The sequence below is a fragment of the Phyllostomus hastatus genome, unplaced genomic scaffold, assembly GCF_019186645.2.
Source record: "Phyllostomus hastatus isolate PE091 unplaced genomic scaffold, TTU_PhHast_1.1 phas_scaffold_1674, whole genome shotgun sequence".
Taxonomy (NCBI): domain Eukaryota; kingdom Metazoa; phylum Chordata; class Mammalia; order Chiroptera; family Phyllostomidae; genus Phyllostomus; species Phyllostomus hastatus.
In genome coordinates this window covers 3041972-3114060 of record NW_025334011.1, presented here as the reverse complement: position 1 = coordinate 3114060, position 72089 = coordinate 3041972, and the positions used below count along the sequence as shown (strand labels likewise).

At 38.1% G+C, this 72089-nt stretch overlaps 1 protein-coding gene, 1 long non-coding RNA gene, 1 other non-coding gene and 1 pseudogene across 3 annotated transcripts; 2 read left to right on the top strand and 2 right to left on the bottom strand.

The window, feature by feature from the left end:
* Window positions 1-3509: 3509 nt before the first annotated feature.
* Window positions 3510-5569, bottom strand: LOC123831243 (growth-regulated protein homolog). Its single transcript, XM_045858054.1, has 4 exons — window positions 5337-5569; window positions 5114-5237; window positions 4905-4988; window positions 3510-4165 (listed from the first exon to the last, which is right to left on the bottom strand). The coding sequence occupies exons 1-4, from the start codon at window positions 5548-5550 to the stop codon at window positions 4150-4152; spliced, it is 438 nt and encodes a 145-aa protein (XP_045714010.1). The 5' UTR covers window positions 5551-5569; the 3' UTR covers window positions 3510-4149.
* Window positions 5570-27978: 22409 nt separating this feature from the next.
* LOC123831387 lies at window positions 27979-28098 on the bottom strand. The gene has a single exon (XR_006787908.1). It is a non-coding gene; the product is annotated as a small nucleolar RNA SNORA61 (small nucleolar RNA).
* Window positions 28099-30792: 2694 nt separating this feature from the next.
* LOC123831259 lies at window positions 30793-60500 on the top strand. Its single transcript, XR_006787879.1, has 4 exons — window positions 30793-30948; window positions 33077-33225; window positions 54278-54447; window positions 59385-60500. It is a non-coding gene; the product is annotated as an uncharacterized LOC123831259 (long non-coding RNA).
* An 8915-nt stretch (window positions 60501-69415) lies between these two features.
* LOC123831313 lies at window positions 69416-69911 on the top strand (annotated as a pseudogene).
* Window positions 69912-72089: the final 2178 nt, after the last annotated feature.

Below are 72089 nucleotides of genomic sequence, written 5' to 3'. Positions count from 1 at the left end.
GTTCTGGTGTGACAAAAGATTCAGGTGGTTCTATGAGAAGCTTGGAGCTGAGGTGGCCTTTCTGAGTTATTCTGAATCATGGCAAAGGCAGCATCTCTGTATCCTTCCACTGAGCAGCCATTAATGTGGGCTACCCTTGGAGAGAGGGCATAGCTTTGGCTGAGCCAGTTCCTTTAGGCCATGGGCTATGCCCGGAGAGGGCCTCAGCTGTGGGCTTTCTGTGCCCATCATTCCAGCAGCTGAAGAAGGCCACCCATGATGCTAAAGGGCATCTAGGTGGTGCATCATGGTTTCAGGGGTGGGGGAGGGAGGGGAGATGAGGAGAGGGAAGAAAAGAGACTTGGAAGAAAGGAAAAGGGAGGAGAGTGGAGCAATCTGGTCTTTTTGTCTCTTTTTTTCTTCTTTCCTGCTTTCCCGGTAGTGGGAGGGGTCCCACTACCCCACTGATAACCCTCCATGTAATCTCTGTTCCTGTGATTCTGTTCCTGTTCTAGTTGCTTGCTTAGTTTGGTTTTGGTTTTGTGGTTTTTAGTTTCAGTTGTTGATAGTTGTGAATCTGTTGTCATTTTACTGTTCATAGTTTTTGGTCTTCTTCTTTTTCTTTGATAAGTTCCTTTAACATTTCATATGGTAAGTGTTTGGTAATGATGAATTCCTTGAACTTGACCTTGACTGGGAAGCACTTTATCTACCCTTCCATTCTAAATGATAGCTTTGCTGGATAGAGGAATCTTGGATATAGGTCCTTACCTTTCATGACTTTGAATACTTCTTTCCAGACCATTCTTGCCTTTAAGATTTCTTTTGAGACATCAGCTGACAGTCCCATAGGAACTCCTTTGTAGGTAACTGTCTCCCTTTCTCTTCCTGCATTTAACGTTCTCTTCTTATCTTTAATCTTTAATGTAATTATGATGTGCCTTGGTGTGTGCTTCTTTGGGTCCAACTTTTTTGGGACTCTGAGCTTCCTGGACTTCCTGAAAGTCTATTTCCTTTGCCAGATTGGGAGAGTTCTACTTCATTATTTTTTAAAAAATTTTATTTATTTATTGCTAGAGAGGGAAGGGAGGGAGAAAGAGAGAGAGAGAGAGAAACATCAATGTGCGGTTGCTGGGGGCCATGGTCTGCAACCCAGGCATGTGCCCTGACTGGGAATCGAACCTGCAATGCTCTGGTTCACAACCCGAGCTCAATCCACTGAGCTATGCCAGCCAGGGCTACTTCATTATTTTTTCAAATAAGTTTTCAATTTCTTGCTCTTGTTCTTCTACTTCTGGCATCCCAATGATTCAGATGTTGGAAAGTTTAAAGTTGTCCTAGAGGTTCCTAAACTTCTCATTTTTTTAAATTCTTATTTCTTCATTCTGTTCTGGTTGAATTTATATTTCTTCCTTCTGCTCCAAATCACTGATTTGAGTCCTGGTTTCCTTCCCTTCACTGTTAGTTCCCTGTATATTTTTCTTTATTTCACTTTGCATAGTCTTCACTTTTTCCTGTATTTTGCAACCATACTCAACCATTTCTGTGAGCATCCTGACTACCAGTGTTTGAAACTCTGCATCTGATAGGTTGCCTATCCCTTCATTGCTTAGTTCTATTTCTGGAGTTTTAATCTGTGCTTTCATTTGGGCCATATTTCTTTGTTTAGCAGTAACTGTTACATAGTAAGGGGTGGAGACTTAGGTGTTCACCAGCTTGGGGTAACTCACATTGCTGGCTTGTGGTGCTGTATGTGCGGAAGAAATCAGAGAGGGAAAAATGCCACTTGGTCAGCTCTCTGCTGACTTTCAGTCACTTCCCCAGGTATCCACAAGCAAATTTGTTCCCTGTGGTGCTGATTCCCAGGTGGATGGGTTTGTGTACATTTCAGGACCCTGTGGGTGTCTCCAAAGAGTTCTCCTGTGAGGCTGGGAGTCTCTTTCACTGCCACAACCCCCACAGGTTTTACAACAGAGGTTGTGAGGCTTTCTTTTCCTGTGCTGGAACCCTGGGTTGTGCCATCTGTCTCACTCCCCAGTTGTTCCTCCTTGTTTTTCCACACTCAATGTGGGACCACCAGATGCCGTGTCACCTGCCCAGTCCTCCAGCTGCTACCTTGCTACCAGTCCTCTCCACCCTGACTGCCTTTCTACACCCCTCCTACTGGTCTAGATGAATGTTTCTTTTTTAACTCCTTGTTTGTTGAACTTCCATACAGTTCAATTTTCTGGTAGATCTCATTGGTTTTTGTTTTTAAATTTGTTGTTGACCTTCTTTTGACTGTGTGAGGAGGCAAAGTGTATCCACCTATGCCTCCATCTTGGCCAGAAGTCTCTGACTTTTTTCTTCTTCTTATCTGTTACCTATTCTCCTTTCCCCTTCCTCCATTGCTTTCTCTCCCCCTCCTTCCAATTTTTTTTCCTTCTTCTTATTCATCATTCATACCTGAGAAGTAAAATTATGCTAACTAAAGGGGGGAGGAGCAGGAGGACCAATATGTCCCAACAGAAATCTTAGCTATTACCCAGCATTGACCAACCACCTCCTGTGTGAATAGGGTCATTTTGGACTTTTGAGCCATTGCAGTTGCTCTCTAACTACCCCACTTCAGTGAGCACAGGCAAGAGGACAGCAGAAGAGCCTCCCATTATCATCCAGAACCACCAGAAGTGATAAACTGATGTTGTAGGCTACCACCTTTGGGGTGGGCTTGCTACACAGCAAAAAGGATCAAAAGAGATTCATCCTATAGCTGATGTTCAACAAATAATATTAATCTATATAAAATTAGAATAAAAATTCGGAGGTCTGCAAAAGATTGCTGTGATCCTATGTAATATATAGCGCCCAGGAAAATTTTCCCCTCCTCTCCTTCACCCTCCTCACTCTCACACCATCCCCACCCCATGCTTCACCTCCACACAGAGTGCAGCCTCATTTGAATGAGTCCCAGAGCAAGTGAGGCCTGGATCATTCTGATCCACTCAGAGTTATAAAAAATGTTGATTTCAGCACTTAAATGGAATCCTTTTTTGGCTAATATTTCAATCTATTGATTCAAGTGCTTTAACAAACTCACCTAAATTTTTATTATCCCTGGGATCTTCTGTACCAATTGATTTTATGTCTAATTTGCAGGTGAACAGAGAGGGTGAGGCTTAGGGGTCATGCCTGTTTTGGTCAAAAAGTGACCACTCACTGTTTTGTGGGCAGGCATGTTTTTAAATCACCCATCATGAAATGGACAAACAGTTTAAAAGAGCCTTCAACAAAAACTCACGGAAGCTGAAGGCGACCTCTCACAACAATGAGCTGGTACACTGATACAGATGGGATCCTAACACATTCACCTAGTGGGGGAAGCCTGTACTACACTGGGCCCGCCTTCCAGAAGGTAATCCCAGTTTTGGGGAGGCATCCACCCTTATAAAATCTACCTGTACAACATAAGAATGAACCAGGAACAAAAGAGCAAGAAGAATAAAAGAAAATCTAAACATATTATATTTTGCAAAACTTTTATTTTCATGTCATTTGTAAAAATGTAACAGTAGTTTTACCTTCTCTGTTCTAAGACAAAGAAATCATGGCAAAATGAGCATTAAACAAGGCATTATGCCTTACAAGCAAGACATAAAATGTCCAAGGGAAGCTTCAACAGAAAAATGTTGACCACTTAATGTGAAATGGTTTCAATAAAGAATAAATAACATTCTTCTAAACAAGTACAAAAGTAGATGTGCACACACTTTCCCTGACCCTAGTAAGTGATTATTTCACTGTCCAATCGCTTAGACTCCCCTCCCCCATAGCTCCTCCTCCACCTCTATCACAGTGCCTGGCACTTAATGGTCTCCCAATAAACATTAGTTTAATGAGACACTTAAAATCCATCATCTTCAAATAAATAACAATCAGAACTGAGTTACGTGCGATTAAACACATTCACACCTTCCACACCTTTAAATACTAACATGTACAATATTAAAATACAGGCTTTCAAAAATAAATACACAGATAAATAAATAGACCTCAGATCAATAAAAAAGTCAAGCACAGTAATCCCTTTGTGTCTGTGGCAGGGAGTCATGGGAACCTTCTTCATTTTCAGTCCCCTCAGGGCAGGGACCTCCTTTCAGGAGCCAACACCAGGAGCTGCTTCTCTCTAGGTCAGTTGATGCTGCCCCTAGGGGGAGAAAGGGTTACTGTCAGAGGTGTTAGGGAAAGCTGCTCTCCTCTGCCACTGGCCCCTGAAGCTGGAGGGCTTTCTCCCTGCATGCAGGCTGTGGCCCAACCCTGGGACAGGAGAAGGCCCCACTGTACCTTCTCCCCTGCACAGCAGAGAGCTGGCTGGCTCTTTCATGGAGAGAAGTGCCACTGTGGGCTCTCTTTTTGCCACACTGGGCTGTAAAGTTACATGCATGACCTCACTTAATTCCCGTACAATACACGGGATAGGCAGTACGGTGTTTCTACTCGCTTTTGCTGAAACTTAAAGGGATTAAAAAAGAAAAACTTTCCTCCACTTGATCTGAGGGTGGTGTTGCTTTCTAGGGCCTGCCTTTCACCCTAAACTTCCCAGACCCACACTGGCCCAAACCAAGGATTCCACTTTTCAGGTCCAAAGCCAATGAGGGATTGAGGTAAACAGTGTTTGTTCCTTAATGAGTGGCAGGCAGTTTAGCACCACTGACTACATATAGTTATTTTTTCAGAAGACATAGTTACCCACATGATGTGAATAGGGATGGAGAGCCCTGGAAAGATCCCCTGGCACCAGAGCACAGTAATGACCTTGGTGCCAGATCTAATTGTGGAATCATAATGATTTTCACACCTCAGCTAAACCCTGGGTTTCCCTGAATAATTTTCAGGAGGCAGATGCCAGTATCTGTCACCAATGACTTTGTAGTCACATGACTCACTTGTTTAGCATCTTTTCAATCATATTCTTAACCACGGGGGCTTCAGGGTTGAGACAAGCTTTCTGTCCATTCTTGAGCATGGCTCTGCAGAGAGAAGGGAGAATGCAGGTGAGACAGGAGATGAATGGGCTAGGGGTCAAGGTGGAGGCATCTGTATGGTGTGGGTGACAAGGGTGATAGTCACAACAGCAAGGCTTCATGGCACTTACATGACTTCAGTGTGGTCGCAGGAGGCTCCTGGGGGTGTAACTTTCACACTCTGGATGAGCTTGAAGGGAATTCTCTGCAAAGTCTGCACGCACTGGCAACGTAGTTCATGGCCCACGGGAGCCCCTGTGGGGACAACAGACTCGGTTAGGGGAGCTGTCCCCCAGGAGCACCTACCCGTCGTCCCCCTTACCGTTCTTGGGGTCGCAGGTCTCCAAGTCTCACCTGCAGCGTGCTGGCAGGAGGTGACCAAGAGCAGGAGCAGCAGCGCGGCCCGAAGGAGTCCAGGGGTGCAGGAAACGGCAGCGGTCGCAGTGCGGGCCATGGTGCTCAACTCCGTGGGTCTGGGCAGCGGTGCCTGGAGCGCGAGAGCTAGCGGGAGAGCTGGCTGAGAGCGATCTGTGGCTCCGGGAGGCGGACGAACCCTTTTTATCCACATTAAGGGAGCGAAGCTGGCAGCCCCCGGGCCCGGGAAATTCCCGGAGCTGCATTTCGTTCTTCGTTCGGGAAGGAAGTCATGGCCCCGCCCCTTGGGAAGTTGGAAGTGGGGAAGCGGCGGGAGGGGGGCAGGAACTTGCGGGTGCTGCCCTGGCTGGCCTCCCGCGTGCCACAGCGGACTCGGGGGTGTTCTCCTTCTGCCCGAATCCCCACTGGGGGAATGAGGCATCGCCACGCAGGAGCTGCTGCCTGGAAGAAAGCACTGGGGCGCTCAGTGAGCCCAGTGCGTGGGTCAGGGAGGGTCCACTGAGAGGCGTAGAGACTGTGCCACATCTTTAGGCAAAATAATTACTTCTTTCAGAAAAACCTTGTTGAATTAGAAGATGAGGGGCTATGGTAGCCTCTGATATCTATGCTCTTTTTTTCTTTAATGCAAAATATTATTTTTATTAAAATATTTTACCAATGTCTACATGTTCCAGTGGTTCTCTAAAAATGAAACATTTTGAAGATAGGTATTTAATATTGTTTCAACTTTATGACTATATATAATAAATATAACTGTTAAACAATAAAATGCACATATTTCAAGAGACTACTATTCTGAATTTGGATCCATATATGCATCCATTACACCATCAATCATCACAATTTAAATAATGAATATATCTGTCATTCCGGAAAGTTTCCTATTAGCCCCTTTAAAATCCTCTCCCACATCTTACCTAACGGCTTTATGTTGACACAATAACTGATCTTTTTGTCATCATATATCATTTTGCATCATTTAGAGCTTTTTAGACATGCATTATTGAAATATGCATTTTTGTCTAAGTTCTTTCGCTCAGCATAATTATGTTGTCTTTTTATATACATTTTTATTTTTCAATCACACTTTACATTCAATATTATTCTGTGTTAGTTTAAGATGCACAGCATAGTGGTTAGAAAATAAAATAGTGTCATTTACAGAGTGGTCCTCTGCCTTGGGTCTCAAGTACTTACCTGGCTCCATACATAGTTGTTGAATATTATGGATGGTATTCCCTACGCTGTAATTTACATCTCTGTGACTATTCTCTAACTAGCAATTAGCATTTCTTACTCCCTTCACCTTTTTCACTGTGTCAGTCTGTTCTCTGTAATCCATAAGTCTGTTTCTTGGTTTATTTTGTTCTTTAGATTCCACATATAACCATAGAGTATTTGTCATTCTCTGTCTGACTTATTTCACTTAGAATAATACTTTCTAGATCCACTGATGCTGTCTCAAAAGGTAAGATTTAATGTTTTTATGGTCCAGTAGTATTCCATTGTGTATATATATCACAGTTTTTTTAACCACTCACTCGTCTATTGATGGATACTTGGTTTGCTTTTAAATCTTGGCTATTGTAAACTAATGTTGTGAGGAAAATAGAGGTGCATATGTTTTATCAAATTAGAATTTGGGGTTTCTTCAACCATATTCCCACAAGTGGAATTGCCTGATTGCAGCCATTCCATTTTTAATTTTTTGAAGGACTCCCAGAGTTTTTCATAGTGGTTATACCAGTATGCGTTCTTACCAACAGTGCACTATGGTTTTATCCATCTTGAATTTCAGTTTTGCAAACTTTATTCATCTCTGTAAGAAATTTGCTCTTTAAATATATACCTGTCATCTCAGATTAAATATAATAATGTTTGTTTTATTCCTGGTGTTTTGAGCTCAAATAAATCATGCTGTGTGCCATGGTTTTCTGCAGTGACTCCTTGGGGTGGGGCAAGGCGGAAACCACTACAGAGGTTAATTCAGTGTTTATTTGGAGATAACAATGTTATAATCCCTAATCTTCTCTCTCTTTGAAATTCTGGGACTTCCCAGATTCTCTTAATGCCAGGAGCAACATTATTTGTTGTATAAGAGGCTGTGTTCATTAATCACAGCAATTGAAGAGCTGTGAGGGGCCCTGGTGGGCATGGGAAGTCCACTTTTCTAGTGCTCTGTGTATGCAGGAAAGACCATAGACACCAGAAAGAAACTTCTTCCATTACATCTCTGAGCAGAAAACAGATGTGTTTTTTGAAGTTTATAAATACTACATTACTAGTATATTCCACCCTATGCCATCAGAATTTGCCTGCCTCATGGGGTTCTTTCTTGAGAAATAACTACCAATGTATTTTAGATTTCTAAGAATGTCAAAGGAGCATTTTAGAATCTATGTACCTGAAGCCTTCTCACTTCATACAGTTGGCCCTCCTTATTACTGTCTCTGCATTGTCGGATCAACAAACTGCAGATAGAAAATATATATTTTTTAAATGTTGCTGCCTTTGCTAACAATTGCTATATAAGTATGCCTACTATGTTTGTGTCTCTACTGACATGTACAGACAACTATTTTGTTTCTTGTCATTATTCCCTGAACAATATAGTATAATAACTATTTACATAGTGTTTGCATTGTGTTAGGAATTATAAATAATCCAAACATCATATAAAGTATATGGGAGGGTTACACACGTTATATGCTAATGCTATGCCATTTTATATAAGGTATCTGAGCATGAAGCATGTCCTGGAACCAATCTTCCACAAATATGGAAGGATGACTGTAATTCACTTTTCACCATCAGCTTCAATATCTCTTTTTGCATTAAACTGTAGATGCTTTATGATGCTTCTCTAGGGCAGATGCAAACCTCTGAGATGGGTGAGATAGCCTGCCAGTGCTGTGAGAAGGGCTAGATGTGCAGATATTCCACTTCAGGGGCACAGAGAGTTTGGGAAGGCTTTCAGCTACAATCTCAGCTACACACTTACTTGCCATCTAACCATCGGACCGTGGGCAATTTATCTAAGTTCTCTCTGCTCTTATTTTTCTTCGTAAAAGAGAGCCAATTATAGTGTTCACTTCACACAGTTGTTATGAGCATTAAATGTGTGAACATTTGTAAAACACCGGGAAATATTAAGTGCTATATAAATACTTGTTAAATAAACACAACAGAAGTAGTGTGTTTCAATTTGAATGTTATGAACTAAATATGGTGAAGCCCTACACCTCACTGTAATAGTAGTAGGCCATGGGGATGTGGGGAGGTGATTAGATTTACACTGAAGGCATGAGGACAGGGCCTCCTGGTGGGATTAGTGCATCTGTAAGGAGAGCAAATAGAGAGCTTGTTCTCTCTCTCTCTCTCTCTCTGCCAGGGGAGGACACAGCAAGAAGACAACTAACTACCAGCAAAGCAGGAAGAGCATTCTTACAAGATCCGCAATCTACAGACACTTTGACCTTGCACTTCCCAGCCTCCAGAACTGTGAGAAATAAAGGTCTGTTATATAAATCATCCAGCATATGGTGTTTTGCTATAGTAGCCCAAAGTTATTAAGACACTTAGCTAAACAGAAACACTCCATGGTGAATCTTTATGCAAACAGAAAAGAAGTATTTTCAAAACAACATTTTTTTTCACTTATCTTTCCAATTTTTCAGCATCAGGACTTTTACAAAGTGGGTATACCTGTATTCTCTGGGGATCATAGAATATATTTTTAAAACTTAATGCTTGTTTCAAATTTTAATTTCAATTATTTCCCACAGAAAACAAGAAGAGAAATTCTCACTAATCTATTTATGAGAAAATATTTAAAAAGTGACTGTCTCTCTGCCTTGATCATCAGCAGCTGGCTGCCCAAACAATAAAAAATACTAGCTATAATGATTCCCAGACCCAACCCAAAGTATTGATGTAAGCAAGTACTCAGGGAGAGTAGAATTTTGATTTTTCTATAATAGTAGCTGAAAGGATGAAACTTGTTAAAAATCAACCCATTATCTATAGAATTATCTACAATGTGACACCTAGAACTTGTTTAATCAAAATCATTTGCTTTCACAAAGGAAATAAAATTCTTTTATTTCATAACATACCACTTTCCATGATTTAATTCATGACAATCCCAAGCTCAGGAAATTTTAAGAGCACCAGTACCATGAAGCCTACTATGATAAATAAATTGATTCTTATTTTAACAAGTGCTGAATGCCACTTTCATATGGAGAAGCTGTAAATGCATGCAATCACTAACCCAATGAAGTTACTTCTAAAATAGAAGCCCAGTTTATTAAATTCCATTCTGCCCTATAATTTTTATTGTGTCTTTCAGATTTGGCTAGCACAATGCCATATGCCTTCAAAACCTAGGTCACTGTTCTGTGGTGAGCACTGGCCTAATCAGCCAACAAGAATGAATAGGTAGGGCTCTGCTTTATCCTGGCTTTGCCTTGAGGGCTTTGTTGAAGTGACTGTCACTCCTCCATCCCCATTTCCTAACAGTTATAGTCTGCCATATAATGGTTCTTCCCTGGAGGGAGAAAATGGAGATGCTGGAACAGGTCACTAGATTTCCAGACTGCCCGTCCCTCAGTCTCAGAGCACTCAGTTTAGTAGCAGTGTTAACGTACTCTTCCAATCTCTACTATGTCTGCTGTTTTTACCCGATTGACACCCAACCTTCTACCTGCTTCTTAAAACAGAATACTGTTGCCTTTGGAAGTGCTCACCTCTGCCCTTATCAGTCCATACAATTAAGGTAAGATGACTTCAATTCTGCTCAAGTCAGGGACTCTGTGACCCTAAGGCAGCGCTGGTCTCTCCTTCCTGCCTGTGCCCTTGACCAGGCCAATAAGGGTTCAAAGTGGCTGATTCAGAGACAATGCCAATTGTGTAGGAATGAAGGGAACTGAGAGGCTCTTGCTTCTTGCTGGCATTGCTAAACTGGTCCCATAGGAACCAGAGTCTTGCCATTGTTTGGGGAGAGCCTGCCTGAGAGTTGTGCTGTCATAGATGAAAGCACAGACCTGGCCTATTCAGATATAGGATTATTGGGGACATTATTTGAACACCTGAATCCAGCTTTGCCCTACTTAATACATTAACTTTTGTTGTTACCTTGCAATAGATTCTTTTTCTTTATTAAGCAGTTTGAGATGTATTCCTATTACTCACAGTGAAAGAGTCATAAAAAATGCATTCCATTTTTCTTATTGCTGCTAAAATTATCTTTCTAACGCAGATTGATTTCCTCATTATTTAAATCCTTCCTTCCCTCCTTCATGTATTCATTTATAAGTTAGCATTTGTGAGTTTAGGATCAAGTTAGGCTCTAGAAATACAAAAAGGTAATGGGATGCATTCTACTACCACCAAACAGCCTAACAGGAAAGGAAGACCTATCAACAGAAAATTATAAAGTAGCCCGGGAAATCCCATGAAGGACTATGACCAGGATATGACAGAAGCACAGAGATGGGACACCTAACCTTGTTTCTCAGTGGAGTGAGCCTAACTTTGAGACATGACTTTAGAGAAGTCTCTGGGGTTTGGCTCCCCTAGTGCTGAATCGTAAACGATGGATGAGCTTTTTCCAGGTGAATGGGGAGTTTGAAGAGTGGGGAAACATTTTGGAATGAGATGATCAAGTAAGCAAAGTCATAGTGGCAAGAATGGGCATTGTATTGTGTCTACTAGGACCATGTGGCAGTTCATGCATTGGGAACTTCAACTGGGAGGCAGGCAGAGGGGCGAGATGAAGCAGGACCCAGACTCTGAAGGCTGTGTGTGGACCTTGTGGGTTCTGAACATAAGCTAGTCCAGATGCTACCTCTTCTGGAATGTTCTTAAATCCATCTCAAGATGTTTCCATGACCCTAAGTGGTGTGTGGGAGGCAGAGTAAATAAAAGGTTCTGGATATGGCAGAAAGAGGGAGATAATGGATATTCAATTCAACGGACCTTTACTAAGCACCAGCTGTGTGTGAGGTGCTATGACAGATCTTACAGGAGATGCAGAATTGGATAAACTGCAAACTTTTGACATTTTTTAATATCCACCCAATATACTACCTATGTATGTTAGCTAACTTCTGTTGTTGAACCTGTAATAAAGATTCTGATGATTTGAGCAATTTGCAGTTATTTAAAATCATTTCCAGTTACACTAAGGACCATTAAAAATATTCACTTTGGACAATTTTTTAAGGATTTTTAAAAATTGCTCTAAATTAGGTTTTCATCTCTGTTTTCTTAAAGTTGTTTCCTAAATGCTTATGAAATCTGTCCTGAGTAAATAAACATTACCATGATTATATACTGTAACATGAAGAAATGGTGGTATGACAAATTTACAAAAGGGAAGTAGACACAGGAAAAAGGGAATCTTCCCCGTGGAAATAATGTTTGTTATAAAATGTATTTGGAGAATACAGTCATCATGATGACTTTGTTTCTATGGAAGCAAAATTTAGGAAGTCAATGAATGAGTGTATAAACCACTAATAAAAGTGTCATACACAGTGCCGCAATAAGGATATAGGCTAGAAGAATTATGAATAAAGAATCAAAAACTTGATTTTTTAATGTTGTCCATGGGACATTTTCTAATGTTTTATACTACACCTCCACATAATTTTTCACCAGAAATACTTTTATCTTTGTTTTTATTCTTCTTGACTCTGTCCACTTGTGCATGCATTTGTGCACAAAGAATATATACACACACACATATGTTGTTTGGTCACAAGTAATTAAAACCTTATCAAACCAACTTAAGCAACATAAAAGCAATGTGTGCAGTGTGGGGCATGGTGTATTTAGTATTTATTTGGCACATAGAGAAGGCCAACAGGGAAGTTAATAGATAGCCAGGGCAGAAATAGCAAGTTATTTCCGGGGGCTGGAACTGGACATAGAAAGTCACAGTGCAGCTTATTCTCTCTGTTTTTCTCGAACCATATATCTACTGTGTTTGACATTTTCCTAGAATGCAGATATACTGGGAATAGGGGGCTGTTTGCTTCCCTAAAGCTTGCTTCTCTAAAGGAACACATCAGAAAGACAAGCAAATTATTTCAGTAAGTTTTAGAGTGAGATATGATGAAAGTCGGGGTGTGGTGCTTTGGAATCACAGAGCAGAAGACAGATTAGTCAACACTTTTGACAACTAAGATTTGGTAGGCTCCTTTATGCTTGGTGATTTCCTTGCTTTCAAGTTGTGCTGCCACTCACACAAGACTAAACACTGGTAAATCCCTTTGTAGTGTTTGGCTTGGTGAAGAAATAAATAATCAACATGGTTATATACTGAGTTTACTTCTTCTTATTTTTTTACACTAAAGAGAAAGTTAAGACAGCCTTTCAATTACCAGATACTCTGTACACATTTTAGTCTTATAATCATTGTGGTTGACCAGCTTTTTAGGTTTTTATATTTGTTTTGGGGGGGGAGAAATGAAGTTTACATTTATTGTGTTAAATTTTCCTTTCCTGACTGTAGCATCGTGTGTGGTTCTGCTGAAGAAAAATTCTTGATGTCTGCAGGGTCTTTAATGTGTTGCCTGTTAGCTCAGGGATTGGAGGCTGTTGTTTGGCAAAGACATGTGTTCTGGGAGCAAAGTACCAAAGGAAGGGAAGGAGAGTAATATCTCTTAGGTCCCAGTTCTGGGTCACATGCAGTGACTGAGCTTTTCATAATGCCATTTTAATAATTTCAAGAATAGTATAAGGTTGTTATTATTATTCTCATTTACAGAATAGGAAGGTGAGATAGAAGACCTGAAAGGTGGAGATAAAATTCAAAACTAAAACTGACTCAGAAATTCATTGGCTCAAAGCTGGTCTTTCTCTGCACAAGGAAAGAAGTGATTTGGGGAAGAAATAAACCATGTAAATCTCATTTCTATGAGGGCATTTCATTTTTAAGCCTTCTTACAAAACAATGCACTTAAAAATATTTATTCTAGTTTATATACCAGATACCAAACAGAAATGTAGGGGTGACAACAACCACTAGCCCCAGAGTTTTGACATCCCAGAGACTTTCCTACATATTGCGCCATCTGAACTCCCATGAAGGAGTTCACCCATGAAGTGCCCAGAGACTTCCAATACTAGGTCAGGATCTGGACATCGAACTGAAGGTAGGTGATGGGCAAGGTGCATAAAGGGCCTAGCTGATCTAAGCATCCTCTCTCTACAGACTCTCCAAGTACCTTGGAAGGCACTAACAAAGGTGTAGTCTGTCAAAGCTTGACTCTGTCATCAAGAGACTAGAACCTTACTTTTAAGCTACAAGTCAAGATACATTAATGGTACTAAAGTCAGTTTTGTAGGTTTTATTTAGTATTTTAAAATATAATGAAATTCAATGCAATAGTATCAAATAAAAAGGGAATATATCACAATGCATCACATATACTTAGCTTAAATATTATTTTGTGAAACTTCTGTTTTTTTATATGTATGAGTCTCTGTGTAAAACTAAGTTCTTGATGCAAAAGATGTAGAAAAAAACTCCCACAAGCAAAAATATCCCTTCAATGTTTTCATTTTATGGATTGAAATGGGGGCTAGATAATAAGTTCTTTGTTTGTAGACATTATCTGCTGAGAATTTCCACTCGTAAAAAAAGTGTTGAAGTATTGCCATCTTAATTTCATCACTCCCTGAAAATTTGCAAAATAGAGAGCTGCAGTAAGTTGATGTACAACCTGTACTTTTTCCAACAGGAATCTGGATTCTACTACTCTTGCTGATAAGGATGATAGCTTTGCAATGTTCTCGGCAAAGGTCATCTAAAATATTGGTACAAAGTAAAATTTGCTTTGACTAGTTGGGTCATGCTTACTAGTTATATCCAACTGAGGGTGTATTCTGTGGTAACAACCCAAAGGGAAATAAAGAATAAAGTAAAACCATAATACCTTGCCACTCGTACCCCACTTTCTAGTGTGTCACCTTTTTAACAAGCCAATTAAAGTACTTTAATTTCAATTTTAACACTTTTTGCTTATTTTCACCAAAAACCCCCTGCTAATTGTCTGACTCAACCAGATTATCTATGATAGTACAAAGAATACCAATAATAATATAATTATAATTATTAATAATCATGAACATTTAGTGAAAGCATGCCATTTTACATGTAAAACAGGGCTGAGATTGTGTGTGTATAAAAATCTCCTTACAGTAACCCAAGTAACCAAATAAAGATATTAAAAATATACCCATTTCAAAGATGAGGATAACAAAGGACATGTGCCATGCTAAGACATTTAGACCTTACACTAGGGGCAAAAAAGAAACGTTGAATGTTTGCACATAGATTAGCAACGTTGTTGTATTTGTATTTTAGCAAGGTAATTCTTGTGGTATTGAAGATGAAATGTAAAAAGGACACTCAAAACTAGGGCAAAACTCTTTGAGAAATAATTTTCTACTCTTTCCAATGCATTTCTGCCCCCACCCCTCACATATATTCCAACTATAGAGAATGATAAACTCTTCACTAAACATACATTGATTATTGATGTTTTAGAGTGTTTGTACTCATTTCTCCCTTTTTTTGCAGTTCTGTTTTTTTGCTTGACCACTGGTAAATTCCAACTTTTCTTTCAAGCTCAGGCTCATCTGTTGGTACCTGTACAAAACAATTACTTACACATCATGTAACTGTATGAGTAGCATGATATGGTGGAAAGAACAGGTGGTTGGGAATCAGTCAAATTTCCTTTGCCTCTTACAGGTATGACATTGAGCAAGTTTCTTAAGGTTTTAGAGATTGTTTCTTCAATTGTAAAATAGGAAAAGTATTACTTTCCTCAAAGAGTTATTGGGAGGATTAGAAATGATCTTTGGTATCTAATAAGTGCTTATGAGATGGTATAATCTATAATTATACTTTTCCAAAGTAACCCACATAGAGCAAATCATTCTCTTCCCCATCTTCTTATATGGCACTTTATTTCTAATTCATACAAACATTTGCCATATTAGATTGGAACTATATTAGCCTATAAGCAGGGGCAGAGACTCATTTTTGAATTCCAGTATATAACACAACGTCTGGCACACAGCAAGTGGCGGTCCATAGACTATTGAAATGAGTGATGTGGACCTGCCCTGGGGGTAATGATAGAAAGAAAGGATAAATAGCTGAAAGCCATACAATACTGCAAGTGAAAGACACTCTGATCAATGACTTGCAGATTTTTTCATCAGCTTTATTGAAAATTTATGTACCTTTAATAACATTGACTATTTTAAGTGTAAAATGTTATGATTTTTGTGAAAAATATAGTTTTTAACAACCACTGTACCATTTAAGATTGTTATATTCTCTTGAATAGTTGACACTTTATCATTATTACATGCCTCTTTTTAACCCTAGCAATATTTCTCACTCTGAAATCTATATAGACATATATAGTCTGTCTAGAAAGTATCCAGCCATACACTATGAAATATACAACCATTTATTGAATAAGATACAAGAAACATTGTATATAGGACAATGATGCCTCAGTCTTCTTCAAAGTAGGTTCCTTGGGACCTCTCCTAGTTCTTCCATCATCTTTTTCACTGTTCAAAACACAGCAAAATTCTTTGTTGAAGTCGCTATCAACTGCCCCATCATATTTTCCTGAATCTCATCAATGGTCTGACATCTCTTCCCTTTCAAAGGTAGTTTTAGTTTTGGGAAAAGCCAGAAGTCATGGGGCACCAAATCTGGGCTGTAAGGGAGTTGAGTCACCTGGTGATTTGATGTTTTACCACAAAACTCTGCAGGAGACATGATGCATGTTTTAGGTGTGTTGTTGTGATGGAGATGCCAATCACCAGTTGACCATAGCTGCAGGCTTCTGAATCATCCAAATAGTTTCTGTGGAGAAATGTTCAAGCTTAATGCAAAATTTGATACAGATTCGTTACTCTACTCAGTCATTTTGAATGTGACGGCTACACAGTAGACATGCTCACTCAACAGCATCTACCACCCCCACTGACTAGTGCACTGAATTCATCATTGTTCATGCATGTGCAATCCAGTCCATTTTCCATGGCTGCCAGGTTACATCAATGTTGTATAAACCATTCTCATATTAACAATGGTTGGACTTTTCCCATTAATATGATTAATCTTCAATCCTTTTACTTTTAAACTATTTAAATCTTCATATTTAAAGAGAATTATTGTAGATAGCATATGAGAATTTTGCTGTTTTATATAGTTTGATAATCTAGGCCTTTAATTTGAATATTTATTCCATTTATATTTAATATGATTCTCAATATAACTGGGTCTATATTTACCATCATGATATTTTTTAGTTTTTTTTATCTGTTCTTTTTCCTCTTTAAGGGTTTTTGTGCTTGCTATCTTTTGGATTGGGTGTTATTTTATAATTTTATTTATCTCCTATCATGCCTTTTTGGTTATACTTATTTTTTAATGTTCTAGGATCTATCGGTGTCTACCTTAATGTAAGACAACTTAATATATAGTGTAATAACCTTACAACAGTATAATGACATCTTCCTCTCCCAGTCTTTGTGCTATTGTTGTCATATATTTTACTTCATCTTATGTTGAAAATTCCACAATACACTGATGCTATTGTACTTTATTCATGTACATATTTTCTATTCTACATGTCTTTATTCTTTTTACAGATCCAATATTTTATCTGGTATCATTTTATTTCTGCCTGGAATACATATTCGTTTTTTAACTTTGCTGGTCTGCTGATGATTAATTTATTTTTATTTTGTGTATGTCTGAAAAAAACTTTTTTCACCATTAAAACTTTTTTGACTTTAGAATTCTAGGTTAAGTATCTTTCAGAATTTTATTTATTTATTTTTAATATATTTTAATGTTTTATTTATTTATTTTTTGGAGAGAGGGGAAGGGAGAAAAAAAGAGAGGGATGGAAACATTTATGTGTGATTGCCTCTCACATGGCCCCCACTGGGGACCTGGCCTGCCACTCAGCCATGTGCCCTGACTGAGAATCGAACCAGCTACACTTTGGTTCACAGCCCATGCTCAATCCACTGAGCTACACCAGCCAGGACTCAGAATTTTAAATATGTTATTTTATTGTCTGAAAAGAAGTCTGTTGGCATATTAACTTTGTTCTTGTGTTCATAGTTTGACTTTTCCCCTCTGGCTCCTTTAAATTCATTCTTTTGTCACTGTTGTTGTTGTTGTTGTTTATTTATTTTTTTGGTGCAATTTGATTACAATATGTCTTGGTTTGATTTTATCCATTGTTTTCTGCAAGGGATTATTGTGCTATTGAAATTGTGCAGATGAGATAATTTTCATCTGATTTGGTCAATTCTTGGCTACTATTTCTTAACATATTTTTTCCTGGCTCCCTCTTGCCCCCACCACTTTTGAGACTCCAATTCTATGTATGTTAGGCTAGTTGATGTTGTTTCATAGCTCATGGATGGTCTCTTCATTATTTAAAGTTTTTCTCTTACAGGATTCATTTTGGATAGTTTCTATTGCTATGTCTTCCAGTTCATTATTTTTTTCCTGCAATGTCCAATATGATGGTAATTCATTCAGTGTATTTTTCATTTCAACTATTGTATTTTTAATCTCCAAATGTTTGTTTTGGATATCTTTTATTTCTTCAATTTCTTTCCTCATCATGCTCTTTCCCACTATTTTCTTGAACATATGGATTCTAAAATAATCCATATAATAATATGTAATATGTAATAATAATAGCTTTATATACTATGTAGTAATAACAGCTTTAACATCCTTGTCTAGTATTATCTGTGCTATTCCTGTGTTTTTTCCCCTCTTAATTATGGTGATATTTTTCAGCTGTTCTTTATACTTAGTGGGTTTTGGTTGGATGTAAAATATTGTAAATTTTATTGGGTAAATATTTTTAAATGATATATTTTATGCTACTTTTAACATTTTTATACTTTATTCTGGGATGTGGTTAGGTTACCTAGGATCAGTTTGACAGTTTCAAGGGATCACAATAGCCTTTAGGCAAGGATTAATTTGACCTCACCACTGAGGTGATACTATTCTGACAACTCTACCTTTGAACCTGAAGTGTGCTTTGATTCCTTCAAGACAAATTTTAATGCTATAAGATATCAAAGATGATGATATTCTGTTTCTGATATAGCATTTTATTTTGTTAAATTCAATATAAATATACATAAAATAGACATAAAAAACAAATTAAAAATCTTTGGACTACAGAGAAATTTCTGTAATAATATGTTTATGTAAGGTGCAATCCTTTCTCCCTAGATCTTTACAATCATTTTTCTCTCTTGAATAAATATTTATCATAAAAGTGGATGAAAAATAGGCAGAGGTTTATGATACAAGAGGCAGTTAGTTTTGTTGTAGTCTATGACAATGAAAATGAAAGCAACATCAGTGGTTATATTTTAAATTCTTAACTTTCAATTCGCCCTTATAGAAATTTAATCTCTATTGTCCTTCAAATCACTTTCCTGAGTCTTCAAAATTTGGGTGATGAGTCTGAACTTTGCTGCATCAGAGTACAGGAAAATTTAAATATCTTTATTTCATATAAACAGATTAATCTGACTCTATGCCTTCATTCCACCATGGTGAAAACTATTCAATCTCAGTCATTATTGTGGCTTCCTGATCACACCTCTTGGTAATGCAAAGGTCTCTAGAGGTTTCTACTGAACCAGACATAAAGGAGTGCCCCTTTGGACTTCGACTTAAACTTGCTTTCTCCAAAAGGAAAAACATTGGCATGCTCATTTGACATGTAACATCATGCAGTTTTTCCTATTTGCTAGCACAGAAATTGTTGCTAAGGTTGGTAATTCTAGTGCTTACTACTCTTCTGTAGAGAGTACAGCCATTCTTCCATAGTCCTGTCATCTCCCTAGAAAGAGAGAGCTGATAAAATTTACAAAATTGTTAACCAGGGCAGGATGTAAATCACTTGACAGCCGATTTTCCGTTCCCATACCTCCATCTCTGTGGTACCCAGGAAGAAACTAGGTAGAGATGAAGGGTTTTGATCCTGAGTTCAAAACAAAGGGGATACCCTGAGAGTAGTGAGAAAAAGTGAATAGAAGTTTAGTTACTTTGAAAGAGAAAATGGAAGTAGGGGTAGCCAAATGGTGGGATAGAGACTGGGAGCCACTTCTGTACTCTAATTCCCTTCTTGTTTTGTATTTCTCTTTGCCTCTTTTGTAGGACATGGACTATACAGTCTCCTTGCCTTCACATTAGGGCTATAGTTCTAACATTGTATATACATTAACCAATGGACTCATTACTATGCAGTGATCATGTTTACAAGATTGGGTGAGGCATTGATATCAAGAAATCAACATATCTTTACCTTTCTTCATAAGAGCTACAATCTGTTTGAGCAGACATAGATATCAATGGGCAAGAGTAATACAGTATTTTTGCCAGACTTATGTATGTGAAGAACTAGAGATGAAAAGAGTAAAATCCTATTCCTTACATAGAGACTTCAAATTAAAAAAAAAATAGACTAGATAGAGAAAAAAATTATGTTACGGCCAGTTCTAATGGGGTCCAACACTGTCCTTACATTTGAGAAAGAAGGGCCCCCATCTTTAGCCAACACTTCAGAAGGCCTTCCTTCACACACACACACACACACTCATACACAAGTGTCCCAGAGAACATGGGCACCTCTGTCACATGAATAACCAGAGCCCAGGGTAGACATCAAATCACTTTTAACATTTAAAAAATCCTTAACCCTAAATATCCACCCTCTTGACTACTAGAGTTTAGTCTCAAGGCTGAGCGTCCCAGGGTAACACTGGAGAAGCTAATGAAGAATAAAGGTGGTGATTGGACTCCCTTCTGTTCTCCACTAGGAGCCAGAGTTATGTTATAAACAAAAGATAACAAATAAACAAGCAACATAAAAACAAAACAACAAAACAAAACTAGAATTTTTATAGGGAACTTGACCTAAGGAGCTTGGGAGAAATCAAGGGCCATGTACCCCTGTGACCAAGTTTCTGCTTTTTCAGAAATCAGTTAATAAACATAACTCTAAGGAATCTCTTCACCCTATGTTTTCTCATTTATTCTGAAAGCTCAGTGTCTAGACAATTTATCACAGCTAACTTATTACAATGTATGAACATAATGTGAAATTCATGGTTCATTTAATCTAAATAATGCTTTAGAAAATTTATTGATAATTCACACTACTACAGTAGCAGAGTGAAACTTCCAAATTAAATTAATAATAAAACTATCTAAGGACTTATGATTCAAGTAAATCTAATTTGGCATGACTGTTTATAGAACCCAAATTGTGTGAAAATTTCAGATATAGAGACTTAAGAATAGAATTTGCTGACATGAAGCCAGTAAAAATAAATTGTATATCATATGTGTAGCATAAACCATAAGTTATGTATGCTTTATTTCATATGCATCTAAATGTGGCCTGTATAATAACAGGTCACCCAGATATGTGGAATAATTAAATTCAGTTATCTTTGATATTTTGCTGACCTTATCATGTAAAATCCATAGCTTTCCATATTTCTAAAATGTCATTAATATATATTTGTCAAGGTGTATTTGTCAAAGTAGGAGGATAAAACTATTTTTAAACACTTTGTTAGCTTGTTTAGAAAGTTTCAAATATTTAGACAGAGAACATAGCCCCATCTTTGAATTCTGTCCCAAGACCTCAGTTCATAGATATTAACAAATGCATTTGGAAAAGAATTTCTGGGAAGGCATCTTAGAGCAGATGACTTAAAGGATGCATTCTGGAAAAAAAGTTGAGTATTATAATAATGGGTTTAAATTTGTGCTCATTTTGATACCCTCTGAGGGGACACACGGAGTTTTGGGAATGAGAATGATTTAGTTTCTATTGATGCTTTTGTCTACACACAGCGTTCGTTTTATAGAACTTGAAATCCAGCAGTGCTTAATGGTTTCCAAGAGGATATTCATGGAAGAAAGAGTAATGGGCTGAGACACAAGTTCCAGTGGTTAATCAGTCAAGTGGAAAGCCACATTACAGGATAAAAATACATGATTTTTTCTTTTATGCTTTCAAGCATAATTTCTTGGCCAATTGATAAAGTGCTATTTTAATAATTCTCAGTTCTTGATAACATAATGTGATATGGCATTGTTAGGAAAAAAAACAAAAACAAAGAATTATTGTCTTGCCTTCAGTAGTTCTTCCAAGTATCCTTGAAAAGCTGCTCAATGAGAGACAGGCCTAATTTTTGGTGGTTTACGAATCTGACTCTATTCACTTGATCAAAGTCAGTGAATCTGGTCTGGTTTTAAGCAAGTCTCTTTCACAATTAAGGTAAAAAACACTGGTTAGCTACTTCAGTTTACTGAAGTACTTCCAGGTACAGAAGTTTGAACAGCAAGAAGTTTATTTCTCAACTTGCACTTTTTACTCAAGAGGCATCAAATTGCTCACAAACTAACAGCAGGACAACAATTGTCATTTCCTGTCGGGAGACTTTTGTGGTTAGATCGGACGTATGAACTGATCACCATGTGTCTTGGGATTTGTACACAGACAGCTGAGCGTCATGTTAAAGTCATAGGGAACACTATTACTGTATTCACTGCAGAGGAATCCAGACCTTGGAGCAAGAATGTGGAGTCACATGGTCTTTTCAAGGGCATCCTGGGGACTTAACCTTTGGCCACAGCTTCTCTCTGGCACTGCCACAGGAAATGCTGCTTTGTGGTTTGAACAATTTGTGGGGTTCATGGCTCAACAGACCAAGATATCAGCAAAATGAAATTGTGTTGCACAATATACATTACTTACAGCACACGATATTGGAAAAAAAATTCAGTGCTACTCAACCGGCAGCCTCAGATCTGCCAGCTGTGAGTCCACTAAGAGGAACAGAAATGAAATAAGGTGAAACAGTCTGGCCTTGGCTGCAAAGAGCAACAGGAAGCCTGCAGACTCAGGGTCATGCTATTTCCCTTCTGCTATTGAAATGGCTGGCCTATGACAAATTTATGCAAGTATAACATGAAAAATAATTTCTTGAAGATAACTTCTTTGTGCCAAATGTTCTCTGGTTTTCTTTGGCCCAGACTATGGATAATATTGGCTCATTTTAGAGTCTAGCTCCTCCAATTTTCCTCAAGCTAAGGTCGGGAAATGTTTATTTTACAGAAAGGAAGTCCAAGGCCCTAATAAAGCAGGGCTTGGAGTGAGAGGCCCCAGGGCAGGGTGACAGCCCAGGGTTGTTCCACTCACATTCTTTCTATTCCTTTCTCTCCCTCGGCTTCCCGTCAGAGTGGCCAGGGTTCATTTAAGGAATGGAAATTACATCTAAACCTAAGAACAGAGATGTCTGGAGTTTAAAGTGTATATTCACTTTATTTTATTCAACCCCCAACTCAAAACACTTCTGATGAACAAGATATGAACACTGACTCCCTAGAGTAAAACAAAGTCGTAGTTTCATTCAAAGAAAAAAAAAACAGAAATAAGTCCTCTGTCATTGGACAGTTATCATCCCAAAGGTCCTATATCCAGGTATGCTACAAATTTGGGCTCGCTTTTTTTTTTGAGAGAAACAGAGAGAGACAGACAGACAGAGAGAGAGGCAATGCTCTTGAATGCTGGGAGAAGCCATGTGACTCCAAGTGAGGGAACAAGGCCCCTCTACGGAAGAAATCACAGAATGATATGCACCTGCCACTTAGAAAATCATAAACCGATCCAGGTCGTGTAGTGCCCGAAGCTGGTACAACTACAGAGCTGCTCTAAAAGAAAGAATACAAAGTACAATGTGAACTTTGGTGTGAAAATGAACATTTAGATTGAATAAGGAAAGAAATCATAGCAAATTACAAATATATAAATACCCAAAACAAAAAAATCCAAAAAATAGCACTTGTTTATTGAATAACTGTCTGCAACATCTCTAAAATATTCTTATTTTACATTTTGGTTACATACTTTTGATTTCCTCTTCATGCCACAATAATTTTAAAGATAATGTCTATGCAAAGAAAAATGTTTCTTTTTTATGTTTGGATGGTTGAACCAAATTTGTTTTTATTATAGGTAGCTGGATGCATAAAGAGTGTGACTTCACATTTGGGTGTACTCACTATTTGCCGTGCTACTACAATTGTATGTGCTATAAACCCAGCAATCCTAATAGAGTCTATGTAACATGATTCCAATGAAATAGAAAAGAAAAAGCATGAAATGTTTTTCATTGTATACCCTATGTTATTAAGTATATTTCTGAAATGGGAGAGTCTCTCTTGCCTAAGGTGGATATGAACTTAATTCTGTGCTTGTAACTTTTTATTTTGATGATTGGAAGAATTTTCCCCAAACTCACTATGGGCTTGTGTAGTTCAACCTTGTTTCTCCCATACCTGCATCATTTTGGCGTTGTGCACTTTACAGCCTGTTCTGATTTTCTCATCAGAGAACTGGATGAGTAGGCACAGTGAGCAACGGGATATTCCTAGAAGCAGTTTCTCCACTAGGATGGCTAGTAAAAACAGAACCACTCATAATGAACCAGTGAAACCTATATTCTTAAACTTGAACGACATTTAAAAATTTCGACTCACTTCCCCTTACCCAGATTTCAAAAACACAGCTACATCTGGAGATGATGTATTATAGGTTTTTATACCTGAAATCTATATAATTTTATTAGCTAATGTCACCCCAATAAGTTCAATTAAAAAAACACAGCTACATCAACGTCACCCCACAGAAGGAGAAGTGAAAAAACGGGATGTGGGAGTAAAGAAAATAAGCAGTCCTATGAATCTGGTTAAAAGATATGACTTAAGCAAGTTTTATAAAAATGTGACTTTTCCTAGTGTCCCTCTCAAAGCCTTAAAAAAGTCTGAATTATTGAAAGTTCCTGGAGCTTAAGCTAATTAGCTTCATGATACATCCATCTATAGCTGTGATGAAGTTCTCACATATCTGAATGGTATCATTGCTTAAAGCCTATAAAAGTGTTCATCTTATTTTTAAGTTAATAACTGTGACTGTAGTAACTGGTAACAGTGACAAATATAAGAGAATTCTGCTGTACTGTCAAAAGGTGAATCAGATCTAGTTCACTGCAATGATTTTACAAAAACTACCTATTAGGGTAGGCTCCTAGAGATTTTTCTTTCCTTGGCACTGATGTGGTATTTTTCACTAGTCATAGACATTTCTTTCTTCCTTTCCAGCTCTCTATCCAAACCACTCTTGAATCTGCTAATTAAAATTTGTATGTTAAATCTTAATTCATCAAATTTGTAAACTACTCTCATTTCATTTCTTCTTTTGTAGCTCTTAAGCCCAAAGTTAATGAGGCAGGTTTTTAATAGGTGATTTATCCTCAGAGTAACAATGACCTATTATTCTTTTTCTCTTGAGTCATCTTTGAAGGAAATGCTGGGAGAAAGGGATTTCAAAGGGAGATTCTGAAATCCTTGGGAAATTCCACAAGCAGACAAGACTTTAGGGCCATGTGAACAAGGACACTATCCAGATTAGTGAGTCACGTATCGGGCATGCTGACATTAGAATGCATCAACAGAAGGAGCTGGCCCATGACACAGCAACTTCTGGCTGCTGAGCCAGAATAAACATGAAAGTCTTCTGCTTTTCAGTGGATTTTTTTTTGCATGTTCACTCTGTGTGAGGTGCTAGAAATTCAAATTCAGCTCCTATTGTCAAGGGGAAACAAACCAAGAAGTTACTTAGGAAAAAGACACTGGGCTATAGGAAGACTCACAGGCAGGAAGGAGAGGGCAGACCTGGAGATCTTAAACCATAGGGTGAGGTGGAAGCTGAGAGGATGAACTTGCAGAAAGTCCCCAAGAAGCCATGCTGCGTGGGCTGAATTTTAAAGGATGTATAGGTTTTGCCATTCAAAGAAAGAGGAAAGGCATTTCAGACGGAAGGAAGAGTGTGAGTAAAGACTTGGGAGCATAAGAATTTGAGAGGCTGAAGCTGAGGGCAGGAGGAGAGAGAAGCAGCCAAGCAGAGAAAACCTTTTTTCAGGGTAAGAACATAAACTGTATCCTAAAGCCCATGGCATGAGGCTAGACATTGAATATTAAAGCCAAGAAAAGACAGAGCCAGAATTATATTTTAGGAAGCTCACTTGGCAGAAGTGAGTGAATGGTAGAGGGAGAAAGCTTGAGATTAGACCAGTGAGGGGATTTCACTGGTGATCCGGCTCAGACAAAGGGGGACTCAGTCAAGTGCAGCGGGGCTAGGAGTAGAGAAGAAATTCATTAAGAAGTTTTTAAAGGACTAGACACAGTTACATGTTGGAATACATCATAGAAGACAGCAGAAGGAGAAATAGAAATACTGCCAGGACAATCAGGAAGCAGAAGTACTGACTGATGTTAAGAAATTCTAACACAATAGAAAGTGAAATAGCGAGGGCATAAAATTAGAGCACACACACAACACATAAAATCGAAATGAAATGTATCAAAATCTTGGCAGCCATAACCTCTAGAGAGTAAAAAGACAGGTCATTTTTATTTTCTTTTTCATACTTTTCTATACTTTTAAGAATCCTTCTTGTAATGCAGAGCTATGAGAAGTCTTAAGACAAAAAGGATGGAGGAAGGAAACAGAGGAAAGGAAAGGAGGGTGGAAGAAAGAATATAAAGAGATTTCAAAGCTGTTGAAAAGAGATACTCAGTGGTGTAAGGGAAGTAAGAATGGTTCTGTAAAAAAAGAGGGAGTTATGGTTCCTACAGAAACCTCTTTAACGTAACCTGTTGTAGAAGTTTCTACAAAGCAAGCATCATGGGCTATGGCCCCCAGATCAGATGGACCATAGGAAGGGGAGGTAGCCATGAGATGGAAGCTGAGGCAGGAGTGTAGTGAAACTGTGTTCCCATGACTGTCTGTTGGTTCAGCTATCGCTGCTGGGGTGACTAGAGGGAGAATGTGTGCTGTAGGAAAGCAGCAGCCTTGGAGTCTGACTTCTGGGATAGAGGCTGCCCTACTGAAGTCCGATCCATGGCTGGCCACCTGGCTCTGCCCAATGCCTGTCCAGCCCTAGGCTCTGCTCCCCTAACTTAGGCCATTTGATGTCCTGGTTTTGGTATACATTGATAATATGAGTGTTTTGAACAGAACATTGTGGTGAATATCCAGCCATTAACTACCTTGGCAACTGCCTATTTTTTCTGAGTCCTTAGAAAATAAATAAATAAATAAATAGTAGTAGTAATAGTAGTAGTAGTAGTAGTAGTAGTAGTAATGATGTTAACAGTAGTGATGATGATAAAAAATGGGCAATACAATATATTCACCAATGGACCTAGGAGTAATATCAACAGCTTCACTGTCAAATTTTGGGATCATGTTTTTCCAAGAAGAGTCAGAAAGTAGCCTGAAATTCCATGCAATAGCTTCTTGATTAGAGCTGTCTCTCCGAGCTGGCCCAGTGCGTGTGGAGCAGGAGCAGGTGGGTGCACGTGCTCTCCCCAGAGGTGCTGCTTCTTTTCACGTCACCTCTGCCTTAGGATTCTGTGCCCAAACCTGGAGCTCAGTTCATAAATCAACTTCCCCCGGATGGTTGAACGAAATTGTCCCTATGCTCCCATGGCCTCTGCACTTAACTTACAACACTCTACCCACTTCATTTTACTTGCCTTTCTCTACTCTAGATTTCAGGATCTATAAGGAAGAAATTGTATCTTATTCACAGCACCTACCACAATGCCTGGCAGGTAACATGCTGAAAAGTATTTACTAAATAATTAACGACATGGATTTCATTAAATGACATTATTAAATTAATGAACAAATGCTTAAGAAAAAAAACAAAAGTTAAAAACATGAAGGACCAAATGCTACAATTTGCCTTGCTTCTGATATAGCATTCACCTACCCTCCCCCCAAACACACACACACACACACACACACACACACACACACACCCCTTCCACCAGCAGCTGCCAACTGCTGCATTGAGCTCTGGAAAAGAAGAAAGGTGATAGATGAAAATAAAGTGTTTATTGATTGTGACTACCTCAAAGGGTCTGGGACAGATTTGCTGAAGTGCAAATTCCTTTGAACTATTATTCATACATATGGAACTAGAGGCATATACTTCTATGATTCAATGAGAAGGACCCAACACCACCCCAAGATATTGCTTCCCCAAATGAATCTAATCATGAAGAAACGTCAACCAAATCCAAACTGGAGAAATTCTGTTCCAGAATAAAGGACACAAAAGAGATATGACAACTAAGTAGAATACATGACCCTAGATTTGGGTCCTGGAATGGTTCTCTCTCTCTCCCTCTCTCTCTCTCCCCCCTATCTTTCCAGCTATCTCCTACCTATCTATCTAAGTATCCATGTATGTAAAAATTATGATTGGGACAATTGTCATAAATTGAATGAAGTCTATAGATTGCATAACAGCAGTATATCATCATTAGTTTCCTAGTTTTGATTATTATAAATCTGGTTATATAATAGAATTCCCTTATTCTTCCAAAATACTAAAAATCTGGATGAAGAGTATTCCACAATTTTTTAACTCTTTTTTTTTACCTCTTTTGAAACTAGCCCACATGCTGCAGAGCTGTGAGGCCAGCTTCAGTGTTACTTTCCCTCCTTTTACAACCACCAAGACTGGTGCTCAGATCCGATGGGAAATGGAACTGGAGGGTCAATTTTTTAACTCTTTTTATGATTTAAAAAAACAAGTTTAAAGTTATTTCAAAATAAAATACTATTAAAAATTAGGGATGCAAACTTATCTCATCAAATTGAGAGACATGTGCTATTGTGGACTGTATGGTTGTGTCCTTCCAAAATGCGTGTTAAAATCTGATCCCCAATGTGATGGCATTGTGAAGGGGGGCTGTTTGGGGAGTGATTAAGTCATAAGGGTAGAGCTCTCGTGAGTGGAATTGGTTCTCTTATAAAAGAGACCCCAGAGAGCTCTCTCAGTCCCTCTCTGCCACCCGAGAACAGACTGAGAAGAAGGTCAACTCTAGCCAGGAAGCAGGTCCTCACCAGACAATGAATCTGCTGGCACCTTGGACTTAGACTTCCAGCCACCAGGACTGTGACAAATAGATATTGGTGTTTAAGCCACCCAGTCTACGGTATTTTTATTATAGCAACCTGAACAGAATGAGACATGTACGTTGAACAAAAACAGTAATTGTACTGAATCAGGTTAAATTGTAACCATGCTAAACATTTGTTAAGCGACCTAGGGGTATTTGTTTCTCTCAGGGTCAGTTTCAAAGTGCAGTGCGGCATACTGGATCATGTGTAATTGCCAGTAACACAGTGTAAGAATGAGGACCCACAAATATCTAGTGTTGCAATAATATAAAAGCCTCAGGAGCACTCCAACCAAAACAAGTCCTCGGAGACGGCTAAGCGTACCAGAGCCAACAGGCCGTACGAAGCTGAAAAGGATGTAAAGTAAACAGGAGTCTCAGACTGAACATTGACCAGTTGCGCTCTTGGCAGTTTTCTGTTTTCTGTAGCACCCAGGAAGGGGGGCCCCTTCCAATTCATAGTTTTTTCTTTTGTCTAACTGTGACCCTCGGAAAGCAAGCCTAGTCAAAATGCTTTGTATTTGAACAAAAATATCTCTGAATTCATTTAACATTGACAGTGCTACACACTGACTTCCATGGGCCCTGCCTGGGTCCTTTTACTTTTGTGAGGCTCTCCATCGTAATGATATTGTTTTCTGTTTGAGGCAAAAATTAGGTGATTTTCATGGGCCAAATTTTATCTTTTTCTGTACACACACACATACAATACTTTCCTTCACTCTAAAGCTTTATATTTTTATTATTTAAAAAAATTAAAATATTTTCATGGGCTTCTAAAATAATTCATTCTAAAAGCACTGTGCCCACTATGCCTAAAGCATGTCAACCCTGATCAGAATCAGAGTCTTAATTATTTGAACTCTATTTCTCTACCTCTAAGGAAAGTGTAGTATTTGAATTGTTGTAGGCACTTGGTTGCTAAAAATCTTATCTTGTTCCATCACATGTACATTTACATGTCTGAATATTAGCTGAATTTCATAAATCTATGTGTGACTATACTTACATCCATTTATGTGATATTACATTGGAAGCCACAGTTGAGAGTTTTTGGGTGTTTACATTTAACTATGTAACCCATGTATTTTCACTCAGCATTCTTGTGATGAGGTCCCGGACAACTGCCATTTCCTCTCTGTGCTGAGGGTCCCTGGGTGGATCCTGGACCCTCTGGATGTTCTGCTCTTTGACCAATTGTACTTCTAACATCTGATTCCTGTGCTTGTTTTCTTTCCTTTTATTAGCATTAATGGGTTTATTTTTAAAATAAGACATCTCTGTGAAATAGTTGTATGTGTCTATTAATTCTTTCTGAGTGTAATTTTGTTGATGAGATCATAGCTTACCTCCCATAAAGGGCATTGTGGTGTTGCAGAGGTTTCTGAACAATGAAATGGAAGAAAAGTGCCATATGGGGGCACAATATTAATTTTAAAAACTACAAATGTTAGTCTTCCAAATATTATGCAAACAATCAGTGAGAATCATTTGAAAAAACATCGATGTCCAGAGGAGGCCACACATGATCTTTTATTTGCAACAACCTATTTTTTAACATGAAGACATTGTCCGTGGTCCTCACAATCATCAAGTTAGAGTTGAAAGGGGATGTAGTGGAGTTGTACCTTTTGACGAAATTAGTCTTTTTTCCTTCCTGTACCGCTGTTTCCATTGTGCCAAGTGTTAGTGCGGTGCTTTAATGCCAGAGCAGGAAGACACAGTCTACTCCCTTCCATTGCAAACTTACTAAAGAATGAAAAGTGATCCAGAGAGACCACGCTGTAAATACTGAGAAATCATGTAAGTGCTTTCTAAAGTGATTACTGATTTGGTCCATGCAAAAATAGAATGTCTAGGTGCTGGATATTCGCTGGTGAACAAAATGGCAAGAAACAAATCCCTGTCTTTACGACACTTAACATGGTACAGATGTCTGTTTAGCTTTACCTGCTCTGTCCCCTAACTTCTGAATTCCATAGCAATGGTTTCATTTATTTGATAAAGTAAATTCCAAAACAATCTGGGGGGCTGACTAACCTCCATTCTGCAGAGAGAGTCAGAGAAGCAAGAGAAAGCTTCGGAAATAAGAACTAAATTTGAATGGAGTATTAGTGTAGTTGAAACAATTCCAGGGGCACGCTGGCTAACCCTGGCAGTCTGACCCTAGGGATTCCTTTTTTGTGTGACAACTGGGTTCAATGACCTTTGGCAGTGTGAATGAGGTGCCCATAGCTTCCAGGAAATTGTGAAAAAAACCTGTGGGGATCATTTCAGTTCTCCACTGAATCCAAAAGACAATGATTTCAATGACAAAGGACTATGTAAACCAGACAAATAATTCATCTCTTTCTTTTTTTAGTGTGAAGCACATTCATGAAGAGACCACTGCTTGGACCTGCAGCAAGAATGGGTGCAGAAGGCTGTACATGTAGTTTGGAGGAGGTGAGTTGATTTTTCTCAATTAAAATTCTTCATTTATCATCCAACTGATCAGGAAGACTCAGAAAAATCAGCTTATCTGATGAAATGGCACTAACCTTTTTTCGCAGCAATTTAAAAGCTTTCTTTCATGCATTTGCCTCTTCAATGGTAGGAAAAAGAACAGCAATAGCAATTTTGCTTTTTCAATAACTGAAAATGTGGAGCAAAGCTAAACAAAAAAGAGTATTAGTTTCTCCAAAAAAGCACAACAAAATTTCCTTTATTCTTTCTTCATTTATTGCTTCTTAGTAATTGCTTTTAGGGATTTTAAAGCCTCTGGGGATTGTGGTGCCCAGGAAGACACTGGTCTGCTCAGAGGCTCCCAGCGAGAGTGATTCTGGAGATCAAGGTGAAGCTGCAAGTCTGTCTGATTTATCTTGAAAGTCATGCTGCATCACTGGTTCCACATTCAATTTGTTAAGCAAATCCTGAGCAGTATCAGCTCAGACTTAAAAGGAGGGGAGTTAGATTCCACCTTTCAATGGATGGAGTAGCAAAGAATTTTCAGCCATCTTCAAGTTGCCACCAAAGAATTGAAAACCCGTGTAATAGCCTAAACTCCCCACATTGTGGATGAAGGTGCTGTGATAGGACATCAATTTTGAGTAAGTGCGATTAACTCTGAAACTCAGTACATCATGCTTAGGACTTGGGGAAAACTTAAAACAAAAAAGTTTCTTAGAGACTTGCCACATTGCTTTTGGCCTCTCTCTAATAAAGAATACCTTTAGTTGTCTGCTTATAACTTCTCCAGAGAAAGCCTTTTAATTCCAATTTACTTTTCATATGGGCTAGAAAAAAACCCAAATTTTCAAGTTGAGTGGTAAATATTAACAGATCCCGTGCAACAGGGAAGGATCATTGTGAATACTCTGCTTTCTGTGTTTTCCGTCTTCTGTCACCATCACAGCTGCATGCTGCAAGCCCGGTTAGGGCATTACTGAGAAAGGAAAGCGGCACTTGAAGACATCTGAAAGAGATTTAGATCACCGAAGAGGGTGTTGTCACAGATTGGCTTCTCCAGAAGCAGAATCTGATGAAAACGATTCTAGAGAAGTTGTACGACAACATGCACATAGTTAATATGCTGTACTATATTCTTCAATGTGGTTGAGATGGTAAATTTTACATCATGTGCCTTTTGCCACAATTCAAAAAAAACAGAAAGTAGATTTTGGGATATTTCAATAAATGTCTCAGAGTTCAAGACATTTATTAAGGATCCAAACCTATGAAAAGAAGGCAGAGAAAGCAGGATTGGGTAGAGGTGAACAGTGGAATTGCTTATGAAGGCCCCACCAGAGATGTAGGAAACCCAGCAGGACAAGCCCCAGAGCAAATATTGTTGTCCGGCCCAGCGTCCACCTTCATACTCTCACTAAGCCGCAGGATGCAGGCCGCCTCAGGAGGGGTGTGACCTTGGTCCAGGCAGCTCCAACAATGCTTAGTTGAGGAGGGGTCTGGGCAGTGGAATGCCATTCTACTGCCATTGCTTGAGACAGAAAATACAGTAACAAAAAAAATGACTGTACTTTTGCGGACATCATCAGAGATCCCTGAAGGAATGAGTCACATAATTTAATGATAATTTTAGCACCCTGAAAATGGAACTGAAGAATATTTAGTATTGATTATAGCTAAAAAATATCTGCTCCTCTGTTCTTACACACACACACACAAATCCTCATTTGACATGACAGAGTTTAACATAAATAGAATAAGTCACAGGGGTATGAGTATGAAGAATGTAATATATTTAAGCTTTTTAAATTTCCACACTATTAAATTTATTCATAATATCAATTCTTACAGATTTCTTCTGTGTTGTTTACATTTATATTCTTTTGTGTATGTGTGTGTGCTTCTGTAAAAACAGAGCCTCTAATCCAACATGTGATAATAAGATGAAATTTGAAACTTAAAAATGTTACTAAAGAGAAATTATGTTGATTCCACTTTTAATATTTTCATGTAATGTTGCACTTTCAGATAGAACAACATTTTCACATTTTTAACCAGAATATTTTGAGGTTTCAAAGATCTCACTTGCTCTCAGCATGTACTTAAACAAATTCTTATTCTCTCTAAGGCTCAGTTGCTCATCTACAAAATGGAGATACGATGTCATGCCCTCCACAGGATCGCTGTGAACATTAAACAGTACCCTGCTGTAGACGGCTTGCGACAGTGGCTGGCACAAAGAAATGAGTCCTTATGTGTAACTGTTCTGTGATACTGGTAACTATTCTTTCGTTAGCAAGAATCAGCCATTACCATATGCTATGGTGTTGCAAAAGATAGTTGTTGAAAAGCGATGCTTCAGTAATGGAAATCCAAAGCTCTAACCCCAGGGTTCTGTCTCCAAGAATTTTCCAAATCTGTCACAAGGTGGCCCCAAATACATATCCTTCCCGACTCTGCACTCATGGAAAATTAATCAAGCAAAAAGAAGATATTGAAGGAAAAAATCCATGGTAATAATAACCCAAAGTATAGGTGGTCCACTTAATAATCAACTCCATTTGGCCAGAAGAAGAGAGAGAAGCAAGCCCCATGTATTTGAAATGGGCAAGAAGGCAGTCGAATGGGTCTAGACATTTTTCTTCAAGGCTAGTTTCAGTAGAAGTGGTAAATGAACCATCATTCTATTGGTGCTGAACACTTCAAGTTCATGGCCTAGCATATCTGAGAAAAACCTCCAATCTTTCACCTTTCCCCTACTTTATAAATTGGTTATTTAGCAATTATTTACCTTTTGGCTTTACCTGAGTACTTCTTTTCTCTTTAACCTCTCCTACTTGTAACACAGAGAAAAACAATGGATTATAAATGATGTAAGACCCTGGCAGGAAAGCCTCAGATTAAAGGTTTTATAAGATCATGACTAATTTATTACCTCTTCCTCTTATCTCAAAATCCTTGAAGTCTTAAGATGGAGCCTCAAAAACTTTTTTTATGACAGTAAAAAATTCTTTCCAGGCTAGGTAGTATAATACCAGAGGCAATGCTTAGCAACTAATTGCAACTAATAGATAATGTTTGGATAAATCTTAAAGAATTATTAATACAGGGCAACTGAGCATATAAGAACAACTGCATGTAGTTAAGGGTCTTGGCACTAGAGTCGGAAATTTGGTATCCTAGTTTAACTTAATAGGAGTGTAGGTTGGATAAGTCTCTTCAAGAAAATCCTACCTAGTTCATAGAGGTCTTATGAGAATTACATGAGACAGCATGTAAAATGGTAAGCATTTTGCTTGGAATGTGGTGAGGACATAATAGTACATTTTATTACCATCACTGTTCTCACTCACGCTACAGTGAGATAATGAAAAGAATTAATTTCCAGTGGAAAGACCCAAACATGTCCTTGATGGTATTTCTCAATTGATCCTGAACTGAGCCCCCAAACCCACCTCTAAATGATGCGATACCTTCTGCGTTTGTTTGTTTTGTAGACAGACAGGTGGTCAGCAGTGGAGATAGACAAACAAATCTCGCCTGCAAGAGTGCAACCTGGAATTGAACAGGGTGATCTGAGTATGAACTTTAGCCAAAAAACATAGAAAATTACATTTTTGAGTGAGCTTATAGACTTTTGGAAGTAAATGAGAGAGACCTGATTTGATTGTGTACAGTTTATCACATATTTGATTTTTACCTCAGGAAAAGAAGCAGAAATAAGTAGGAATTGTTAAATTGAGTGATCAACAGAAGTCTTTCCTATACCTTTCCTGAAAGTAAAAACATAAAATTAGACAGTCCAATTGTAGTGCAGATAAATCACAGTTCATAATCAAAAGTGACTCTCCTTGTCCTCAATATTTCCCACTTAATATTTCATTTGAATTGTGAAAATTCCGTGGCAGATGATCTATGGCGAGGGCTTTTGTTGTTAGCTGCCAGGCCCAGAACTGTGGACAGGATTTGTAACACTGGTTGTCAGGCATCTGTTTGGTGTTCTCCTAGCGTGTCAGAGAGAGGGTTCAGTGCTCATTTTCCAAAATGAATCTGTTATTAAGACACAGCTGATTTCATCAAGAATATAGTCGTATGCCTAATACATTTCAAGATGGATCCAAATGAAATATCTACACATGATCTTTTGAAACATATCAAAAACTAAATTACACTGTTACTGACTAAAAACTGGGACAAAGATTAGCATGTTTATTTATACGCATACATACTATCTACCTACATACATAGTTAATGACATGTGTACACACACACACACCAGGCACTCTGTTGCATATTTTTATATATTACTCAATTTAATTTTAAAAGCAATAAGTATCATTATGTCCATTTAACACATTGGGAAACTAAGAGCTTGATTCATTAGATTAGTGATTTCTAAAATGTTGGCTATGTATTATTTTATGATGTACTAATTAACACACATCAAAGAAACATTTACCAAAAAATGTAAAGTGTCAAGCATAATGAAAAGTTATAATAAAGATGAATGTGCATGAATGCATACTGTAAACATCAAAACTAGAACTTTATCCCTATGATCAAATCTGTGGGCTCTACCAATCTTCTCTCCCTCTGAGTCCAGGGTTAATTACAACCCAAAACTTTGATTCAATCTTACAGTTAGGCATGTAGCTGTTTTTCAAAATTAGCATAGACATTAATTTATTGGTAGCATTTTTTGTATAAAACTGCATCAGTGGTTTGGCAGTCATAGTTTTAATCTAAACACTGGAAGCACAATTCTAGGATTTTATAGTTTCTGCTCAGAAGTCATCAGTTTGTTTTGTGGTTTTAATTCAATATTTACATGTGATTTCTGGACAGTCACTTACTTTGCCCTGACTCAATCAGGAAAACTGAATTTAGCATTACAGCTCAAAATAGTTTTCTGAAAACTTTCCAACATTTGAGATTAAACAATAAAATAAAATGTACCATCTCATCATTTTTTACCAGTTTTTTATGGTGCCAATGAGAATGTGCAAAATGTAAGAAACCAAAAACTGGTTTCTGCTGTTTATTATATCTTAGAACCAGCAGACTGCAGAAATCTCTTCAGCTTTTACTTTGGTTATTCTTGCAATATACCTGCTATTTCCTAGGCACTGGCTATAGGCTTTATGTCTATATCATTCAATAATTTCTATCTGAATTGTTGATAGAATTGATTAGATGACCCTTCCTTCTCCTAATCAAATATTTGTTAAGCACCTACTAAGTGCTGGGAACTATACTCAAATCTGGGGCTTCAAATATGAGAGACTTAGAAGACATGTGTTAGAAGAACATACAATAGTAAGATAATATCAGCAGCATATTTGTTTTCAATTCATTTAAGGAAATGTGTACAAAAACAAATAAAATCCGGTTGCAAAAGAGCCCTCAAGGAGTGTGCATAGGCACTGGGGTTGTCTGGAGCTCTGGATTATTACCCTTTGTGACAGGCAGCTGTTGCCTTGAACAGGTGTCAGTGGAGGGTTGCACGTGGGGCACCTCATCTCTCCTGTGTCATCCCTTGTGGCCAACAAAATTCACACACTGAATAATACAGGAGCCCTGCATTTTAATGAAGGTTTGGGAGCAACTAAAGGAGAAGTATGAGGTTAGCCTGGTGTAGCTTATGCCAGAAAGCATGAAAGCTCTAAAAACAGAAGGATCTGTCAAAAGGACATAGGAGCCAGCTTGAGGTGTAGTCCTCATGGAGAAGGGGAGATGTGAGCAAAGGTCTCAAGGAAGTGAAGGATTTAGCCAAAGAGAAAGCTGGTGGAAGAGAATCCCAGGCAGAATAAACATTCCTGAAATGGAGGCATAGTTGCTGTATGTTTAAGGAAGAGGGAGGAACCAGTGGGGCTGGAGTGAGTGAGGGGGGAGTAGTCAAAACTGCCACAGCATGGAAAGCCTTGTGACTAATTTCTAAGGACTTGGGCATTAGCTCTGAGTGAGAGGCAAGCAAACAGTGCATTTCCAATAGAGTCCTGGTCTGGCTTATATTTTGAAAAGACCCCATAGGAAAGTGTTGTGAAGAATAGACGTAGGTGAACATATGTGTTAAGTTACCAATTAGAAAGCAATTGCAGCCATTCCAGTGGCTCAAGATGGCAGCCCAGACCAGAGGGTCAGTCAGACCAGGGGGGTACTCGTGCAAGTGGTTAAAATTTGGGAGTAGAGCCAACAAGATTTCCTGTTGTGTTGGACATGGAGTGTGTGAGAAAAGAGAGTTGAGGATGACTTTTAAGTTGGCGTGTACTAATATTCCAGGTGACAGGTGCACGGATAGAGACAAAGGAACTGGAGTGGTTGGCTTGAGCTCAAACGATATTGTGGAGTAAAATTGGTAATAACTGGTGATAAAACTGCCATTTTTATTTGAAATGTAGGTACTTATCAATTTAGGGCATATTTTATACTGCCTTCTATCTATATTTCAAAAGCACCCTCATAATTAATTCTGCCCTACAGATAACCCTCTACTAGCTGTCTTATTTCTCTTGTTCTGAACCATCAGTTTCTTCTGTGCATTCTTGACATTTTGCATAATAATTATAAAAGGTAAATATTTTTGGATATAAACCCTAATGTTTTTAATGTATTGGTAATTAACAATGAGGGGAAGGGGGAAATGCACCCAAATACTCATGTGTGTATGTGTGTATGTATAGTAGTAGTAGTGGTGGTAATGGTAGTAATATACAGCTTTTTAACGTTACTTTTTTTCTCTTTCTCTCTTTTTCAAATTGGGGACCGGGCTTGACTGGGAAAGGATCAATTGATAGGGAGTTTGCCATTTTCATACTTACCTGGACATAGTATTATATGAGTTCACTAGGCAAAATTGCAAGGCCAACAATTGTGAAGCAATTTTCCTTTTTGTCACCTTCCCACCTTTATTCCCAAGCTTTCTGCCCTCCACTCACCCTGTGTCCCTGCCTACACTCCCTGCTAGAGCTTTGCCACTTTGTCGTGCTGTCTGCTAGACCAGAGCCTGCCTTCCAGAGCCTCGACCTCTCCTTCCAAATACAAATCACCTCACCCCCACATGCCCCAGCTTCACCCCCACCTCAATCCTGCAGATCAGTAAGGAATTGACCTGGTTATAGTGCTTGATCCTAAGATTAATGAATGAGGCAAAGCTTTAATCAAAGAACTTAAAAGAGAATTTGCAGAACAAAAAGTCATCTCTAATAAGATAACATGTGGGGGGTAATATTTTATTGCAGACTACCTCTTTTTGAACAACACTCGAACAATGCATAGACACAAGCCCAGACACACATGCATGCACACACTCCTGTGCTTAAAGTAAAATTGCTAAAAATGAGTTTTGTTGCCACATGCAATTCTCCACTCTCTCCCCCTCTCCCTACTTACATGGTCATACACAGCTTTAAGTATAGGATAGGTTTATGCGTATGTTACGACAATTTGCTCTTCAATGCCATCCTTAGCTTCCTAGAAGGAACTGTGAGTCTGTGAATTGTTTTATCTGGAGGAATGCATCCTTACAAAATTTGAAGGAGACATAGTCTTGACAGGGTCAGGAAGAAGGGGATATAAAGAACTAACGGGCCCTTCAGTATGTTAAATGACTTTGTTTTCTTCACTCAGAAATAGTTTACTCTCTCTCTATCAGAATTAAATTATTACATAAAAACAGGAAAGGTCATTTTTCTTTTGTAGTCAAAGAATATTTCCAACTACATCAAAGAAAGATAACTAATGGAAGTGTTTTAGATTATAAACATAAGAGAGTAGGGGAGACTTAGGCCCATTCCTGATTTATGTATCGAGGAGGATCCCAGTGCTATTAATTCTGTCTCTGGGGGCGGGGGGGGGGGATAGATAAGTGCTGAGTGGCCCCATGCAAGATGGAGAAACTGCCTGACAGGGTTGGAGGTTTCTCAACATAATAAGTAGAATCATGAAAAGGAATCAAGAGCCTCTGGCTCACAGCCTTTGTTTTCTAAAAGAAAACCACATGTAGAAGTTTACATTCATAGCCAAATACTTCCAAGCACAACTAATCAGAGGGACTATGAGGAAATCAGCCATCTGGGAAAAATACATAGGAACTGTAACCTCTTGCACCAAGTGTTAAACACATCCCAGAATTGTGGTGCTGTCTTAACTTTGTTTACTGTAATGTAAAGCTAAAGAAAGGAGGGTCAGAGCATCTTAGCACTCTCCCCATCCTGAGACTAAACAAAGATGGGTGTTTGGGGGTAACTTGATAATTCCTGAAGGCAACGCAGGACCAAAAAATACAAGCCAAAGAACTTTAAATTGGGCAACTGGATAATGGAAAGCTAAAGGATTTTACAATCTATGGAATGCCCAGAGAGAAAAGTACTTCTGTAGACAAAATATTTTTTGCCATGTCACCATTTTTAAAAGAATTGCCATACTTTTCAGTCTTTCAAAATGAGAGCCTGAAACAAGGCCTTGCGCGCTGGTAGTGCACTTGTGAAGGGGTCCAGGACACCGGGGTGAGGAAGTAAAGTGAAATCAGGAAGGGTGGAAAGCCACTGCAGGTAGGGGTACCTCATGGATTTGTGGCTGTGGGCAACAGGGTTTCTATTTCCTAGAAATTTCTAGGAAGCACACAGACTGCCTCCTAGAATTGTTTGTCACAAAGGCCTGGAGTCTGGAATATGTAACCGTCAATTCTCCTCACCCAGTGGTCGGTTCCCTGGGAGCATTAGCTCTTACCCCTACTTGTAGCTGCCCTTCCCTACTGATCAAGCAGATTCCTGTTACCTCTGGGAAAGTGGAGAAGACAGAATGTAGAGAGATGCCTTCTCTCAAAGTGGGCAGCTACCAGTGCAAGGCAAATCTGAGATTGTACAGAAATCATCTACACAGTTGTGGTTGAAATTAAGGGTGAGTTTAGGGTCTGTGATATGGAGAACAATAAATGAATGTCAAAAGGCTGCCCCTTGCTCCACTCAGAGATTCACTAGGACACCAGGTAAGTTCACTCAGCCACTGAGTCTTAGTGGTACCAGCTACACTCCCTATGACTGCAAGTAGTCCTAGGCCATCATGGGTATTCGTCATCTCCCTCCTCCACACTTGCTCAGATTTTTGTTACCCTTAGTGAGGAATTGAGCTTATTTCATTCATTTACTGGGAGGGATAACATAGACCTTCATCCCTGAGGAGCTTTAACTTTTAGCTGTCTTGCCATTATTTGGCCACAGTTTTTGAAATTGCCCATTTTCTATTTTCCCATGGCATAGAAACACCACAAGTCCCCATGTGTATCAGCAATGTTAACTCCTCGTGATAATCAGGGCCAATTATATCAACCAGAATAGTAACTCTTTTATTTATCTGCTGGTACATGAGTGTGAGGAGTCCAAAGTGACCAGAAGGAATTTGGAATTTTAGGCTCAGTGGGACCCTTTGGTGGGTGCTGGTACCAATGTTCTTGGAATCAAAACTTTGATTTGTCAGATCTTAGCACTGTAAGTTCCAGAAGCTCAAAATCTGCAAGTCAGTTGCTGGGTGTGGTGGCCAGAAAGCTGAGTGCTACTTCTCCCTGGTAATTCCCCGATCCACGTACATATTCTAGTGCCATACAATGACCATTGTTTGAATACATGTACCACATCCTGGAGAATAGCACCCCTCCCTGCCTTTGAGTGTCATCCCTGAGCTGGTGCATTCTAGCTAGAATTTGATGTCAGTGTTTACCTAACTCTGTCATCATTGTCACAATGGGGAATCACATAGCTTAGGTCAGAAATCCACTCCATTCTCCTATCTTCCTAAAACCCTAACACTCCCTTTCCCTACATATCTTTTCTCTGCTAATTCCCAAAAATTCATGCAAAAACTTTAGCCCTGGCTCACTTAGCATTCTTCTCAATTCTTTTATCCATCTTCCCCTTCAGTCTTTAAGCTTCAAGTGGCTTTTCTTAGATGAGTTTACTGTTCTTTTTAATGAAAATGAATCTGGGTTTTATTTTTAGCTCCCCCCAAGCCTCCCAGTATTCCCTCCTCCAACCAACATAACAGAGATCCTGAAACACACTAGCTCCATCCTTAGATGGAGGTGGAAAGAGGAAGGGAAGAAGAAACATGGAGAATACTTACTCTTCTCATGCCTGTTCACATTGAACATACGTTCAAGTATACAATGAATTCTTACATAGTTTCTCTTCCTATCCAGGGAAACCATTCAGTGGAGTGTCTGAGGAAGGGAGCTTCTGTGCTGGGTCTGGTCCTTTTCTGAATGTTCCGTGCTGCTCTGTCCTACACGGTTTTTGCAGAAATGTCCATTTCTGGCTTACTCTATTTCCTAGTCTATACTCTTTATCCCTGATCATTATTATTCTATAGTTAGATATTTATTAAAATCAAACTTCAATTATTGTGTTGTCTTTATTACTTCACATCTTTAGAATGTTTTGCTTTTTTTCAATGATTTGCAAAATATTATACAATGCTTTTATCTTGGAAAAGAGTTGTATAATCTTGCAACTCTGTTTCTCTAACCTAAACTCTGTGTGTTTGGGGGGGAGGGGCAGGAGGAGGATTTTGCCCCGCTGGAAATTTTCAGCAACCTGTGACAATGTAATGTGTGTCAGCTCTTTCACATCTTACTTGGGGCACAAGCTGGAAACACATCCTCATGTCACAGTGTTACACTCTTTCCCTGGGTCACCATTAAACACTCCCTCAAAGCATTAGCTAGATTTGTTGCTGTTTTATCTCTTCATTCCCCACACAATGTGGGCTACACTATTGCTAAGGCCCTCTATTTTTGTTCCTCAGAAATTATTTCACTTTACTGAGAGTAGGTAAAAATGTATACCAGGCATTTGACAGTATTTCTGGCTTTGTTAGAACATATAGGGGACTATGTACTAATAAAGAGTGACTTATTCCTGAGATACCACGTTTCTCCTCCCAAACAAAAGCTTGGATAAGGCCACAATATGAAGAATTTTTTGTATTATAACAAAAAAAAATGAATGATACTGTGGGAAAGGGCAAAGGGAAAGGAGAGAAGTAGAGAGAAAACTGAAGGGTATGTGAACCTCGGCTCCCGACTTTGGATGTTTCTTCCTCCTTTTGGCGGCTGGAACCGCAGGGGAAAGGAAATGTAAACAAGATTAAGGGAATAGGACAGAGACTGACTTGTATCTCAGAGAAACATTTGGCTATTTGAGTAGCTATTTCGAGTTGTTTTTCCGTTGTATTAGAACATTGACAGATGTTTCACTTTAACTGAGCCAAAGCTCCTTATCCCAATTCTCTATGAATATTTTTTTTATTTTCAAAATTTCTATTGCCAGTAGCCTGATCCAAAGTGTTGAATATTGGAGTAGCTATACAAGTTATAGCATTGTCCACAGGGAGAACTTCCATGTGACTGAGAATAATTTATCATCAAATTCAAAATAGGGGCTACCCCTGGAGATGCAATTAGGGAGAGCCCACAGCAGCCTTAGCTGCAGTGGTAATATTTTAGTTCCTAAAGGGAATGGTAGACATACTATTTACTAGATTATTTTTATACTGCTTTGAATTTGTGAAATATTTTCCTATAACAATTTTAAACTAATCAATTGAATAAGAATAAAGAATATATACTTTATGATTATTTATCTGTCAAATACTGAGGATGTCTTATTAGCTCGACATCCACTAGTAAAAAGGTAATGAATACAACAATATGATAACTCTTGCAATGGCTTTAGGCAAACTCTGTTCTTCATTTACTCAACAGGAAGGCATCATTACATGATCACAAAGGGGTGTCATGAAAGGATTTTTTTAACATTCCCTTTTTCCCTCCTTTTATACATTGTTCTCCTGCTTCTAGTCCTGATGTGCTAGGAGAAACCCATAGGGCATTTTGAGGGTTTAGAGCTTAGACAACATATTTAAAAGAAGAGATATTTGAAAAGGGGCTTCCTAGCTGGAGTGATTCCCTGCCCCCTGTCCAGTTTTGATTGTCACCACTTGGGAAAGAGGGTATTGTTGGTACCTACTGGGTAGAGGGCAAGGATGCTGTGAAACATCGTACAAAGCACAAAGACAGCTTCCTGAAACAATTATCTGGCCCAAAATGTGAACAGCACTTAGGTTGAGAAACCCTGTTCTGAAAATGAGAAAAGTTTTTGCTGGTGGGGGAATGAAGTGGATTGAAGGATGGGAGGGGATCATGACAGAGTAGGTACTGGTGGATTCCAGAGAGTAAGGGACCCTGTGCTTTCTCTCTCAGAAGAGTGTTGGAAAAATGGTGAAACCCCAAATAGATTTGTGAGATCCAATAAAAAGCTAAAGAACTTTTTAAAAAAGGCTTCAGATCACCTCGCAGAGCATGGACATATGCACCAGCAATGGCATGGAAGAGACGTAATGATTCATCTCTTCTTGATCTTTTGCCAAGAGCTGTGGAGAGAGCCTTGCACCACAGGGCTTTAGGCAGATAGGAACTATGGACACAACATGGATGCCAAGCAGAAAATTGACAGTGATGTTCAAGGGGTTACCCCTATGATCTCAGTTCTATGTCTACCTCCTAACTTAGAAATTATCCTTAGAAAAGGAAAGAACCTGCTATCAAGTGAGATCATGTGTCCACCACCCAGGTGGACTAGGATTAAGAATAGGAAGTGAGGTAGACCACAGAAAAATAGATATATTTCTTGTATACTTATCTCGTGTGCTTATAGACTAACATTTTATCTATATCACCATAAATTCTGCCACTTAATTGATGTTTTATTTGAAAATTAAGCCAACGCTAATACATGATATACATTTCTTCAAACATTACCCATACTCCTTTAAGTGCTTCACAGACTGCAGATCTTACCATCCTTTGCCTGAGTGCACAGGTGTGCACATCTCAGGTAACAGGTAGAGGGAGTGAGTTCTGTAGTTACCAGTAATTATGTTTTCAGGTAAAATTCTTCTTTGAGACTCTAAAAAATTGCCTATATATTTCAATTGGGACGTTTATTGGTAACCATTAGTGCAAGTTGCTGTATCTTTAAATTATGGTCAGTTTTCATCACCAAAGAATAAAAGTTATGAGCTTTTCTACCTACTCTGTGTGCCTATTGTAATATCAAAACACATTCCTGAGCAACTGTAGCATTTTAATAGCCAATAAAATGGTGATTCAGAAGGTTCAATATCTATGGGTATTTAGCCACAAACCACTGAATATGAATATTTTAAAGTTATGTGGAAGTTTTATTTTTAAATATACTTAAAATTAGAAAACAAACATATTGTATAAAAGTCATCTGATCTCTCACTCTTCTCTGAAATGTCTAGGTCATTCACTGTTTTCAAAAAATACTCCTCTGAAGGACATTTTCAGAGTTCCAACAGATTTATTACAATGACTTTAAACATTCTTTGGCATTTGCTTTCTTTGATGTCATAATCCTGAAGAGAAATTTTGCTAGTATGCATTCTATTGCATTGCCAACAGTTCACTAATGTGCAAATCCCAATGTGTCTGACGTCAGCCACACTTGTGGCCACTCAACCAGGTCCCTTGGGCTGTGGCCTGGTCTCTGGTATGGTTGTTTCTATTGTCTAATGGCTGGTTCAAATGCCTACATGTTTGATGAATTATGTGGACGTAGGCTATGAATAAAACCAGATTAAAGACATGGACTGTGCTGTGGTTCACAGCACATGGTGGGTTCATGGAAACAGCAGAAAATGATAAAAACTCTGAATCAGCAGCAGAGAACCAAAAGTAGCAATATAATCCATAACATCCCACATAAAATCTGTAGTGAGTCGTTACTCAATACAAAGTGATGAGTGATCTTGATAATTATTATAAAATTCTGACCTCTAAATGTGAACATATGTATTACAGATAAAGAAGATATAATGAATTCAGTTCTTTGTAACCACTGAAATCTTAAATGAAATGAACTTACACCTGAAACTAATACAAAATAATGCTGAATGTAGACTATAGTTGAAAAAAATTAAAAAATAAAATAAAACAAAATGAATTTCTGTACTGAGAGTAATACTGATTTCTATCCACAGAGAGATAGGTTCTCTTCAGGATATGTTTATTGTCTATTTTTCATAAGTCAGGAAAACTTGGGAATAAAAAGATATGTTTTTTGTCACTCAAGAGTTCACAATCTAGGGTGAGAGAGACATTTCATAATGCAGGCATTATGTTGCAAGGAATGATAAAATTACTCCAAATAGATTTATATAGTTAATAGCCTCATTTATAAAATGTAGAAATTTAATATTGTGTAAATTAATATTATACAACTCTTAAAGCTATTGTGATAATTGCCTGTATTATCATAAGTAATATGCTCAAAATAGTGTTTGACATATACTACATATTGGCAAGTGTTAGTGCTTGTTATCATTAGGAAGACTCTACTTGTTCCTTTGTTCCCTGGTTCTTGCACAGCAGGAGCTACCATTAAGTGAATGCCTAGTATATACCACATAGTTTACCCCGAGTAATATTGCATTAATTCTTCCAGTACCTCTATTGAAGTGTCTATTAGCAATCTTGATTTACAAAAGGGAAATGTAATGTCCAGAAATCCAATAATTTACCTGACTTCAGCTCTAGTAAATCCAGAGCTGAAATTACATCTATGCTTTTCTACCAACGCACACAGCCCTAGGGATAGAGACTACCATGGAGAAGGTAGATGAAACTGCTTAGTTCTTCAGGAGTTTTTTTTTCTTTTGGAGACTGGCTCTTTCAATCCATTTTGCTCCCTTTTAGATCAAAGAAAAACCTCGAAATAGAGACTTACTATAACTTGTAGGGACCTGGGAAAATATGCAAGTTCAATTCAATGCATTTATTTTTACTTTTTTTTGTTTTTGTAATTGTACTTCTTCCATTACCATTTTGTCCCCTTATACTTCCTTCCCCTCACACAATCTCCAAATTGTTGTCCATGTTCATGAGTCCTTTTTCCTTTGTGCTTAATCCCTCCACCCTCTACTGTCTCCAACACCTTAGCTGTCATTCTGCTCACTATCTATGAGTCTGTCTCTATTTTGCTTATTAGTTCAGTTTGTTCATTAGATTCAACATTTGAGTGAAATCATGCAGTAATTGTCTTTTTCTAACTGGCTTATTTCACTTAGCATAACGTTCTCCAGGTCCATTCATACTGTCACAAAAGGCGGCAGAGTGGGAAAAGAGGGAATACACTCAAACATAATGAAGACCATTTATGACAAACCTACTGGTTTCATAATGATAACCAGAATCATACTCAATGGGCAAAAGCTACAAGGGCTCCCTGTAAGATGGGAAACAAGACAGGGATGTCCACTTTTACCTCTTTTGTTTATCATAGTACTAGAAGTCCTAGCCACAGCAATTAGACAAGAAGAAGAAATAAAAGGCATTCAAATTGGAAAGGAAGAAGTAAAACTGTCTTTATTTGCAGGTGAAACAATACTGTACATAGAAAATCCCAAAGATTTCAACAAGAAACTACTAGAACTGATAAATGAATTCAACAAAGTATCAGAATACAAAATTAATATCCAGAAATCAGCTACATTTTATATGCCAATAATTAACAGAAATGGAAATTAAGAAAATGATCCCACTCACAATTGCTTCAAAAAGAATCAAATACCTAGGAATGAACCTAACCAAGGATGTAAAAGACCTGTACTCAGAAAATTATGACACTGAAGAAAGGAATTGAAGAAGATACACATAAGTAGAAGCACATACCATGTTCATGGATAGGAAGAATTAACATCATTAAAATGCCCATACTACCCAAAGCAATGTGTAGATTCAATGTGATTCCTATCAAGATTCCAATGACATATTTCACAGAACTAGAAAAAATACTTCAAAAAGTTAATATGAAACCACAAATGCCTCATATAGCAACAGTGATCCTGAGAAAGAAGAACAAAGTTAGAGAAACCATGCTACCTCACATCAAACTTTACCATAAGGCTATGGTAATCAAAACAGCATGTACTGGAACAAAAACAGACACATAAATCAATGAAACAGAGTAGAGAGCCTAGAAACAAACCCACACCTTTATAGTCAATGCATTTTTCTACTATTTCTTCACTTTCTGCAGCCAGCTTGTAGAAAAGATTGTATTTCTAGCCCTAGGCAAATAGAAAAAAAACTTATTTGAACATTGTGCTTCCCACATTCAATGCTTTGTAGAAAAATTTGTATTTCTAGGTGAATCATGTCACATTTAGAAAACATTATTAATGGTGTCAATTCATTCCAAAGTACTGAGCAATCAGGTGAATACTGGACAAATGTGATCCATGAGGATCAGTGATGAGTGAAGCTCAAGGGTCAAGGCATGCTTTGCTTGGGCAGGGAGTGCACTCATGGCTCTACCCTTCATCAGTTTCTTTCCATATATTTCTCAATGTAAACTAAATATGATTAAATTAGATTTTTAACAATCCTCAGCTGTCTTACTGAATGGGCAGCTGTATTTATTTTTATTGTGTTAAAACCTGAAAATTTATGTGCATATATGTGTGTGTATTCATACACATGTGTGCAAATACACATATATATTTAAAGGTAATGAATATCTAAAATTGCTAACTATGTGCCAAGATTGTTCTAGGTGTTTTACATTTCATTTAATCTTTAAAGCAGCTCTGAGAGAGGTATTACTATTACTCCATTTTCACAGATGATAAAACTGAGACCCAAAAAATCTTAAGACACCCAAGATCACAAGGCTAGTCAAATAAATGAAATTGGAAAGCTAGTAAAAATGAGAAGCAAGACAGCCAAATGCAGATCTTGAGTTTTTACACATTATGTTAGACTACTTTCCATGATCTTTAGAAAGTTTGGAAAATAATGAGAAATAAATGTCACCCATAATTGTACTGCTAAGAAATAATCATTGTCTATAGTTTTAAAATTTTGTGTACATATGGAATATTATGCTGGTGCAAAGTTTTTACATTGTTATTGATGTATCATAATACAAAATTCAAAATATTATGAATTGCTTGCATATTATGACTTCTTTTTCCATGGGAAATTGTTATTTATTTAACTAATTCCCTGTTTTTAAGAATATACATTGTTCTCATTTTTTACCATAAAAATATTACAGTGATATTTTGTGTTTAAAATTCTTAGACAATTATTTAAGATTTCTTTTAGGATATATTTCTAGAAGTTTAATTCCTATGCCAAAGATATGATTTTGTTTTAAAACTTCAGACTTCTTTGAAGGGAAATCTATTTAGAACTTCCCACAAGACTTCCTGTCTATCCTTTCTGCCTGTGGACCCCTTATTTACTCTTCTGTAGTGGCCTTTAACCCCAAATAATTCTGAATTTCCAGTCATTTAAAGGACAACTTAGTTTCCAAACGTAGGTTATTCTACCATTTAAACACAGGTTTTGAATTCTTTAGTGCTTTCTGGACCCAGAGTTGTTTCTGTGCTGCCACTTACCCCAGCAAGTCTGGCTCTCCTTGGATATTCCCAGTCTTTATCTCTAGGCTTTCACAGTCTTTCTGCCTCACGATATTATTCAAATGTAGATTCTACCTCCTGGTTCAAGCTAGTTCTATTATTGCCTACCTTCTCTGCTGGATGAAGGCTTTGTTTGGGAGGGCAGGGTGGAAAGAGGGAGTCTGAACAAACAGTCCTTGCATTTGAGGACAGCTGCATGTCTTCCTAAATTCCCTGACTAGCCCAGAGTGCTGGGCTCTGTAGTCAGTCAGGCTTTTGCTTGGAATTGTTATGTAACATATTGTGTTGAGGCAGGAGGGAAAGGGAAAATCTCCCAATGCACAGAGATGTCTCATGGTCATGACCTGAGTAGGAGCCAAGATCCTAAAGATAAGTAGGACTGGGAATTGTCTCAACACCATAACTCAACACTTCACAAAGCCACTGTGAAGAGATAAGATGCAATTTTCAGTAGCATACTGGGTGCTACATTCACATTGCAAGCAAAAGATAGGGTAACACAAATTAGTTAGCTGGCAAACAAATCTCAATTTTTTAATGAAAGGTATAGGAAGAGCTCACTGAGTTGCAAAGAAAACGACCGTGGGAACCTACAGGAGACCATCAAAGACCAACTGTATTGTCTGTGACAGCTGCCCATTTAGATGAGATATTGGTTCCAGCCTTATGAAAATAAGGGTCAAAGGAAGTAGAATCCTGTGAATCAAGTTCAGGACTAAGAAATAGGAATAAGAAAACCTGCGGTCTAATTTCAGCCTTGACAAGTACTTTATATCTTTGGACAAGTTACTTTAACTTTTGTTTCTCAATAGCAAGTGTCAATTATGAGGAAAATTACATTCTCATAGCAAGTGCTGGCTATGAGGAAAATTACAAAGCAATCCATCTAGGTCAAGTTCCTCTGGAGAACAGGTGAAAATAAAAATAAGTCACTATTCAACTCACAACCCATGTCATCCTTTAGATGTATGCACATGTGTTTTAATATTGCTTCATTTTTTAAAATTTATTTTTAATTACATGTATTTTTAATATTCATTTTATAAAGTTTTTAAACAATGGAAAAATAGTTCTGATATTGTAGCATATAACAGTTAAAATCATTCTAAAATGTTGGCTGACCCTAACAGAGAACAAAGCCTTGCAAAAACATTAATTAGTGACAACATATCTCTTAGATTATCCATTTTCGAAGACAAGAAAATTACAGACTCATTCTGTCAACCATATGTTTACAGATTTCCATGGAAAAGGTAATTGTCTTTCTAAAATATACATTTTAGCATTTATCTCTACTTATTAGTAAAATTTCTTGGAAAGAAAGTGTCCTGGTGGGGCACCCATCATTGGGGAACAAGACAGAGTGCTGACTAGCTGCTTCAGAAACAGGTAGCCAAGGGCCTGGAAGGCTTGAGAATTCACTAAAACAAATGTGGATTGATTGTCTATGACCAAAAACTTGACCACAGATAAGAAAAACTAGAATATAAAATGGAATCAAGTGTAGAATTTATTTTAATGTAAAACCAAATAGACTAAGTAAAATATATTATAAAGACCATTTTGTAATGAGATTTTAAAGCAGAAAGTTCCTTGGAAACTAATGCATTATACAGCTTATCAAAGAAGCATGCTATTAGTGATAGAGAGAATCCTTTCATTTCTAGTATGAGAACTATTATTCTAATGTGAAAGAAAAAGAGAGACCTGTATTAATAGATCTCTAAGGATCTAGTAAACCAGTACATGAAAAATATACTGAAAAAGGAAATTCATTTATTTTTGCCTGACAGAGAAATTGGATAATGTATTAAGCTGCAGGTCCAAGTTTGTGTTTTGTGTCATCAGTTTCCAACTTACATAAATAGGTTTTATTCTAAAATTTTCCAATGCAAGGTGGTTTATTAGTATCAAAATGTTTTTCTCTAGAAATAATATTCTAAAAGATGGATCACTTCACTGAATAACCCTTGTTTTGGCAGCCTCAACACCCCCCTCCCCTTACACTGTTTTCACTCCTAAATGTGAAGCAACATAGTGTAGCACAGGTTTGGGGAACAGAACATGGAAATATCCACCAGCAATGGTTATGGGCTAAATTCATGGCCTTAGGAAATTCACTTAATTTCTATTAACATCATTTTACTCATTTGAAAATGGAAATAATAATGACTCTCATAGGGTAGTTAGTTATGAGCATGAAGTAAGGCAAGGTTAGCAGACGCTCTTTGGCACTGCAATATCCTGCAAAATGTTAGTTATTAGTGTACTCCTGTACTCCTTGGTTCGGCTGCTCTTTGGATTTAATCACCCTGTGTAAACTATGTGGGAAACTGAGTGCTGTTTATAATGTGTCTACAGAGGGAAGTACATTATGTGGCAAGAGGGGCTGCAGTAGATCAAATGGTATAAAGCCCCAAGCTGTGCTGCTGTCCGCCAGCCATCTAGCTAACAGAAATATTTCTTCACCGCCTCTCCTCCCCTTTCCAGCTGTAGTGACCACTGTTTCCAAGAAAACAATATACTGTGTATCTATTCTCATTTCTCTGGTGAGCTCATAACCACTGTTTATCATATCATCCTCTTTGTTTTCCTAACTGCTTTGACTTTGTTCTCCACTTGTTTCATGTATATGAGGTTTGTGTCTTTTATTAGATCCTAAACTGTGCAAAGGCAAGACCCATATTTTGCCTTGGTAGACTCAGAGTACCCAGCAAAACTCTAGGCACAAAATCTGTGCTTGAAAAATGCTAGGTGGAAGGCAGGAGGGTACTTTCCAGGTGAAGAGAATGCTTTCATGAAGCTAGAAGGTGAAAAGGGCTTTGTTGCCTCCAAGGGGTATTAGCAACATTATAAGGATTGCACTGAGTAAGAAGGAAAGGCAGTAAGATCCAAACCACAGGAAGGAGTGGTAATGACTAGATAAAAGATCTATGAGCAATAGCCTAGCATGAAAGTTCTTGAGTAGCAAGTCATTTGATAAAAATTTTAAATAAAAGCAGTTTCTCAAGAAATGGAGACGTGCCATATATCAGAAGATTATAGAAATACAGTTTTTTAAAAATGAGAAAAGAGCCCTGGCTGGCATAGCTCAGTGGATTGAGCGCGAGCTGTGAACCAAAGTGTCGCAGGTTCGATTCCCAGTCAGGGTACATGCCTGGGTTGCAGGCCATGACCCCCAGCAACTGCACATTGATGTTTCTCTCTCTCTCTCTTTCTCCCTCCCTTCCCTCTAAAAATAAATAAATAAAATCTTAAAAAAAGGATCCCAATCAAACTAGGTAGGTTTCTGTTTTTTAAAAAAATGGGAAAAGAAGATAGAATCTGGTAGGAAGTTCATTTTAGGAGAGTATTATATACTGACCAAATCTAAGAAATGAAAGTCATTCAGGCTGCAGGGAAGGTTACTAATTCATCTTATTTGTCATCGGAACCACCTACAAATGGTAGATAATTATCTCTGCTTTCCAAATTTTGGGCTGTGTTAGCTCAGCTAAAATCTTAAATCATAATTACAAAATCTATTATTTTTGAATATGTGCCATGTGCCAAGACTAGTTCACCTGCCTTGTGTGGATTATAATACATTTAAGTACTACATTAACGTAATGATTTAGGAACTACTAAGGAAACTGCAGCTCAGAAACTTCTAATAACTTGCCCAAGGCTGTACTTCTCACAAGTGATAGAGCCAGGGTTTGAACTTAACAACCAGTATTCCTAAACTAGTTTTCTTAACCTCTGTCCACAACACCTCCCAGATATTTTTTTTAAGTTTCTTTATTTAGGTGGTCTAATTCCATGTGTTTTCATGGGGGTGAAAACATTTCCCTCTAAATTAATATATGTGCTGTGTACTTACCCCAATTCATTAAGATCACCCCTTATGCTTTCACCCTCTCCACCCCCTCCACTGTCCTGTCTGTTGGCCCTTCCTTTTTGCCTTACTTTTCATGCTTTATTCAGCAGAGAACATTGCACAATGACTCACTGCCCATTGGCAGTCTGTGGCTAATTTCTGTTAGGTGTTAGTGGGAGTCAGATAGCAAGGGGTCTGGCAAGTGAAGGGATCATATTAGTTTGGTTCGACGTTTGCCCTTTTCTGAAATCCAGAACTCATGATGCAAACCAGTGCCTCTTCTCCTGCCTGGCTTCTCACCAGCATTGTCTTTGAGACTACATATGCCCAGGCTAAAGTCAAGGTGTGTGACTCTCATCTCTCAGAGCAGGTCTGACAGGGAGCCCAAAAATGATGGGGGTGTGTGCAAATGCTACTACATGCTTACTGTGTACCAGCCTGGCTACCCTGTGTAAATTATTTTATATGATCTTCACAGCAGCCCTCAAGTGGGAAGTATTCTAATTATCTTAGGCAGAAACAAAGTGGGCCTGGTTTTAGAAAAATGCCCTCATTCTCACTGTTTTAAATGACAGAACAAGAATGCATTTCTAGTTTGTGTGATTTCAATGTCAATGCTCTTTGCACTGTATCAGTTACATCTCAAGGGCTGAGAGTCATCAGGGGTAAAGAGTTGTGGGACTGAAGCTCCTTCCGTGAACACATTTTGAAAATAAAATCTTTTCTTTTGGGAGCTATCACTAGGCTCTCTGCTGAACACTTTGCATGTTATATAAATCAATCTTTCTTAACTGTAGGAATTGTTAATGAATATGACTAAATGAATAAATGTACAAATAAGTAAATGAAAGTATGGAATCCATGTTTAATTTTGAGGGGAAAGCAGGAAGTTCTAAGTGTTATTGAAGTACATTAAATCTCATAGTAAAATAAAAATTATTTCTGCATTGCTGCATGTTTAACAAAGAGCGCAGCAATATTTTCTGTTTTGATAAAGCCAAACAGTCGTTCAATAAGGCGTTGATGAACAGTTGTGCTTAGTAGGGAAGATAAATAAACTTGGCCCTTCATAAAGATAGAGAGCATGTTTTTCAAGGCTTTTTTGAACATAACTCAAGAAATTGACATTAGATCTAGACTCTATGATCTTCTTGTTATAATTCTTTTCTAACTGAATGTCCAACAGTGTACCATTTCCCTTTGAGGTATATTTAAGAGTAGCAGAGGAAAACTCTCATTCTGATAATGTTTTAAGTCACTGCTCTTCTCTCTTAGGACACGCCATGTATATTTCCCGGTTCCTTGCTTTTGCTTTTGCACTTTGCTCTGTCCAAATGCTCTCCATCTTCCTTCCATGCCCCATCTGTCATCTCACACCCATGTTCTGAGTCACAGAGAGCCACCTAAACTGTTTCATTATCCACAAACTCCTCAGGAAAGAAATTAATCCTGGCATTTAGGCCTATATCATAGTACTTTCCCCAAGCCATCCTAGTCTCCATTAAATTGCTTTAGCATGCCAAGCTCTTTCCCATGGTAGGGCTTTATGTTTTCAGTTTCCTCTGCCTGTGTGTTAGGCACTCAGGGGAAACCGTGATTTGTTTTCCCTTTCACTCAGAATATAACTGTCTAGTGAGAAACTACATTTCCTACTTTCCCTTTCATCAAGGTGTAGCGGTATTACAAAACCGAATGGATACAAGTGAAAATGATTATCTCATTTAACCCTTTTAACAACATATAGAGAAGTCACTAATTCTATCATTATTCCACTTCACAAGGAAGATACGGTTTACAAAGTTTTTAGAAGCCTATTCTAGGACAGTTCTAGGACTTCTATAATCGAGATCCATGTCCTAGTGAATGACGACCACACCAAGGCAGGCCAGGTCCATGGTAGCCCATGGCAACATCCCGCTGACCTTCCTCTATAAGGACAACTTCAGGTCATCTATTTAAAATCCTTCCTAGATGTCCATCCCCTTGCTGGTTGGAAATGGTGACAATGGAACAACTAAAGAAGTCCGCAGGTGAGGACAACAGACCTGCCCTTTCAGCCTGGCCTCTCCGTGACTTGACTGAGCAGAGCCTGACTAATGACCTGGGGCTGTTAAGTGACAAAGAAATAAACTTCTGTACTGGTGAGTCATTGAATTTTAGAGTCCATTTATTAACCATTATCTCCAACTAATACACCCTGAAGCACTTTTCAACTAGTAATAAATGCTACTGGTATTTCAGGTCTCAGCTTAAATATCCCTTCCTCAGAGAGACTTTCCAAACCTCTGGATCTAGACAGTTTTTCCTTGTACATCCTAATGTATGACCCAGCTTTTTTCTCTTAGAAATCTCAGCACCATCTAGAACTATTTTTCACTTTTGTGGTTATTTGTTTCTCTCCCTCACTGGATTGTAAGCTCCACGAGTTCAGGGATCACGAGTGCTTATTCCTTGGCATTGACACACTGTCTGGCTCTGACCTGACATTCAGTAAAGATTTATTAAGTAAATACAGCTCATAGTAATAGTTTGGAAAATCATTGCCATTGAATGTTGAGAATTTGTAAGAGTTAACTGTTTTAGATACAGCACTTCATTTAAGTTTCTCAACAACATATAGAGAAAGCACTTAATAATAATACAATTGCCCCATTTTTCTAGGATAAAGCAGGTTTAGCAAGCTTCCACCACTCATGCAGGGCTGCACAATTCAAAGCTTATATTTTCAAGTAGGGACTGTGCTCCATTCTCCTGTATCTCTAGACAGTGTGGTTAGCATGAGTCAGGTACATAGCACCAGGCAGCCCTAATTGAAAAATCCATGATTATACTAATTGAGATTCAAATCCTAGTGAATTATGACCAGACCACAGCAGGCCAGTTATAATAATAACAGGCCTTAATGCCCAGCTCACCTTCCTACATAACTGCAACGCTTACCCTCTTGTCTGTGTGTGACTGCAACAGCGATACCGTTTATCATTGAAAAACTGTTCTCTAAAGCAGGGGTGATCAACGTTTTGGCATCTCTGAAATCCGTTTTCAAATACTTGCATCAAATAAAAAAGCAAGGCTGCATATTTTTCCCTGTTCACAAGACTGTTTTTAGCCAATGTGTTGAAATGCATAAAATTGTTTGCCTTAATTTGAGCTTGCCATAATTTCAGTTTCATTTGGAACACTGTTATGGTTTGAAACATGGTATTGGTAAGTTGGGTTTCACCTTGAAAAGCGTGTGTTTAACTCATTTAACTGAGTGGTTAAAAAATACTAAATCTGTAAGCCAGTTTTTATCATCAAGTTTCAGCACAAATTTGTTTTTTGATACCATAAACAACTTGATAACATGTTACAAATCAAAAATCTTTTCAACATTTGGCTTCTACTTCACCATCTTACTTTTGAAAAGTAAATGATGTTGCCATAGTCACCATCCATACTTTTAAGGAATTCCTGGAATTGGCGATGATTCAGTCCCTTGGCTCTTACGAAATTCAGTCTTGATGATGATTTGTATGATGTTATCCATTTTTAATGCTTTTGTGCATACATTTTCTTGATGTATGATGCAATGATGACTTTTGGGCTGCAATTGCATCATCTCCTATTAATTTTACAAGTCCTTCTCTTTTACCTACTATCACCAGGGCACCATCAGTCACTATACCAGATATGTTGACAATGGACAAAGAAAATCGCTTTAACATATTTTTTATGGTTCATATAAATCTGTTGATTTAGTTGTGTCTTTTAATGGCATTAAAGAAGCCATTTCTTTAATGGCATTGTGTTCATCATTAATACCTTTAATAAAAATGGCAAGTTGAACCAAATCCGTAGCATCAGTGTTATCATCCATCCTCAAAGCATAAAGTTAAAAATTAGCAGCTTTAGTGTCCCAGGTTCGATTCCCAGCCAGGGTACATTCCTGGGTTGCAGGCCATAACCCCCAGCAACCGCACATTGATGTCTCTCTCTCTCTCTCTACGCCCCCTTTCCCTCCCTAAAAATAAATAAATAAAATCTTAAAAAAAAAATTAGCAGCTTTACTTTCTAAACTTCTTTCGATAGATTTTCCAGTTTCTTCAATTTGCCTGACTATAGTCTGGTGAGAAAAACTGATTTTAGAAATAGCCCCCTTTTTTTCAGGGCAAATTATATCTGCCACACCTTCTATATGTTGCTTAATATACTCACCAGCAGTAAATGGTTTTGATGTTTTGCTATGAAATATGTGACTATATAACTAGCTTTTACAATGGAGTCTGCCCAAATTGTAACTATTTGAAAAAACTTTTGTTGAGAACACAGACTTTTTTCAATTCCACCATCTTGTCTTTACAACACAATACTTCAAAAGCACTGAATTTGGCGGCATGCTTTTGCATGTAATGCCTTTTTCAAATTATTGTCTTTGAAAACTCACACAAATTCCCTACAAATTAAGCAGACTTCCCTAATAGTTGCCATGACAAAAAAGTAGTGATCTGTCCACTTTTCATTGAACAATCTTCCTTCATTCATAATTTTTCTTTCAGGGAGGGGGCGTTCTTTTATCTTTTGAGATGTTTAGAAGCCATGCTGGGACTTAAAAAATAATAATAGAAAGGGACTTTATTTACTTGTATTATGAAAATTAATTAACAGAAAAACAGAAAGCAAGGTTTGGACCCTTCTACAGCCCTCTCGGCTTCTGATGCAGGGTGAGGCAAACGGCTTATTGTAAAGCATGGCAGGCACCGCTGAGGTATAGAAGTACCTTTCACAATCAAGTAAGAATGCTTACCTGACTTCTAAATAACATTAAACACTAAACATTGCAATGGTAGGTTGAAATATTGTTGATAATCACTGCCTAGCTAAGTCACCATAAGCGTACATAATTTCTGATGGTGTCAATTCTACTGTCTGTGCTTGGAAGACACACTGGCCACCTCACACCACCATAAAACTGAAGCCATGCATGCTTACAAATAGCGAGGGCATATGTACATGTATTTTACATAACATTGTGAAATGTAACCACAAAAAATCTCATAATGTTTTAAGTAAATTTTGTGTTTGGCCACATTCATAGCCATCCTGGGCCACATGTGGCCCACGGGTCATGGGTTGGATGCCCCTGCTCTAAAGCCTGTGTAGTTTATTCAAGATGTGGCATAAAGAAACATTGTTCTGAATTCTATGTAACTTCCAGAGAGACAACCACAAGATTTTAAAAATTATTTTCTTTTTTGTTTTGAATAAAAAAATTGATCTGAAATTTATTCATATTTCAGAGCTAATAATAATTCTCTTATTGCATGTTTGTTGTAAACAAACCCTTCACACACCACATAGGCCAAGCCAAGAGTTTAATAGTGAGCAGGGGAAAAGATCTTTCTAAGTATAAAATAACTAGTATAAGAAAAGATCAGGAGAAACATTGAATCAGGAGTCAGGGCACAGAGAGTCTAGGTCTGCACTGCCCAGTGTGGGAGCCACCACCCACAGTGGCTCTTCACATTTTAATTTACATTAAATAAACATTAAAAAATTAATTCCTTAGCAACATTAGCCACCAGCCACATCTTAGGTGTTTAGCAGTCACATGTGCCTAACAGCTTCTGTACAAGACAGTGCAGACTTATAGAACATTTCCATTACCACAGGAAATTCCTTAGGACAGTACTACTCTAGACTAGTAACTTTTTGTTCTTGAGATCCTTAAAATGCTTAAAATTTACTGAGGATAGCCAAGAGTTTTCTTAAAAATATGAATTATAACTAATAATATTTATTTTATCAGAATTTTAAACAGAAACATGTAAATACCAACTTATATTCCATTAGCCATCAGAACAATGAGATCGTCATAATCATGTGGTCTCTGAAAAACTCCATTATGTACTCTGAGAGAATCAGGGGGCAGGAAGGCAAATAACATCTTAATATTGCCAAATGTTGCAACCTTACGAACACCCTGAAAGGGTGTCAGGGCCTCCTAAGGGTCCCCACATCACACTTTGGAAACCACTGGTCTAGATTCTACTACGTCCCTCCCTAGTTTGCTTGTTCCCTTTTCTTCTAAATGCCATGGTGCTTATTTTGCCCAAACAAAGATAAATGTTATGCCAAGTGTGAAATGTTTGGCAAAGCAAAATAAAATAATCTGAGTTCTTTATCAAACCAGGGTTCTTTGAGTGGAAAGAAATGCAAACTCTTCTATCCAAAGACTAATTCTAACTGAATTGAGGCCTAACAGCCTAATATGATGAATATATTAGCTATGATTGGAATTAAATGAGGTTTAATGGTATCCCTAAACATGTATAAAATTTACAGCGGCTCAGAATGAGCAGCCTCAGGCAGCAACTTGGTATTTATATTTTGAATTCTTCCATTAAAATTTGTGGCCACCTTCATGTCACCATGTTAGATAGAACCTCTTAAAAGATCATTGTGCAGTATGAATAGTAAATTCAAAAATTATCGTTTCAAGTCTGACCTAAGACCATTAGAATTATTTCAGAATGTTTGGTTTTAGACAAAATAGTCATAGGTTCTTTCTGCTTTGTCCTAAAAGTACAAAAATATTACACAATGCTATAAACATCTTGATTTTCAGAATAAAGACTTTCTCTATCCACCTATTATTCCTAAAAGTAAAATTGAATTGCTGATAAAGCACATTATAATACTTTAACCATAATAGATTTTGCAAAAATGCCTTTAGTAAAAACTGTCTCATTTCTGGGATTTTATAAATGTTCACTCTGGTAATATTCTGAATCTGGATGATTTTAATGAGAAAAATCTCAAAAAAGATTCCACAGATTTTCCTGGTGTCTGTGGTTCAAGTTACCCCTGGCTATGTTGCCTTTTTATGTCAGGGCATGATTTTGAGGGACGTAAGGGAAGGAGAGGAAAGGGAGATTTCTCACTGCAGTGGTAAAGGGTAGAGCCAGTTGTATCAAACATTTCACCAAGTGCAGTTGTTGCTTTTCTGAAGATTTCCTGCTAGTCATTGGCAAGAGAACTTGTAACTGATCTCTCCACTCTGAGAGTGACCAAGTCTTAATTTCTTCTCTTCTTCTAGATGACACGAGTTCACCTATCAAACCCTTCAAAAATTTTTGTCTACGTGAGCTGAGTGTATACACCAAATAAGTGTGACCTTTGACACAACCAAAGGAAATTTCCTGAGTGATGCTCTTCAGTTGTGTTGCTGGATGGATCTGTATCCACTTTCAGCTCCCTTCAGGATCTGAGGTGGGGCTACCACTGAAGGCTGTGGAACATAGGGGACCTTCTTCATACATGATTGTAAGAGAAAGAAGTCATCTCTGTGAGTTCATACCAGCCTGGCTCCTTCTTGACTGTAAGCCCAACCTCAGAATGAACCAGAAATGGGCACAATTTTTCTATTTTTGGTCTGGACCTCATTTATTTACTTCCTCAGCTTTGCTTTGGAAAAACTCCTTAAGAAAACCACACCAATGTATACTCTCTTACTGTGCCTGGGAACACACACTGCTTGACATCACATGGTAGTTTGACCACACAAAGGGCTAGGAGACTGCAGGATCCTTTCATGTATACTTTTTGATAATAAAATCTCTCCTTTTGTGAGCTATCACCAGGCGCCAGGCTCTTTGCTGAACAATTTGCATGTTATCTAAATAAATTCCTCATAGCTCTAGGAAATAGGTATTGTTATTATTTCTAATTCACTGAGAAAGAGAAAGTCTCAAAAAGATTAAGAAATCATTTACCTGGAATTGGACACCGGGTTATCTGTTTCCGGGTCCCTTGCTCTTTTTCCCAGGTGCCTTTTGTAGGCTTAGCATAAACCAGGTGTTTTTTGTTCACGTATGTTTGCTTCTTTCCAAAGTGTGTGTGTGTGTGTGTGTGTGTGTGTGTGTGTGTGAACATAAATGTAGTGCTTATTAAATGTCAGATTGTTCTAGACCCGTTGACATGAATTACTTCATTTAACCCATACAACAACCCTATGAAGAAATTATCATAATTATCCCATCTTGATTTGAAAAGAGAAGCTCTGTAAAATGTTACCTGTATTGTACCACTGCAAATTAATATCTGTCTAGCACATTGCAATAAATTAAATCCAAGGACTTCTAAAGAACTCTTAAATAATATTTTTAAAATCATCGCAAACAGAATCAGTCTTATGCTAAAATTTGTATTTGATGTGCACCAAGTCTTGCTTTGGCTTCTTAACAGCATTTTTTCTCTCTTTCTAATTGATGACTATGACATCCCTATGTTAGAGAGATTTAATAAGCATCCTTCCTTTATGGCCAGTGCCATTCTCTTGCAAAGATGTCAGATGAAGTTGTAGTTCAAACTGGTTAGAACATCTCCTATCTCCTGCACTTTTTTGAATCCCCCAGCTCCAAATGTCATTCTATCCCCTTAAGCCAGTCCATACTTTTGTCATGCTTATTCACCTAATTTTTATGGTTGGAGATTACTGGCAGTTAAGGCAACGTGAATTTCTTGTTTTATGCAAATGATTTCCTCCCTTTTCCACATCATTTCACATATTATCATGCAGTTTGTCATTCAGTCTTGCCTGACCACATCTGAATAGAATTATGCTCCTTGGGAGCCAAAATCCTTCTTTCCCTGTGAACTAAAGCTACCTTATGAGTTGTATGAAGTAGCTTGAGGAAACATGTTTATTATCACAAGTTGAACTAATAATGTGATTAAATGTTCCAGCCACTGAGCCCTTTAGTTTTGCACATTCCTTGATGTAAACTAGTTAAGTGGAATGTGAGGGGAAAGGCTTGGGAACTTTTTTTTATTGCTCAAGAAGATTCCTGTGGCAAGTGAGAAATGTGGGAAAAAACCAAAGTTATTGTTCAGTTGGTTTCTCAAGCAATACTTTGAAATCTTTTTCAATTAAATAAATCTTAAATGCCTGCTTTGTGCAAAGCGTAAACTAAACAGTTGCTTCAGGGGATAATGCATGCTACCTGCCATTAAGAATCTAACATGATAAAATCCTGAGTGTATTCATGAGTAATAGATAGGACAGGGTCAGAGAAGTGGTGTGTGGTTTTAAAGAAGGAAGAAATCACATATGTATGAGATAAACAAGAAGAGCATAGTGGAAACAAATGGCAGAGCTTTCAAAACATAGGTAAACTTTTCTCAAGTACAGATGGGATTGAGACTTGTGGTTTCCGATAATGTCAGGCTAGGTTATTGGGAGTCACAGTCCCACAGAAAATAGAGATTTGATAAGATATTTTTAAGTATTTTAAAAGTTGCAAAAGCCCAAAATACAATGAATTATTAGATCAAGATTTGAAGAAAATCAGTAGCTCAGAATATAAGTGGAGCAGGGAAGAACCTTTTTTTCCTAAGAAGATTTGTTAATTCTCCAAAATAGGAACTTTAATTTTGATCTCCCACCTATGACCAGCCTAATAAAAATTGCTTTCAAAAAGTTCATAACTTAGGAGGATGCACAGACAGAATAAAAAAAAAAAAACAAGTGTAAACTAGCCCTCAACCATATTGCACATTGAATGGTTAAGTCCAGGTAATATTAAACCTCAAACTTTAAGGTTTAAGGTGGACTTGGACTGGTAGTGATCTGGAGCACAAGTCAACTTGGAGAAAGAATGAGCAGCTTACAGGAACTCAACATCAGGTTCAATACACTGTGTTTACTGCCAGTAAGTATATGACCACATCCATGTAGAAACTGAGTGTGTGTATGTGTGTTGGTGGCACTATAAAATGATACTTTACTTGTAGCTTTTACTTTTTTTTTAAACTGGTACCGTTAATGACCAGGAATCTGCCTGCTTTTGTAATTTTCTCAGAATAAAGTACTGGGTGAATATTTAAATCAAGAATATCCTGTTTACACATCTTTCTTACCATGAAATAGTTTCTTTCATAGTATTCAACATTGAGTAGTGAGCCCTTTCAAAGAATTTCTATTTTCAAAATATAGTAACCATGGATCATTATCTTTTCAGAACTTGTAAATAAAAAGGCAATTTTCCTTAGAGGGTATGACAGACATTTCCCCTCAATCATTTGGACTGTTGTGAGATGTCACATATCTGGTGCATTCAGGCTGTAACCAGGATCATTAGCCACTTGAAATATATGAGTATAAAATACAGAATATGTTTTTCCTTTCAATCTCCATTGCTGGATCATCTTCAGTTTTCTGACTCCTAAATGCTGGCCTGGGCCCAAGTCAATCCTGTGACCTCTTCTCAATGGACCTACAATCAAGACCGAGATTACTTTACCCACTACTTCAGCTTTAGTTACCACTCGTATTCTGATGATGCTTCCATGAGTATCATCACCTTTCCTCTGGGCATCTGAACAGATGTGGCAACTGTTCTGCAATTCAACATAGATGCTTAACAGGCATTTCAAATCCTGCTTGTCCAAAAAGAACTCTGTTTATCCTCCAACACAAACTTACTGATCCCCAGTCTTTATTTAGTAAAAGGCACCACCATTCACTCAGTTGCTAAAACCAGAACTGTGTTGCCTGCCTTGGTGCTTCACTTTTTTCACACTCTGCACCAAACCCATCAGCAAATCCTGTTGACTCTATCTTCAGAATATATTACTCATTCAATATTTCTCACTCCTCCTGTTGTTAACTGCTTAGTACAAGCCACGATTGCTGTGTGTGTCATATCTAATATAACAGCCACCAAACTTGTCTCTTTGCCTCCACTCTTGCCCTTCCATCCTCAGTCTTCTCTATGATCAGGGGTGTCCAAACTTTTGGCTTCTCTGGGCCACACTGGAAGAAGAAGAGTTGTATTGGAGCACACATTAAATACACAAACACTAATGAAAACTGATGAGCAAAAAAAGGTTTTAAGTAAATTTATGATTTTGTGTTGGGCTGCATTCATAGCCACCCTGGGCCACATGTGACCTGTGGGCCGTGGGTTGGTCGCCCCTGCTACACTCTAGACAGACTGATATTTTAAAATAAAACAAAGCATCTTTCTCTCTTACTCTCAGTCTTTCAATGGCTTCCCACTACACTAAGAAGAAAATCTAAACTTTTTTTCCACGGCTGCAAAATCCTTTATTAGAGTCCCTGGCTACCTCTCCAGCTTCATTGTGAGACTTCTCCTCTCACTTATTCCACTATTTCAACCTTTATTTTCTTATTCCTCCTTACACTTGCCACTTGCAGTTTCATTCAGGAATGTTGTTCCTGCTCTTCCATCTGCCAGGAACGTTCTTCCACTAGACAGTCACATGACTTCTTCTCTCATTTTAATATTTTTTCTGTTCAAATGACACCCCTTCTCATAAAAATCTTTCTGGAATATCCTAGCAATTTCCTTGCCCATTTTTGTTTTTTTCTTTGCCTTATCTCACCTTTCTATTTTTGAAAAATATTTTATTTATTTAATTTTTAGAGAGGAGGAGAGAAGGAGAAAGAGAGGGAGAGAAACATCAATGTGTGGTTGCCTCTCACACACCCCCTTACTGGGGATCCGACCCACAACCCAGGCATGTGCCCTGACTGGGAATCGAATTGGCTACCCTTTGGTTCACAGGCCAGCACTCAGTCTACTGAGTCACACCACCCAGGGTTCATTTTTCTAATATAAATATTAAACTATATCATAATATAACCTAATATTATGTTATACATTCGTTTATTTGTTATTGTCTTGCCTTCCTTGCTTGCATATCAGCAACACCAAGACAGAGCTCATATATCTTCAGTTTCTAGAAGTCGGCCAGGCAAATGGAGGCACCTAACACATATCTGTTGAATTATAGAATAAATGAATGAATGCAAGAGTGCCAGATTCTTAGGTTACATGGAATGGAGTTTTTATTTACTAAAAAACTTTGAACTGGCTTGGTCCCAGGTACTGAAAGAATCTGTTTTCTCTCCATTTTCTAGAATCTGGCTTTGGAAACTAGTTAAACTTAATAAAAGCAGTTGTTTGTTCATTTTACATAGCAAGATTACTAACTATCTCCATCTTATTGCATCTCCTGTGGTGATAATAACAGAAACTACCTACTTCATAGGATTGCTGTGGAGATTAAATAGTAATATGTAAGTGTTTGAGAAGCTGGCATATATAGCAAATGCTCAATAATTATTATTTATTGCCATTAATACTATAGTTGTTACTTTAAGTTTAGAGTTTCTGTGTATATTTATTTTAAACAGGAATGGGTTACTCTCGTTCTGTGTATCTGGCATATGGGGACATTCATTAAATGTTACCTTAGTATTTACTCCATTTGATATAAACTGCTCTGTTCTCACTTTATATGGAGGTCTGGGGCCACAAAAATAACTGCAAGCTGTGAGTAGGCAAAAGTGATCGTAATAATTATGGGAAAAATTCAATTTTTCTATTACCCTTAAAATTTGTGTCAAAACATTAAAATCTCTCTTATTATCAATTATAAATGTATAGGAAAATAAAAATAATGAAACTAAAGCTTATTTAGTACACTGTAATTTTAAATTTTACAAACAGTGAGTATGAACATATTTTATTCTTTGTAAAAAAGCTTTTTAGGAGTAGCTAAAACAGAGCTTGTCTTCTTGTTGTACAACTAATTTTTTTCTACACTGTGGCTGTTAGGTTCCTATCGAAATTTGAATCTGCATTTAACATTTTATCCTTTATCCTCTGAAGTGACTTTATTTTATTAAGTAATTAATTAATTAATTTCTGCCTGCATCAATTCCTTTGAGATATCCTCATCCTTTGCATCACAGCCACTGTCCTCATTGATGTCCATAAATTCACCTTCGCTCAGTTCCTCTGGCTGCATCATTGGAATTTCTGCAAAGGCAGCAGCATCAACATTCCCATGGTCTGCTATTTCTTCTAGAAGTCCATTTATGTTTGACTTTAATTTCACTCCCAGATTTATCATGTTTCACTTAATTTACAGCACTTTGTACTTTGTTGGCCAATTCCTTCTTCTGATGATCCATTTGGGGAAATATTACATGTGTTTTTACTACAGGGAAGACAGGGAAGCATCCCAGCTCCCCTCGTGGCTGTCTGTGTGCACACTAATAGCAGGTGTGCAATGACCAATCACATCGACAGACTTTGTAAGAAGTGCTGTGATTGGTTACTGATCACGATGTAGATCTGTTATTTCCATAGGGATTTTTACAATTGCTTATAGTTGATGATAGTAGCCTAAACCAGGGAAATAGTAGTGAAAGCTGAAGGTGGTCAGATTCTACATATATTTAAAGGTAGATACCTCAGGGTTTCCTGACAAAAATAATATGCAACGTGTGAGTAAAGAGAAGTCGAGAAAACCTTCAAAATTTTTGGCCTGAGCATTTGAAAGGATGAAGTTGGTGTTGACCATTTGGGAGAGCGATGTAGGCAGATCAGGTTGTTGTACATGTTAAGTCTGAGACATCTATTAGATATTCAAACAGAGATGTGGAGTGGGAAGTTAGATATACAAGCATGGAGTTCAGGAGAGGGATCAAGGATGGAGTTATAAGTTTGGGAGTGATTGAGCCATAGATGATATTTAAAGACAGGAGATTGGATGAAATCAAGATTTATTCTTTTTCTGTTCCTCTGCTTTTAATTTCCTCTTCTCCTCTTCTCATTCTGCTGTTCCTGTATTTTCTAGAATTAGAACAGGAGTAGAGATTATAGAGAAAGAGAGTAATTTTTTTCTTTTTACCTAATTGGTGCTGCTTGTCATTCTTTCTGGGTTAATACTGGTTGGTAGCATTATTTTATAGCAGCTGCACATTAATTTTTCATGAGCATGTCGATTACTTCTCCAAATATTCTTACACAAAATACTTTGCACCATTCTATTCCTTGGTAGAACGGGGGGATGCAGACTCCACCTAACTTCTTATGAGACCCTCCCCCTAACTTCTCTCCTCATGGCACTCTACCGCCGCTTCCTTCTGTTGCTGTTTTCTTGATCTAACAGGAGAGCCCTTTGTAATGTCTCTTAAAGATGACTTATGCCGTTATAAGTAAAAATTTTTGCATGGTAAAACAGACTGGAAGGAGATATACTAAAATGATGGCAGTAGTTATGTTAATATACTTTGACTTAAGTAATTATTTTCTCATCTATTATCTAAAATATCTTATAATGTGGCTAAAGGTCTTTTTCAGTGAAAAACTATAGGCATATAGCATTTTTGTATACAAATGCAAATCGTATATTTGGTATACAATATACGATATCGTATTGTAATATATTTGCAATACGATATATTTGGTATACGATACAAGTATGTACATGGTCTCTTTGTATAAAATACAAAATATTAAGGTACATAGATATATTTAGTATGAAAATATTATATTTGGCATTTGCTTAATATATACATACACAAACATAAATGTGTATAATAAACACACACACATATACCTATGTTTAAAATTTAAAGTTACATTTATTCTTCCCAGATGACACTTCCATAATATATTAATCCACTTTAAAACATGAACTACTTTAAAACATTCCAGGTTGAAAGATCTTTTAAATGAGGATTCATTATTCTTAAATATGACATATGTGACCCACTCATTGAGAAGTCTTTGTTCCAGCACTCCGAAACCAGAAACTAGAGGATGTATGTTTAGGAGAGGGGTGGACAGTAGGAGACAGCTTTATTTTTCCTTATCTCAATACATTCCTATTTAGCATATTTTTGGTAGGTAAAGGGAATCCAGCAGGATTTTTTGATAAGATAAAAAGATGACTAGAGAAAATCTTTTGAAAATTGAGTTATCAGGCTTAAGGTGGTTTTCCTGGGAAAAGGAAAACTGTAACTTACTTTCCAACACAACCCTGCCAAACAACAATAAGGCATTATTTAATGTATAATGATGAAGACAGTAAGAATAATAGGAATTAAGCTTTGCAAATTGTTCAGATGTATACAAAGATAAATGATATATGCATTTAACCAAAAGGAGTAAAAGGGTGAGTTTTAACAATATTTGTATGAAAAATAATAATAATAACAACAAATAATCACTACCATTTACTAAAAGCTTATTATATGCCAGGTGCTTATGTTAGCACTTTATATGTATCTGTTATGGCAATCTTGTCAGTGGTGGCGTTGGGGTGGCTATTATTTTTCTTCTTATTTTACAGAGGGAGAAACTGAGTCTCAGAGAGGTTTAGTAGTGCTACCAAGGTGCACATGTGCACACACATGCACACATACTTGAATTAAGGGAAAGATACACTCAATTCTTAGACTGAAAGAGTCAATATTATATTATATAAGTTTTGTTCAAATTAATCTAGAATATAAATTACATTACTATATTAATCTATTAATCTATATGTATAGCTTCAATAATACAAGTCTTTTCATTCTCATTGGAATTCGGCAAAGTGATCCTGAAGTTCACACGGAAAACAAACACTGGGGAAGATGCCATGGAGCCACTGAAAACGGAGAGTCACGAGAGGAGGGTGAAGGCCACCGGACACTGAAGACTATAAAGGGATAAAAACTTTTGTTTCTTTCTGTAGTATTTATGCTGCAATTCTACTTTTTAATATGATTAAGGCCACAAATATGTTGATGCCACTCCTAAATAGTCACATAATAATCACCTATATATCTGGTAACATTGCTGCTTTTTTCTTTTAATTTATTTTTATTTAGATAGCATTGGTTTATAACATTATATAGGCTTCAGGTGAATGACATAATGAACTAAATTCACAGAGAGATTAAATATATGCTAAAGAAGGCATTTAAAGCCATCGGGGGAAAAAGATAAGCAAATAATGGAGCTGGGAAGAAATGGTTAACCATCTGAGAAAAACATAAAGCTGACTGTTATCTGACTCCTTACACCAAAATGACTTCCAGATGGCTGAAACATCTACATTTTGGAAAAAATTAATTTTGGAATGGGAAAGTGCTATGGAAACAAAACACAAAGAGATGTCATTAATAAATAATTTCATGAATTAACAATACTGAAAAATAATATCTTTGGTGGGGAAAAACTGAAACAAAATTAAAATACAAATGTAAAGTACAAAATAAATATTTTGTGATTTATTTTGCAGAAAAAATATTTGTTTTGTACATAAATATCTATTACAAATAAATGATAAGACCAATAATCAATAGAAAAAATTTCCCAGAAAATAAAATATAAATGGCTGCAAAAAATTGAAAAGAATCCCAACATCTCTCACTAGAGACATCCAAATTTAGACAACAAAATGGTAGTTTTCACCTAGCACTCTGACAAAGATCAAAAAGCTTAACATGCAGCATTATCACTAGGATACTCAGAAATAGGCATTGTCACAGTCTAATAGAGGGAATTTAAATTAGTGCAAATTCTTTGGAAAAGTTTTAGCAATGATTATTAAACTGTAAAATGCACATCCCTTTGACTCAGAAATTTCCGTTCTGTGCATTTATCCTACAGATGTACTTGCATAACATGTACACAAAAATAAATGCATAAATATTCACTAAAACTTTATTTATTGTATAAAAAATTTGGAATCACCTAAACATCCATCAGAATAAACTGGTAAACTAACAACGGTACGTATTTGCAATAAAATACCCTACTCCCATATCATGTCTTGAATGAGTAAGTAAAGAAAGAAAAAAAAGGAAGGAAGGAGGAAGGGAGATGGACTGAAATAAAACCATGCTCCTGTTATGTCATAAATATGCTGATGCATGCAAAGAACATTTCTGGGAATATATTGAATTATTGGTAAAAATCATTATTCCTAGGGATGTAAGTTAGACAACTCAGGATTTGAGGTGAAAGGAAAATTTATTTCTCCTTTTTTCTCAAAAAAAAGAAACAAACCCATGTAACTCCTTACATTGTTTGAATTTTTATTATGTAAATGTTCTTTTTCAATAAATATAACACATGTACCCATTTGATGTTGTAAGTTTTGGCCAATGGATAAGAAATTGACTTTGGGTGATAAGCACAGATAATGTATCATAGCATTTTACACTTGAAACCTATATGATTTTATTAATCAATGTAACCACAATAAATTCAGTTACAAAAATTCATTGAGGGGGGAGGAGGGTAAGCGGCGAGTAAGATGGAAGATGAGGAGGTCGTTGAGAGCTGGGACGAGGCAGCAGACAGCGGGGAAATAGACAGACAGTTGGGAAAAAAACTGAAGATCACACAAGAGGAGAGCAGGAAATCCAAATCTCCTCCCAAAGTGCCCATTGTGATTCAGGATGATAGCTTTCCCACGCCCGCCCCACCCCCCAGACCCGCATCCTCAAGAGGCCCACCAGCAATGGAGTGGTCAACAGCCCCAACTCCACCAGCAGGCCAGCCCTTCTGGTCAAGTCCCTGGCACAGCATTAGGCAGAGTACGCAGAAGCTGATAAGCGAATCCTAGGCAGCGCCAGCCCCCAAGGAGGAGCAAGAGAAACCTATCCTCAACAGGCCATCCAGGATCTCCCAACCAGAAGACAGCAGGCAGCCCAATAATGTGATAAGACAGCCTTTGGGTCCTGATGGGTCACAAGGCTTCAAACAGTGCCGATAAATGCGAGCAAGAGAGGATGCCACTGCTGCCACCGTTATCGCCTCCTGGGTTGTCCAACCATGGGTTGCACTCCCGTGGCAGACAGCTGGACTTGAGCAGAGGGAAGGACCTGATTTACTTGCACTGCTATCCCCTTTGCTCCGCCCACTGTGACCTTGAACCCCATGCACTGTGACCTCCCTCTTTCCCCACCTTCCCACTGTGATTGGCATGTCTACAAGGGCTGTCCCAAGTCAATGGAAAGGAAAGGATCGGGAAAGGAAAGTCAAGACAGTGCCACTTGGCCACTTGGGGTAAAGCTAGTGCCAGCAATAACAGTTTATCATGCTCATTAATTTGGGATTTTAAAACAAATGAGAACTCCCGTCCACACATCCCCAAGTGCATGTCTTCATCACTTAAAAGCAAGTTCCATTTGAAAAATATCCTTTCATTTTGTTCCTATTTTTGTTTATACAAATATCGAATTTTCAGGAAAAAGTGCATGGGAGGGGTTTTAGCAGTTTAATGAATTTTTAATTAAGAAAGGGTAGTTTGGTAGTCTACTTAAAAATGTTTCTGGGAAATTCACTAGAAACATCAACCAATAGGTTTCGGTGAGCTTAGCTTCTGTATTCCTACTGCCGCCCAGAAAAGGGGCAGGGCTCTGTAGCCCCCAGGACAGATGAACACCCCATGCCTGTACCTCCCTCCCCCCAGCTAAGTCCCAGGGCATCATGGCCCTGCCTGGAGACTGGGCTAGTTCTATAGGCTCAGAGAGCCTGGAGAGGGTGCCAACCCCACCTCTAGTATTTTGGGAGGTGGGGAAAGTAAACAGACTTTCCCTTCCCATTCCCCTCAGGGTGGTTCCCTACCAGCCAGGCTTGCTACTTCTAGAAGAGAGCGGGGAGTGAGACTGCACTCCTGAGATTGGAAGGAAGGAATGGGAGACTTGCTCACTATGTTGCTGTCAGCACAAGGAAGCCAGGAGAGAGTCTTGCTCCAGGAGTCAGCTTCCTGCCTAGTGTGTCAGGAAGGTGTCAGAATCAGAAGGGGTCTGTGGAGGGCCATCTCTGTTGATGGCATCAGCTGGGTAACTATAGCTGGTACATCTCCTTTGTGAAATCACTATCGTGGGAACGGACCATTCTGAATACATATGGGAAAGGACAAGCTGTGCGTTGCAAAGGTTGGTGATGACAGACTAGTTCCCCATAGACCTAGGCTACCCTTCACTCTTTTTCTAGAGTGAGGGCCTGGAATGAAGGCATTTTCCCCTCCATCCCTGGAGCCTAGAGATTTGCTTCGGCTCCTTGAGGAGGAAGAGATTGCAAGGGCAGCTGCCCAGAGCAGCTGGGTGTGTGCAGTCTGGCTCCTCTCGGGCTCTCTCTGCTTTCTTCTGTTGCACTGCGCCTTGTCCCTCAGCCAGCCAGACAGCCTCCCCACTCAGTGGATGAGTTTGGAGTGGCTGGTGTGACGTGTTTGTGACTAGAGCAGCTTGTAGTGCCCACGGTGACAAACTAGGTCTCGGGGGCTCACTCCACCTTTGGTTCACCTGGCTCTTGGCCTTGCCCTGTGGGAAGGTAGGCCAGGCTCAGTAAGCCTCGTCCCATCACATCTTCCCCTTAGAAGGGCCAGCTGCCCATTGAATCAGCAACTAGTCCATAGTGTAGTCATACAGCTGTGTGAAGCCAGGAAATTGTCTGTGAGTAGTAGCGCTGGAACAGAGCTTCAGTTGGTAAGAACCTACAGGGTGTTGAGTTATGCCTGGGGGAATTACCCCCAGGAGCTGGCGAGGGAGAAGGTTGGCTGCTGTTTTTACAGTTCCACTGACCTGACCAAGTTTCCTCATTCTAAATGTATAGTGTCCATCCCTCATGTAATAGTGGTTTCTGGCCCAAAGTGAGACTGTCCTTTCAGCTGGAGAAAGGTACAGAGATAGGCCAGGTGGAAGGCCAGAAGTGCTGATTGCCCAGCCATTGGGACACGTGTTCTTACTCTTCTCACCCTCCCCTAATGGAGCTAGAGGGAAGACTGGCTGATGGGTGGTTGTGGATTGAGGATGTAGTAGGGACTGGTGTTCCCACCTCCCTCTGGCCAAAGATGGGGCTTTGCCCACTGTGTGCCTGTCACCACCCACTAGCAGTCATATCCTTGGTTTCCCAGATGGGGAGGTAGCAGGCAAGTTTTTCATTTTTAAAGAAATGAAAACAGGAAACTATTGGGGGAGGTT

Coding starts and splice junctions, on each gene's coding strand:
- LOC123831243 (XM_045858054.1), bottom strand. CDS start 5,550: ATGTGGATAAAAAGGGTTCGTCCGCCTCCCGGAGCCACAGATCGCTCT. Junction 5,238..5,336: donor CTCCTGCCAGCACGCTGCAG/GTGAGACTTGGA, acceptor TTGTCCCCACAG/GGGCTCCCGTGGGCCATGAA. Junction 4,989..5,113: donor TGCGACCACACTGAAGTCAT/GTAAGTGCCATG, acceptor TTCTCTCTGCAG/AGCCATGCTCAAGAATGGAC.